The sequence below is a fragment of the Amphiura filiformis genome, chromosome 12, assembly GCF_039555335.1.
Source record: "Amphiura filiformis chromosome 12, Afil_fr2py, whole genome shotgun sequence".
In the NCBI taxonomy this organism is placed as follows: Eukaryota; Metazoa; Echinodermata; class Ophiuroidea; order Amphilepidida; family Amphiuridae; genus Amphiura; species Amphiura filiformis.
Genome location: NC_092639.1, coordinates 4,292,684 through 4,364,772, shown reverse-complemented (window position 1 = coordinate 4,364,772; position 72,089 = coordinate 4,292,684). Strand labels below are relative to the sequence as shown.

The 72,089-nt window shown below is 35.8% G+C and overlaps 2 protein-coding genes across 3 annotated transcripts; one reads left to right on the top strand and one right to left on the bottom strand.

Moving 5' to 3' along the window:
* Window positions 1-7,755: 7,755 nt before the first annotated feature.
* On the top strand, window positions 7,756-15,571 carry LOC140165487 (uncharacterized). Its single transcript, XM_072188778.1, has 8 exons — window positions 7,756-7,933; window positions 8,612-8,872; window positions 10,423-10,509; window positions 11,253-11,543; window positions 13,148-13,351; window positions 13,838-13,948; window positions 14,603-14,681; window positions 14,866-15,571. Exons 1-8 carry the CDS (start codon window positions 7,885-7,887, stop codon window positions 15,569-15,571), a joined length of 1,788 nt encoding a protein of 595 aa, XP_072044879.1. The 5' UTR covers window positions 7,756-7,884.
* A 7,311-nt stretch (window positions 15,572-22,882) lies between these two features.
* On the bottom strand, window positions 22,883-66,599 carry LOC140165680 (uncharacterized). 2 transcript variants are annotated; one of them, XM_072188984.1, is made up of 9 exons: window positions 66,126-66,599; window positions 58,463-58,678; window positions 53,434-53,508; window positions 38,904-39,206; window positions 38,004-38,204; window positions 36,803-36,859; window positions 33,054-33,209; window positions 28,809-28,917; window positions 22,883-25,259 (listed from the first exon to the last, which is right to left on the bottom strand). In XM_072188984.1, the coding sequence occupies exons 1-9, from the start codon at window positions 66,232-66,234 to the stop codon at window positions 24,776-24,778; spliced, it is 1,710 nt and encodes a 569-aa protein (XP_072045085.1). In that variant the 5' UTR covers window positions 66,235-66,599; the 3' UTR covers window positions 22,883-24,775. The 2 variants fall into 2 exon arrangements, with proteins under 2 accessions (XP_072045085.1, XP_072045086.1); XM_072188985.1 differs by lacking the exon at window positions 33,054-33,209.
* Window positions 66,600-72,089: the final 5,490 nt, after the last annotated feature.

The window sequence follows — 72,089 nt, the reverse complement described above, 5'->3', positions numbered from 1 at the left end:
TAATGACCCATTTTTTTCAAAATGTTATACCAAATGACCCCCTTCTTTCAAAATTTTATACCCAATTATCCCTTTTTCATTTTGTTATACCCAAATGACCCATTTTTATACAAATAGGCTCCTACTAAGCAATGCCAGACACCTGTCACATCATAAGTTGAATGACCCCCCCCCCATACACACACGGGCATGGACTTTGGCCGAGTCGGACTCGAGCGGACTCGAGTCCGGACTTCGAATCATATTTTTGTTGGACTCGGACTTGGCTCGGACTCGGCACCCCTGGACTTGGACTCGAGTCCGGACTCGGACACAAAAGGACTCGGACTTGGCTCGGACTCGGATACAAATGGACTCGGCTCGGCTCGGACTTGGACAAGCTGGACTCGGGTACAAGTCTGATTATTAATGCAAAAACTTTGGCTGGAGAAGTTGAAGCTGACGTTCATGGCGACACTTTGGATGTGATAATTTGACATCATGGATTGTTTTGTGCAAAATTGGAGGTATTTTTGTGCCACGGCGAGTCAGCAGACCGACTGGCATGCATGCTAGGCTCGACTAGGCCACAATCATGATCCGATGCATTTGAACTGCAATGTATGGTATGATCCGCCTACCCGCGCCTATGGCCGGCGTCATGGCTGCCCGGGCATTGCTGTTCAAATACATGTACTAAAGTATTGCAATTTTATTGCGTTGATATAATTCGGAATAATTCGTTTTAAAGTATTTGCTTCCCCAATTCCCATGCGTGGTTGTGTTTTATGTTCTACTGAGTACTGTTGCAATATTTTTGCATGCATACCCATGACCGTTTCAAGACTTTGACTGAGAAATTTGCTTTTTGTTTGTTAAGATAAAAATAAAAATAAAATGCAAGAATCATCTTTCCCCACACAATACTTCTTACAAACAAGGTGTTGATATTGGCCCTTTCGATGCAAGACAAAGCACAAATGAAGGAAACAAAACAAAACAATAATGTTTTTTGATTTTTTATTCAATTACACATACAAAAGAGTAATGACCTATAAAAAGACCCCCCTAAATATAATAGGCCTAATATTAATATTATTTTAGTCCTGAATACAAAATATAATAAACAAGCATTAAAAAAATCTGAAACGTTACAATCGTAATTTTCAGTCAAAAAATCCACGAGAAATGACTCTTGATACAACTTAGGCATATATGCATTTAAAAAACAGAAACGGCTGCCTGCATCTGGAACTCTTCATATCTGAAAGTTTGAAGGTCTTATTTCATACATCAGAATTATCTGCAAGATTGCAAGATGGCTTTAGGTGACCGTGGCCCTATTGGCTAATGCACAAATTTAGATTTTCTTTCTATTTAAATAATATGTTAAAGCTTATGCCCTGTAGATTACATTCGGTTCTTGAGATATGGCCTGTCAAAATGAAGTGCGAACCCAAAACAAAAATTGGCAACAACTTTCTTTTTATTTTCTATATTTTTGACAAGTCCAGTTGCCAGATGATTTTCTAATTACATGTATGAATTATGCAAAGTAAAGATTTCAGATACAATTAAAAGAGCTATAGTAGGCCTACTGAGGCATGGTACATGGGTAGAACACACACTGTAGACCTACTACAAAATTACGGTTGCGTTTTGGCAAATTTCAATTTGCATAATTAATTTGGGCCACTTATTAGAAAAGTTGATTAGGGCCCTAATTAATTATGCAAATGGAAATTTGCATGGAAAAAAACATTCATGGGTTTTATATCTTATTTTGTAGCCGATCTGAACATTCTACTTTGTACAATTCTTGCATATATAATTAGAAAATAAGGCCTACCTGACATCATTGCATATCAAAAATAAAAGAAATTTGTTGCCAACTTCTTGGTTTCAGCGCCATTTTGACAGGCCATATATTTTGGTAACGAATATCCGATTAAAATAAAATTTTCAGTCTTGTAATCAGGAGAGAATGGACTCACATATTTCAATCAGACAAAAATCTATATCCAATAGCGTTACCTTAAAGCTAGCATTATAAGTGTCTCCTTAACTAATAACAAAAGGTGCCCACTGGTATCTTGGAGGCATTGTCTTTTTTAAAGACATTTCTTGTTTTGAGTTGACTTTGGCAAAATGTAACGTCGCCACCTTTTTTTGGTGGCGAGCTCAAGACACACGACCCTACGTTAAAAGTATGGGGATATGACTAGTTAACGTCGCTGTGTGAACAATAACCGGCCAATATTAAAAGTACTCTTCTAAAGTTCTAGAAAATATAGTTTTTTAAGGGATCCAAAATGAAGCGTTTATTTGCGTTTCGACAGTATTTTTGTGGGACATGAGAGCACCTCAGACCTATCGAATTGCATTCTGAATACTGAAGCATGTCTTTCTGATATCAAATAATTTTCATTTTTTTAAATCACAATATAATACAAATTTTATGACAAATTATAAAAATTTGATATTTTTCAAATTTTGATATATAACAGTCCTCGAAAGTAAATTATATAAATCTAATGATATATTCTTAAAGTGTATGTAGCAGGGAGGAAAAGCCGACGGTCAATTGAAAATTTTGACCTTTCATATTGAAGATATGGATTTTTTTCCCAAAAAGACCTAATTTTTTTGGTGTTTTGGGAAAAAATCCATATCTTCAATACGAAAGGTCAAAATTTTCAATTGATCGTCGGCTTTTCATCCCACCTACATACACTTTAAGTATAAATCATCAGATTTATAAAGTTTACTTCAAGTACTGTTAAATATCAAAAATATCAAGTTTTAATGATTTGCCATAAAATGTGTATTAAATTGCGAATTTCAAAAAATCCAAATTATTTGATATCAGAATGACATTCTTCATATTCAGAATGCAATTCGATATGTCTGATGGGCTCTAATGTCCCAAAATAAATACTGTCCAAACGTTCATACCCCAGCCCTTAACATGTCCTAAATTTTTAGCTAATTTAGATGTTTGGAAATATTCGTACTTTTGTGTTTTAGGAAGGATATGTAAACGACAGATAACACCAAAAATATGAAGAAATTATTTCCAAACCGTGTTAAGTCAACAATCATTATGTTGCTCATTTTCAAGAATGCTGGTTTACAAAAAGCACGCCATTGTCTCATTTCGTGAACAAAAGTACACATACCATTGTTTCCTTTCGTTTCCTTTATAATCGGTTACCCAACTGAAGCTATAATACAAACTTTATTGCGATATCGCACATGAAAACAGTCACATGTGCACAGCCAGAGAAGATCCGATTTAATCAGTTGAGCTGTTTCAATGAGTGTTATCTTGGTTTAATAGCTTTTAATGGGGTTAAGTCCTGCAAAGGTCGAGATGAATTCTACTGTAGACATGACTGCATCATGAGCCACCCGTCAGTGTTACTAGTATCTCTACTTCGGGTTTCTTCTGCCCTCTGCGTGTCTTTAATAAAATACAACCTGTTTACTCATCAACACACATTTTTGAGTTGGTATACAAATCCCGTGTAATTTTATCCAATACTCAATTTGACAGATTTCAACACACACAAATACAAGGTTTCAACAATGGCTGCATCATTTATCACATAATGTAAAATGATCTATTTTTGTCACACAACAATAATCAATTTCAATGCTAATTTTGTCAACAATGGCTTGCCATAACCAAGTTATAAATACACAATCGTATTTACCAGTGTTTTGCCAAAGTACACAACATGGTTTCTTACTTGTACACAAGTTATTTACAAAGCATGAATACACATTTTATCAAAACATTTTATAGGCCTACAAATCTTGAATCAAATGATGCACTAATATACCTCTACACAAAGCATTTAGCCAAACCTGAAATATGATTACGCAATCAGCATGCACAAATTTGGTAAATTATGCAACTACGTGTTATTTAAAGTCACACATTATTTTAACCTGGCCTACCTTTTCGCAAAGTGCACAATATCTGAACCATGCTCCAAATCGCAATTATGACGCTTTTGGCGCACCATACTTTAGCCACCAAATGTCAACCAACATGATGAAATAGCTTCAAATATTTATTTACACAGTTTGACTTTCTGTACACAAAATGTCATGTCAATTTGCAATCATCTGTGCTGCTTGTTCTGCAAAAACATAGTATTTAACCCAATTTACTTTCCACAAGGTTTTGACCCAATCCCTGCCAAAAAATGACCTGAACTTGAACTCTGACCCAATTTCAGATATTTTTACTCATCAAAACAATGTCCAAAACAAATACAACCCAAACATTGCACAAAACACATCCCAATTTGGCAAACATTTGTTTTACTCATCCCCCCCCCCACACAAGAAGCACAAATTGTTTGTTTACATTTAAATATGCATATCATCAAAATCATAAACTCACATTAAAAATATACACACAATGTCCATTATGCCGTCGCCTGTCGATCTTGCTTGTCTGTCGTTGTCGCGAAAGTGCACTTTTGAAGTAATTAAAATCCGACATTTTGCTGGCCAGCTTTTTAATTGCGAAATGTCCATTGCGATGCAAGAAAATTACGTCTACGCTAAATCACTTGAAAATATCATGTCCATTACGTACGTCATGAGCTGCCCAAAACTCCACTGAAGATATAACTCCAATCCAGGCGATCATTCGCTACTTGCACGGTTCCGCCATTATGCACTATGTGCGGGGAGAGCCTCGAACTGGCAGCATACATGAATGGGAATTGAACTAGTCATAACGTTCTGTGTAAGGTTACATAATTCTTCCTTTCATGTATCCTGCCAGTTCGAGGCTCTCCCCGCACATAGTGCATAATGGCGGAACCGTGCAAGTAGCGAATATCCACTCAAATATAAAGGGAAAATGTGAATCTTTCCCATACTACGAAGTGAATGTCGTCACAATTAAAACTCGTCAACTTGGTAAATTTGTATCGTCCATTCGCTGCTATCAATTTACTTGGTCTTTTCCAATTCCACACGAAAATATTGTCACGGTAATCTCCATCTCTTCCAAACTCTCGTCTTTCTTTCAGAAAAGCACACAAAGGCAAATACATCTGTCCACCCGTCGAAATTGTCTTCATCTTGGTCCTCCACTCCCCTGTCCATCACGTCATACGGTCTGCACTCAGTCGGTCGGTCTCTCGGTCTAGTCTAGTCTGACAAGTTTCTCAAATCGCGCACCTCAAGACCCACGCCAAAGTTTGGATCAGCTCACTTTTAACCAATCAGCGTCCGCGATTGCTAAATCCTCACAAAGGCGATGCCGCTTCCTGTACAGCAGCTTACAATGTTACCAGTACGCGCTGAATACAATGGATAACTTCTAAATATAACTGAAGTATGGTACAAAAAATACCTTGATGTAGCCGCAAAACACGTGATTATTTGGCTTGCAAAATAGTGGAAAAACACGCTATTTATAGAGGGGAAATCCCGTTACAATTTGGTGTGCTTGTTAACCAGATTTGAGCAACTTTGAAATTTGACCACTGTGTTGACCTTTAACCTTGAATATGGCCGGAGTGCCGGGAAATATTTTTTGTTAACATCTTGAATGTGTTATAGGACCATAAAAGGAAGCTAAAAAAGTTGGTTTGGTAGAGTCCTGGGGGATGCACATTAAAACCTGGTAGATACCCGTAGGCTCATGACACATACGCACGTGTGCGATCGTGCACCCTCATTTGCGCCTCAACCCCCCACACACCCCCACCCACAATCCCCACCCACACACTCCCACCCCCACCAGCCCATCATGAGAAATTGGCAAAAGAAGCTAAAAGGCTGCCTTTCGCTCACAATGCAAAATAGACTTTTCCGTGTGTTGGGTATCCTTACAACATCTTCATAATGGCATTGTCAAGCTCCCCAAGCAAATTTCAACACGCAGTGCTGTAGCCAAATGGGGGGATGTGGGATGCTTAGGATATTTACGCTGAGGTGATGAAATTTGCATTTTGCTTAAATCATTTTAAATTAGCCGTTTAACGGCCAAAATGGATTAATTTTGGCTGAAAATGTTTAGAAAATTCTGCCCCCCCCTTTCCCCACCTCGGAAACAATCCTGGCTTCACTCACACCCCTGCACCCCTCACACCCCACACACTAAATACAACCACATCTTGCAGCTCGTTATTGATACCTAAGGGGACAGAATCAATTGATATCCTAATGTAGATTACATCACACCTCCAACATGGAAGTGATTTCATCCCGGGATTTCATAAGCCTACTTGCACTTTTGGTTGAAATTTGGTCAAATAAATGAAAACAATTTTTTAGCCGTAAAAAAAGTGCACTGTATTATGATGCATGTTTTATTAAAAACACATGTGCCCTACTGCAAACAAAAGCACTTTGCTAATGAAATAAATATTAAAAGCCTCTATTGTGTAAATGACGTTATGAACTGAATGTCGCACCGTGTGTTTCTTTTCAACAAATTACTTCTGCACGACTTCAGGTGTATACCAGAGTGTATACCAAAAACGACGATTGAAATCACGTCCATCATGCAATGCGATTTTCCACCCTTAAGGTTTTTTTTGTATGGAAAATTTTTCAAATTGACTTGGTCTATCATTTAGAGATACAGCACTATCAGGTTCGATCGTGCCTGAATGCAGGTTTTTTGTTTGTTTTGTTTTTGAGAGTTTAAATTGTTATATATATTTCAGCCCGTTTGGAACTTTTTAGCTTGAATTCACGTGCTTTTTCGGGTTCTTGCATCAGGTGTTTTGACTGAAACGGATGAGTATAGCTCTCAAATTGAGGATTTCTGATTTTGAACTATTTTTCTGCCGGATGTTTTTACCTTTGGACACTTTAAAAGTCTGGATTTCCAACATGCAACAGTCCCGATTGGACAATAAGTCCGGAAATCCGAACTCCTCTAGATAGGGGGTGTACATCTATTTTCTGGAATAGCCCATTCCTCGCATTTAAAATGCAATTCGATATGTCTGATGTGCTCTCGATCTCAGGTCCCACAAAAATACGTGAAAACGTCGCTATCTGAACCCTTAATCTATTATATCGATTCATATATGTGACCATCCAGCACAACTGATCCCTGAAGTCGCCAATCATCATTTTTGAGATATTCAACCAAAATATTCTGCTTGTTGAAATTAGCTTTAAAATGATGTCTATAGTACTTGACATTTAGGCCTAAGTAGTGAAAAATCAATAAAACAGTCAATAAATCCTTTGTTTCCTTTTGTTTATTGTTAAGTTCAATGGAGCATATCTCAATAGTGGCACTGGAGACATCCGGGCTCAGTTGTGGTGGATGGTCACATATTCAACCGTTAAAGATTGAAATATTAGCCCTGATAGTAATTTTTTTGTATGACCATATTTTCTTGGCAATCCAATTGGTTTGATTTTATGTTATAATTTATTATAAAAAATTAAAACTTTCTCATGCATGTCAAATCGCAGTACATTATGGGAAGGTATCAATCCTCCATCTGACAAAAATGCAAAGGTTTTCATAATTTATTTATACATTGGTTTTGCAGTGGAGACAGACAACACATCCATTGCGTTGAATAGGGATTAAAAAAATAATATCGTGTACTCATTTTATTTCCTCATAAAATTTAGCAATAAAATATAAAAATTGAAACGGACAAAAATTCATCAAAATTTGCAATTCGATACTCGCATAAAAATGGCCTGCCTGGAATCGATTTTATTTTTGTTTATTTCGCCATTTTATGTGCGCGTCAGCGACTCTTTAGAAAGAGGAAATATAAATTCTTTTTATGCAAATGATGTCACTTTGATAATTAACGCTATTAATTAACTAAGTGATGCGATTAACGGACTGATGCAATATCAATAGTCGTAAAGAGAAAATCAACAAGTTGGGAGAAAATGGCGATTGCAGAATTGATTTTAATTCTTGGATTATTTGGTGGCGGAGGTATGTATTTGTTTATTTATCTGATTTCCTGTCCTGTAGCTTAATCAATTGCTATGTATTTTATCATAGTCATCTGTTATTATTTTAAATTAGATTTGAATTTGACCCCATCTTCCAAATATGGCGAGATATAATATTTATTTACTCTTCAAATATAATGATGCATGGTAATGTTTAAATTAATGACGAGTGCACACTAGCCTTTGCCTCAAGATTTACAATGGTAACCGCTTCGTGAATTTACCCCTTCTCATATAAATTCGTAGTAAAACTTGTTGAAATGATTTTTGGCGTTTTGATGTTGTTTTCATGATACATATAGCCTAATACTCTTAAATTTAATAAAAAGGGTTCTATGGGTTCTACATACATGACATACAGGACAGCTAATGGTAGTAGGAAATTACAAATAGCAACACACACCAAAATAGTTCTTTTTTTTGTTGGTCCAATTGGGCCTTCAGAACCTCTTTCATATGATGGCTCTTTCTGGCCTGCAGAACCTTTTTTTTTTTAATGTAGCCTAACTACGAAGGGTGGGTGGGGTGTACCACCCCCTAAGATATTTTATCCGTCATAAAAAAAACCGCACGCGTTTACGCCCAAACGACCTAAGCTAATCGTAGATACATCCTTTGCGCTCATTTTGGTGATAAAACTTTCGCCTTCTTTTTGCAGGATGTCAACCCTTACGGCTTGCTGGAAGTCCATCACATATGCCAAATGCTGGAAGGATTGAAATATCTATTAATGAAACGTGGCATGAAATATGTTATGAAAATAATAACATATCAAGCACATCTGATTGGCAATGGAATATAGATAATGTGATTTGGGCATGTCAACGTATGGGTTATCCTGGTGCGTGGCTCGCTGGTAGAGGACGATTTGGTAACGGACTATTACAACGCTCCGTGGATTACTTCGAGTGCCTAAAAGGTATAACCAGCGTTTAGATCCTAAAACACCTCTTTTTGTTCTAAACACTAAATCATTTGCATTACTTTTCTGTATGTTTAAACGCTAAACATCTTTAGGAAGTTGATGGCTAGTGTTTAGGAATTGAAACACAAGCTGTCTCTTGGAATTTGACACCTGTTTTTTAGGACCTGGTTTAGGAACATGGTGCATTTTAGGCCCGTATGCACAAAATAGTTAGCAGCTGTTAGACCAGGTCTAAAGTTAGAATTTTGTGGAATTTAGTTCCATCAGGAATGGTCCTTTATTCTTATTTCCTTCCTAGAGTAGCTAGAAAATTCTAAAGATTTAGATGCAAAGTTCATAAATAATACAAAATAACTTAAGAAAATGTAAAGGAAAATGTCCTTTCTCCGGGTACTAAATTCCACTTAGACTAGGTCTAACTTTAGACCCGGTCTAACCCGACTGCTAGAAATTCTTCATGTTCTTAGGACGTCGCGATTTTCGGATTTACGCGGTTTTCATTTTGAACTTGTAATCATTGCATTGTGAGCCCAGGAAAATTGTTCTTAAAACATTTATTCTAAAAAATAACATTTAAATGCCAGGTCATATAAAGATCACGAATACGTTTTTAAAACGTTTTTGTAAACCCGGGTGTTAAATATTTTGGGCAAACATTTAAGCAAAATATTTTGTCAACAGTTTTCGAATGTTTTGCATCACGTTTAAAAAAATGCTTTTTGAATGTCATTAAAACATTTTTAAATCCTTTATATAACCCGACATTTAAACCTTTTCTATAAAACGTTGTGTGTTTGCTGGGATATGAGTTGATATTGAAATATGAATTTCGAAAGGGGCTGCCAAGTCTCCAGACCTAGACAGGGAGTGCCAATTTCAAATGGGGTTACCTGAATGGATGATTCCATTTAAAATCTACACCCCATGTGTGGAAGATTAAGGTCATGAGATTGTCTTCCATAGGTGTATGGATTTTAGCAGCTATGTCACGATTTAGGGGGAATTTAGTATGAGGTTTTAATTTCTAATATTTTTCCTCATAATACAATGAAAAACAAAAGCAATAGCATTACAAACCCTAATAAAACAAAGTCAAACATAAGAATAATTAAAAAAGAATAAAAATATATTTCTTTTGTTTTTAATTGTATTATGAGGAAAATTATTAGAATTGAAAATAAGCATCTAAAAAAGTCATTCTTATGTTTGACTTTGTTATACAAATTTTTTTTGTCAAAGCTTAATACCATTCGCAGGATGCTGTGAAGTACCACATCACAACAGTTTAAAATAGTTGCTAACCTTAATAATAATCATGTCACGTTAAATTTACTTTATAAGCAGTAGGCTATAGATGAGTTAACCTCAATGTTTATCAACAAAGGCAAGTGACTGGTAAATCGATATGCTTGAGTGAACCCCATGCAACCACTACACTGTTCAATAGCCTTATTGTGATGTGGCGGGAGTTTGACGTTAGAAGTCAAGTTAGTCAACTCGTCTATACATTAAAAATTCAAATGAATGTTTATATTTCTCTATAGACCATGGTGCAGTGTTGCATTGTTATCACGGACCACCTCGTAATACGAGCTGTGAACCTGGGAATGCAGCCTTTGCAATATGTGCAGGTATGACAATCATATAAAAAACCCTAATCCAAGGGCGTAGCCAGGGGATAAAATTGGGATTGCAAAAAGTAATGTGTCCTTAAAGAGGAAGCCCACCAGAGTAGTTATTCTTGGGTGAACCAAACCTGCCTGGTTATCAAATTAATCAGTGACAAGGTTATCTTTGAATTTGACAGGTGCTAATTGATGCAATAACATTAAGATATCAATTAGCACCTTTCAAATTCACAGGTAACCTTGTCACTGATTAATTTGATAACCAGGCAGGTTTGGTTCACCCAGAAGAACTGATCTGATAGGGCTTCCTCTTTAAAATGATAAGAAATGGGACATACAATTGACAAATAGGGAAACATTTGGCTTTGCCCTCTCACACACACTAAAATATTAACAGTATTCTCTTGTTAAATATGCATGGTTATCGCCATGTCAGCAAAATAGTTTAATGGTGGTTTTAACTTCAAAGCTGCTCAAAAGCTTTAATAAAGCAATCAACAAATTAATGATTATTTTTTCAATAAGTTGTGAATTAATGTAGGTTCTTTTTTGTGTGTTAAATAAAATAACGAGGTTGGGAGCACCTTTAGAATACCCTACCACATCGACGACGCCGCGAAGCTTCACTTTTTGTTTGCAAACTACACCGACGTCGTCGCGAATTACTGATCAATACAAAATATGACTGCATAAAATGTCATGGCAATTCAAACCATGCCACCGTTTTTTCTTTCCTTTACCCATAGTTCCAGGCTACAAAGGATGCTTCAAAGATCAATTACCACGCGCAATGCCTTATGGGACGTTTGAACAAAAGGAAGAAATGAGCGTATCTAGATGTATAAAACATTGTCGGACTATCGAGGGTGTCCCAAAATACGCCGCGGTAGAGGATGGTCGTCAGTGCTTTTGTGGTATGGCTGATACTCAATATGATCGCCACGGTAAAGAACCAGAGCGGGATTGCTCACAGACTGTTTGTCCTGGAGATGTAAATCAAGCGTGTGGTGGTATTTGGAAGATGGCTGTGTATGATAGTAAGAAACAGTCTTTTAAAAATTTTGTATTTAAAATACATCTTTATTGTAATGATTGTACGGGGCCGTAGCAAGCGGGTGGCAGGGTAGACGAAGTCCAGGGGCCCCCGATGATTCAGTGGCCGCGATCAAGAGCGGAAATGAAATACGAGAAAGAGAAAGATTTTAAAATTGTCCGCACTGCTCCTTGTCACATGGCCCCGAGATTCTTGCTACACCCCTGAACATGTACATTAAGCCTGATGTAGATTTCATAAAGCATTAAGCTGAAAATGTTGTCAAGCCGTTGTGACCTTTCATAACCACCGTAGAATCCCTATCATTTGCAAGCAATAAGCGACTGATTTGTGACTGCCAATGAACAAAGTAACGACATACTTATGAGTACAAAGGGAACTATTTAGACCATGGATTTGTACCATCAATGTTGAAAAAGAGTGCACATTACTTATGGGAAGGGAGGTGATGGTGGTGTTAGTAAGCATTGCTTACGGGGAGTTAGTTGATCATGATGCAGTCATGTCTACAGTAGAATTCATCTCGACCTTTGCAGGACTTAACCCCATTAAAAGCTATTAAACCAAGATAACACTCATTGAAACAGCTCAACTGATTAAATCGGATCTTCTCTGGTTGTGCACAAGTGACTGTTTTCATGTGCGATCGCAATAAAGCTCGTATTCATAGCTTCAGTTGGGTAACCGATTATAAAGGAAACGAAAGGAAACAATGTTATGTGTGGCTTTGTTCACGAAATCAGACAATGTCGTGCTTTTTGTAAACCAGCATTCTTGAAAATGAGCAACATAATGATTTTTGACTTAACACGGTTTAGAAATAATTTCTTCATATTTTTGGTGTTATCTGTCGTTTACATGTCCTTCCTAAAACACAAAAGTACGACCCTCTCCAAACACCTAAATTAGCTAAAAATTTAGGACATGTTACAAAACTTTATTTTCTAGAACCTATTTAGAATAATTTAAATGTAGCTTTTACCGGTTTTTTTGTGGCATCCTTCAGAAGTGAGCGGTCCGATACCAATATTTTCGGTCAAATCTCCATTCAAATAACACGGGGAGTTGGCCCGGGGAGTTGGCTAGCTATGCCTTGCCCTCACTCATATTTTACAAAAGTACGACCATTTCTGAACATCTAACCTAGCTGTAATTTTAGGTCATGTTAGAGAAATATATTTGCTAGAAGTTTTGGAGAATAAATAAAATATTGGCTGGTTATTTTTCACACAGTGATGTTAACTAGGCAAGTGTCCATTCTCCCAACATACATCATTTGTAGGGGTCACGCGTCAATGGTGAGAGCACTGTGTATTGTGTATAGGAAAACGGACAGTAACTGCAGTATGTGCTGGTGTTCTTGGACGTTTTCTCGTCCGATTTGAGACGCTTGTCGATTCAGTAAACGCCCAAAATCGACAGAACAGGGGAAATCGACCTTTGGCATAATATTTGGGAAATTAATGCGCATTTAAGGTAGAAAATTATTGCACAGCTTCTTAAATTGCTAATAAATATTATCCATATCAGGATTAATTATTCCTGTAATTAACATAACTTTTGTTTATCTGCTCTTGTTTCCTGCAGTAACAAAAGGCTTTTGTGTCGAGCTGACCCAGCCTAATAACGGAACCCTATTTTATGGAGCGACCTATCCTGACTTTGGTTCTTCAGCTTTGTTTCAATGTGATTCTGGATTTGTGCTCATTGGAAATAACATGACGCAATGTGTGATTGGCGGCGACTCTAATGAAGTCATTTGGAATAATGACGCACCTCCAGTGTGCGTAGGTATGTTGCCCGACGCAAATGTGTTGTGTTCAGAGGCAATCATGAAAATTGCCGCTTTTTTTAATCGCCTGCAAATTCTATTCGTCAATTTGTGTTCTCCCTTTTTAAGGTGTAACGGTGGTCCTGCCCCACTTGCATCCGTCTTGTGGTTATCATGGTTATATTGGTAGGGTGGGTGGGGGTGTGTTATATCAAAACCAGCTGTAGGGGAGTGTGTGTTTGTGTGCTGAATCAATGGCATGCAGGATATGTTATTAGAAACAGGGGTTAGGATGTTGTGCCGACTGGTTGTTCAGACTATCCCATTTCACCATTCTTTTCTTCTACTGAACAAATCCTTAGGCAACGAAAAAACCCGGTTCTACGGGCCAAACCGCCCCAGATTTTGGAGTTTTTTATGAGTCATTTATCCTCTTTCACAAAGAAGAAAGAAAGCAGACCCGTGGAACAAGATTTGTTTTTGACGACCTTATTGTATTTTGTTAGATGAGAGATACATAACAACTACTCCAATCCCAACCGGCAAGCAGACACCACGAGGTGGTAACCATGGTAACGATGGTAATAAACGAAATGGATCCAGTCTCTTCATTACAGGTAAAATGATCAAAGAAATAAACGGTTATTCTGGCTCCGGTTTCATACAGGCGCTTCATGTGAATTCTAAATCATAATTATTTTCTTACTACATTAATTTTAAGTCGCAAAGACACTGCATGAGATGCAATAAGATCAGCTAATAAATGAAAGTACAGAATAAATCAAATACTGGAACTTACGTTACGTTATTAAACATGTCATTTCCTTTGAAACCATTAGACATTATCAGGCGGCTGATTCAGGTCGATCGGTCATGTGAGAGACGGTGATCAATTCCTTTCAGTGCCTGGTCCCACGCGTGTGAGAGTTGAAAGCGTAGTCCTCCTGTCCTGTTTTTGATTCTCTCCCAACCTCGGACGGCTTCGCGCACACACCTTCCAAACTGCGAGGACTCGAACGCGTGGGACCAGGCACTGAAAGGAATTGGTCGCCGTCTCTCACGTAACCAATCGAACTGAATCAGTCACCTGATGATGTCCGATGGTTTCGGAAGAAATGTGTAGAGCCATTTTACACAATAATGTTCATGTAAATCATAATCATACTACAATCGAGTGTGTGATTTTAATTGTCAGTCACTTTGTGCATGGTTGTCAAATTATAGCCTTAATTATTTTATAGTTAAGATGTGTTTCCCCTTCCTATTTTCAGCAATAATTGGTGCCGTCGCTCTTGCATTGTTTATTCTTATTCTCGTTGCGATCATCGTTTGTGTCTGCCTCATCGTCAGGTAAGATCAATGTTGCCTTCGACCTCACATATTTAATAACAAAACAATAATATATAATTATCTAATTATAATAATTATCTATAAATCCAGTAACTTGGTACTCACTGTGGACGTTTCGGCTTTTGATAGATAACCTTTATACATGTTATACAAACCTTCTTTCTAATTGTATGTTTACTTGCAGAGGAAGAAAGAAGACTCGACACAAACACATAGAAAACGCCACAAATCAGCAGCAGGGTAGAGTAAACCAAGGATATACGGATGACAATCCGAACAACAACCATGTAACTGTTGCTGTAATCAGCAATGGACGTCAATACCCATCTCCAACCAGATGCAATGGGAAACCACCAGATGGCACCGATGGAGAAGATTGTCGCGCAAGTTCTGCTGATTCTGGCATCGGTGGATTAGGATTAGTTGATGACGAGTATCATGGAGGAATGTCTGAAGATCATACAAGGACTCCTCCTGAAGATGATATAAATGATGCGGATATTCTTCGAAAAGACAATGCAGGAACTACCTTTGCCAGTCCTGATGATGGAGTTCCACATGAGATTGAAGAAGAGGGAGAAGATGTTGTGTCTAATATTAGCGTTGACGGTTCTACAGGTAGCCATGGTAGCGGCCATTCTAATGGCAGTGGCCATTCAAACGCTACTTATACTGCAGGAAGTGACAATGGATTACCCGAAGAGGGTGGTCAGTCTAACCAGGATCATACTAATGACAATGATGATAAAGATGATGATGATGATGGTAATAAAGATGGGGATGGAGATATTAACAAAAAGGATGCAAGAACTGATCGAGAATCGCTAAAACAGATTGAACCTGATATTAGCGAATCTGGATACACTAGTGACTACTTTGCCTTGAAGTGAATGAGTTGTGTTAGAAAAGATATATTTTGCATTGTACATATATACTGAAATGAAGGATTTATGGATTTTCCAGAAAATTATAAACAAAGAGTTCGATCACCATCTTCAAATCAAATTAAGACTTTTCCCAAGCCAATATACCCCTTAAGGTACCACCCAGGGAATTAAACCTGGACCAGAAGCAAGTATTCTAAGCCACTAGGCCGTGTTCGTCCTTGTTTGCTGGATATGCCTCACCTGATTGGTCAGTGGCTGGGGGAGCTGAAAGGCCAGATATAACCAGTGGTACTATTACCACCCAACATTCTCCAGAGACTACAGTAATGTTTTGTTCAGTTTACCATGTATTAGGGCTCTTGCCTCTTGAATCATACTTGCCGGGATCAGGGGCGTAGCAAAAGCCTCTGGGGCACATGGACAAGGAGCAGCGCGAGACCCTTTTAACAACGCTTTTATCAGCTCTATCTCTAACCGACTTCATTTTCGCTTTTGATCAGGGCCCTCCAGGGCTCCTGGACTTCGTCCACCCTGTCCAACCGCTTCCAACGCCCTCGCCGAGATAACTATAGGGCTTGCGTATTTATATTCTGGAAATGTCTGAATTACAAATTATGTAAGCAATCATTTACAGTTTGGGGCATTTTTTTGCCATGGGCATTTAGTTTGATGTGCATATTTACAGTAGAGTGCAATATGATAAGGTTTTTTTTTATTTTTACTCCCAAGATAGTATTAGCAGCTCAACTTGCTGCTTTTAGAGATTTTGGAGAATGGAATTTGAGAAGTTATTAGTTTGAAAATTGACTAAAAACAAGCATCGCGGCCTGGCCTCCGTTTGGACGAGGCCAGGCCACAAAAGACGGTTACCATTACGGGAACAGTGTTCCCCTTGCTTTGGGCATCAACTTAATAATAACCATGGCCATCTTGCCACTCCCTTATCAACAATTCATCCCCTCGAAGGACAGACCGATATTTTATATTGAATTATTCTTCAGTTATTTTAGTAAGTTAATTAGAAGTTAAAGGTTTGTCGAAGTATGGTGAACTAATATTATTATATTATTGAAATTTACTTTAAAAAACCACCACACAATTGGCATCCCTTTGAAAATAGAAGGAAAGAAAACGCAAGGAGATTTTCAAAAAGGATGCCAAAATGTCAACTCAAATGTGTTTTTGTTATAAAAAGTAAATTTCAAAAATATAATAATGTGTTGGTGCTTACATATATAGCATACAGTCTGTCTAAATATGGAGAATCCATAACCAGCCTGTATCAAAATGGTATCCAGCAGATTTAGTGATTGTGGACATGACTGCCAGATCAAAATGTAATATTTGATCCATATAATGTGTTAATTAATATTATAGACAGTCATATAACAATAAATTTCGGTCATTTCAAAATTGTCCGGTATCTCTCATGAGTTTGAGCAATATGAGAGGTCTACTTTTGGAAGCAGTAACTAGCTAAACTGAGACTAGTGCAAACTTAGACATGGTGCAATATATTTTAATGTTAATGTTTTTTAATCTTAGATAGTTTTCCGAGTGTTTGGGAACTGAAGCTGCTTCTTAACTACAGTTGTATAACACTTCAAATTAAAATTTGAATTGATCATGACACCATTTACAATGTACATAAGTAATAGTACAATATGAGGAAAGTGCTGAACGGCTCTTTTCAGAGCCACCATTTCATACTGGATAATATATGAGAACTATAATCAAAGACAGAATTAAAAAAGACTTGTTTACGTCTGTCAATCAAACTCGGGCACGGTTTCTTTACGAATATCGTGATTATTGAGTTATTATTGACCGACGGTAAAACAGGGTTCCTTATGGTTAATTTTGCACCTTCAAACATACAAACCGTCTCACAAGTTAGGTCTTCTCACTGTAAAACTTTCTCTTCTGAAGGCACCATGTCAAAAATGCTCTGAAAAGTTGTTTTTTGGCCTTATAAAAGTACCGTAATTTTTCGTCATTTTCTGCGATTTCTTTCCTCCAATCAACATCAGATGAATCTTCCTTCCTTTTACGCGCTATTAACCAATCAAATGTGGTAGGAAACTTGATGAACGTGACGTCAGACGCAAACTAATCTTTTAAATTTTGTCTTTAATCATAACTTGAACAATACTCTTTGTATGAGAAAACACTAAGAATTATAATAGTTGATATGAAAATGTATTTATACATACAGATGGACCAATTAAAATGGGTGCAACAAATGTGTTGAAGCCTTCGTATTGTATTATTCTGTAAGCACAACGCTACTGATTTTTTTTGGTAGGATAGGTTTAATTATACTTTGTTGCCTCACTGTATGCGGGTAAAATTAGTTTATTTAATTGTGCGATATTACATACCTTGTTGCCTCACTGTATGCGGGTAAAATTAATTAATTTAATTGTGCGATATCTCCATGTCTCCCCTTTGTTATTATTTTCCCCATTTAAATAAAAGCATGGATTGAGCACTAGCTTATCATTCTGTGGCAATACATTACCTCAGTATCTGCTTGTTACTCGCTTCAGCAGCTGGCCTCTAGACTGAATTTGATATACAATATTGCAGTTTACCTATTACCTTAATCACCCCTATACCTTGTTTAGTTTAATTGCCTTAATATGTGGTTCTGGCAGGTCGGCAGGTAAAGTCATAAAAAAACATTTGATTTTTGAAGATATTTGTTTAGCTTAAAGCTTGTCGGACGTCAATGTGAGTCTTTTGGGGTTGTTTACCTCAATGTTTGACGAATAATTGTCGCTCTTTGGAACAGTGATATAAGCAGTGGCGTAACCAGTGGGGTAGCCGGGGGGGCAAGCTGCCCCCCCGGACAAAAAAAAACTGGGAAGAAGAGCAAAAAATTGGGAAGGGGAAAAGGGGGAAAGGAGAGCAAAAGAGGAAGAACAAAGGGGAAGGAGAAGAGAAAAAAAAGGGAAAAGAGGAAGAAGAGAAAGGGAAAGAAGAAAAGAAAAAGAGGGAAAAAGGGGAAGGGAGAAGAGAAAAAGGGAAAGGGGGAAGAGAAAAGGGAAAGATAGAGGGAATTTGAAATTTGTACTCTGAAACACTGATTTTTTAGCTTCTAATATGCCAAAAACCAGGACCTTGACCCCCGCCGGGCCTTTGCCCCTGGACCCCACCAGGGCCCCTAAGGCGGGCCCCTGGACCCCACCCGTTTAACGCTCCGCGGCAAGCCGCTCGCGACTTTTGGTCAAGAATTGGGAAATTTTTCAATCTTGCCCCCCCGGAAGGTCAGGTCTGGTTACGCCCCTGGATATAAGCACTGAACATTTGGCTTATTCTGGATGGAGCGTGGCAAAATTAAGATACTGATCAGTGTGAGTTTATAGACTGTATAATTAAGCGAAAGGTCAGACTTTCTCGTAACGAGAATGTCAAGAAAAGCAAGCTTGTAATTAGTCGCCTCCTCAAAAGTACATTTGTTGAGGTAGGTCAGAAAAGAATGGTGTTACATAACGCAGAATGTGTTGTCAACATAACGTTTCCAAATCCGAGAAGAATTAGGGTCGGTCAGAAGAGCTTCCTGTTCAAAAGACTCCATGAACAGATCGGCCGCTGTTGCGGAGATTGGAGACCCCATAGTCAGTAAACATAAAGTAGGCATTGTTCAAACAAAATTCCAACATATCAGAAATGTGGAGTGATGTTCTGTCAAGTAAGTTGGATCGTCTTTCAGTCGGTCCATGGTACAATGTATAGCACATCTGGCTTACGGTTGAAACTCGCATTTTGCGCCCAAAATTGGCATCTTTGTAAATGGTCAGCGCCTCGCCTATAGCACATCTGGCTTACGGTTGAAACAGCGCCTCGCCTATGTGATGCCATTTTCTTCCATCACAGCACAGGAATGGATGTGAATAAGGATTCTACATCGGAAGATACTATATAGCATCTCTGTGTCTTTGAAGCCTTCAGTCGAGGCAAAGAGCAAAGCCAAATGCTACTGTCATCTTGCTGTACGTAGCTGGAACTATATACGAAGTTCTTTTGAAGGAAAACCTTCATGTATACTTCAAGACGCCCAATACTCTGAAACATCAACTTGCATACCCCGAGGACCCTATCCGCAAGGAGCTCCAGCCAGGAGCTATCAATTCTAAATCTTTTTGATCTTTGTGACCAAGTTTTATACATTGGTGAAACTGTCAGAACTTTGAAGAAGAGACATAGGGAACACTAAAGAAAATCTGATTCTGGCAACATAAAAAAATTAGCAGTCGCTGAACATGTGAGGCAAAACCAACATGACATTATCATTGAGACCGGGCATTGAGACAGCAGAACTTGTGAAAACCTTTGATTTTAGATAGCCCACAAGATGAAATCTAGTAGCTTTAGAATATGAGATTTTGGTATGGGGCCATTCCACTTAGTGATTCAAAGCAATCATATGTTTGCCAAATAATTCTGTAAGGCGTTCCGTCACGGTTCTCCTTCTGTGTTAAGGAGCACCATCTTGTGTGCACCAAGCACGTTGTTTTGTTTTTTATTGACTTTGCGCAACTGCATTTTTACTCGGCGCACACATAGCCACTGAGTTCTTAGTAATAGTCACTTAGAGAGGGCACGGTGGCTCAGTGGTTATGGCCTTGGACTCATAATCTGAGAGCTTGCTTGACGTGCGTGGGTTCGAGTCTCCGTCCCACCACCGTGTTGCGACATTGGGCAAGGCGCTTTGCCTCGCTTGCCTCACCCCACCCAGGTGTTGTACTGATGAACCCTGCGCCATTTGTAGGCTGCAAACGTGGTTCCGAAATATTCTAATGACGGCGGAATAAATGTAAAGCGCTTTGAGGCTGTTTACGGCATAAAGCGCTATAAAAAATATCTACATTTTTTTTACACGCCAGTGATTTTACAGTTGTGGGTGGGGAAGAAGTTGATTCCAACTAGAGCATATTGACCAAATACCTTACATTTTTAAATCTAGGGGCATTTTTGAAACTGTTAAATTTATTTTGATATACACTGCATAGCCTATTCCTAATTGTTTATTGTAAAAGACACATCAGACATACATTGCAAACTTAATTTAATTTAATATTCATATTTTTTTTTTTTATTCCATATAATGTACATTGGTATTCTTGATTATATCTATGTAAAAAAATAAACTAAAAATGATTGAAGTATATACATTTAAATTCTAATATGTACAGTGTATTTATGCGCAAATGATAATAATATAATTATGAAGATACGTCCAAAATAATAATTAGCCATAATATCCATCCAACTTAGCTCAGATGAATAAATAAATAAATAAATAAATAAATAAATAAATAAATAAATAAATAAATAAATAAATAAATAAATAAATAAATAAATAAGAACTTATTGAAAAATGGAGGAGGGACAGAAAGGGACAGAAAGAAAACAGAGAAAGAAAAAGGAGAAAACAGAAAAAGAGAAGAAAGAATAGAAGGAATGAAATATGAAAGGGGGAAAGAAAAAAGAAATAAGACAAAATTGCTCGAGTAGATAATGAAGAAAAGATAAGAGGAAGAAGAGTAAATAAGAGGAACGGACAAGGAAAAACACTTTTCACCCAATGGATATCATAAAAAAAGACAGATATGTCATAATTAGAACCACTGAGCGGCCAATAGCTGCATTTTTCTAGCTCGAATTTAACACCTCATTTATTGAAATCGGTCAAGAAATAACGACACTGTGGTGCAAAATCCCAAGGAAGATGCAAACTGAATCAAAAGTTGCAGTTTTTATCCATTATTTATTTATTGCACACAAAGCGATCTCTAACAAAAACTAACGCCGTGCTTTACATTGATTAGCATATTAAAATGCAACTTTAGATTTCGTTCCTTCCGTGGGTTGAGATAACCGTTTCTTTAATTTTCAACCGATTTCAAAAAACGAGAGCCAAAGGGTACATGTATTAGCTGCTGGTTTTAATTTGAACATATTTGTCTACCGGTAACAACTGAAGAAGAGTTTCATGAATGTAATCATATTTGTCTTTGTTTAGGATATGCATGGGTGAACATAACTGGTACCTTAATGTGTGGTGTGTATTGCAAGCAGTGTCGTCAATCCGTCTTGTAAAGCATTATAGATATGTGGCTAATTTTGCCAAACAATGTGTGAGGGAACATGTTCCCGTATTTCCCACATGATTGACGCCCCTGATTGCAAACAACATTCAATCATTCATTAGCAAGTTATACCAATCAGCAGTCCGTATTGCAACGACCTAAACTATGCAAAAAAAGTTTCTTTATGGTTAGGAAATTTAACCACAATTAAAATCTAGCAACTAATTTTGTACGTTTGCTAAATAATCACATGCGGGGGATTGTCCTGCGCATTTTGACACCTCAATCACTACACTACGACACTCCTGAGAAAAGATATGAATGTTTAAGTACCAAGAGGTCGACAAATTAAAATTGCAAAGAAGCCTATTCAATGGTTTTAAACCTGATTCACTGCTCCAAGACGGTTTCATTATTCCCACCTTTTCAATTTGAATTTAAAGCATTTTCGTTGATGCATGTTGGATAGTCCTTTGCTTATTGTGCAGATGAATGATCAAAGACAAAGGTGAGTGGGTACTAAGACATTTACGTTTTGAGAGATGGGTTTGGAAAAGGGATTCAAAACAGGTCATGATTACCGCAGTTTGGAAGATACTGTACATTCAATATGTTACCAAAACAGAAGGAATTGAGACACTTAAGTGGCCCTCCAGAAGCCCTGATCTTAAACCCTTGGAGAACCTTTGGGATCAGCTCAAGAGACGAGTCAACAAGAATATAATGGCAGATACAACTCTGGTGGCATTGCGTCGCATCGTTATCAACGAGTGGAATGGGATTGAGCAAGGTAACATTCGACGTCTCATTAGTAGCATGAGACGCCGCGTGGCTGCTGTAAGGGAAACCAACTGTGGACACACAAAGTACTGAAAGAAAAAGAGATTAATCTCAAGTGAAGTTGGAAGCGGCAGTATAATGCCTGAAATGTGCTCAGCAAGTAAACAAAAAATGTTATCTGCATGTTTGTTGTTTTTTGTGTACTTTTATGCTAAAAAAATTGAATAGGCCTTTTTGCAATTTTCATTTTTCGACCTCGTGTTACTTAAACATTCATATCTTTTCTCAGGAATGTCGTAGGGTAGTGATTAAGGTGTCAAAATGCACAGGACAATCACCCGCATGCGATTATTTAGCAAATGTACAAAATTAGTCACTAGATTTTAATAGTGAGTAAATTTCCTAACCATAAAGAAACTTTTTTTGCGTAGTGTATATTGTCTGTAGATTGTAAAGTACCTTCACCTTTGGCGTGATCACACATACTTATGATTAATTTCTTCCTTAACTACGTCCTGTGTTTCAAGTTAATCTCTCTGTATTACAAGTAGCACAGACCAATATACATAATTACAAGATCGATGTTGTAGACAAATGCTAAATAACTAGCTAGCGCCATAAGAAAATAACAATAGTAATAATAATGAAAAGAAAAATAGATAAATATCGAAAAAGTAACTTATCATTTTGAACAAATTACATTATTGCCAATTGAACAGTCGTCGTATTCCAAAAGCAATTGCAAGAATTTTGGTCATATTAATGGATTTCGAAGAAGTCATACCTTAGACAATTATATCAATCAAAATACCGTACTTGTCTGAAGATCGTGAAGCAACTTCACATTTGATGTGATCACACACACTGATATGATTAATTTCTTCCTTAACTACGTCCTGTGTTTCAAGTCAATCTCTCTGTATTACAGACCAATATAATTATATAATTACAAGGTCGATGTTGAAGACAAATCCCAAATAACTAGCCAAACCCATAAGAAACCACATTCGTGTTTCTTATAAGAAAAAAGTAATGGTAAATAAAAAAAAAGATAAATAAGTAAAAAAAAGTAAGAAGAAGAAGAAGAAGAAGAAGAAGAAGAAGAAGAAGAAGAAGAAGAAAAACATCTTATCCATTTGAAAACATTACATTACACTATTACCTATTGCAGTCTTCATATTCCAAAAGCAATTACAAGAATCTTGGTCATATTAATGGATCTCGAAGAAGTCACACCTCCCTAATTCATTAACAAATTACATCAATCAAAATTCCGTACTTCTACGACCGTACTTCTTGTCTGAAGATCATGGAGCACCTCCACATTTGGCGTGATCACACACACTGTTATGATTAATTTATTCCTTGACCATGTTAACTACGTCCTGATTTTGAAGTCAATAACTAGCTAAAGGTATGGCCAAATCCATAAGATATAACATTCATGTTTCTTATAAGGAAATAATAATGATAAGTAAAAAAATAGATAAATAACGAGAAAAAAAAACATTATCCCATTGAAAACATTACATTATTGCCTATTGCACAGTCTTCTTATTCCAAAAGCAACTGCAAGAATCTTGGCCATATTAATGAATCTCGAAGAAGGCACACCTCCATAATTCATTAGCAGATATATCAATCAAAATTCAGCACTAGTCTACGACTTATATCTTGTCTGAAGATCGTGAAGCACTTTCACAGTGATCACACACACACACACAGATATGATTAATTTACTCCATAACCATGTTTACTACGTCTTGATTTTCAAGTCATTTTCCATCATTCATTAGCAAATTATATCAATCAAAATTCCATACTTCTTCGACCGTACTTCTTGTCTGAAGATCATGAAGCACCTTTACATTTTGGCGTTATCAATCACACTGATATAAATAATTTCTTCCTTAAACGTCCTGTTTTTAAAGTTAATCTCTCTGTATGACTTCTTATTGCAAAAGCATTATTGTAAGAATCTTAATATTAATAGATCTCGAAGAAAGAAGGTAAACCCCATTATTTAATAGCTATTTATATTAGATATATAGTTATATCAATCATCAGTCCGTACTTGAACGGCATCTATCTTGTCTGAAGATCGTGAAGCATCTTCACCTTTGGCGTGATCACACACAATGATATAATCCTTAATTACGTCCTGTGTCTCCATAATATCTCTTTGTATTAACTGCAAGTATAGCAATACGCATTCTTTGAGGATTCACAAATTACAACACCTGCTCGAACACGATTTTATCTGAACATCATGCATTGTAAATTGTTAGTGTTATTTTCTGTTGTATAACAATAACATCACTATAGCATTATTTCAAATAACCACCGCATAATGTGTTTCATCATCTTCTTGCCTATATCTACTCAGTTCTCCATTTCGAAAACTACGCACGCTATCATTACGAACGCTTGAATGGTGTTTTTTAAAGTTCAACGTATTTCCATTACTGTACATTTGTGGGTCATCATTTTGTGTGAAACTTTTCACGCGTCTCGCAGATTGTGGCATGGCATTGATAGTAGAAACCATTAGATTATGCATGGAATTGTGCGTAGGTCCGCTGTTTGCTCCAAAGTCTTGCTGCTGCCATGCAGTATATGGATCGTCTAAATGAAGACCACCTGGTGCTGTCTTCGTCTTCTGCTGTATCTGGTCGTCTTCTTTCTGTTTGCGCATGCGTGAAATGTCACTTTTCCGTGGAGGTCTAAGAGGTTCGTATCTCGAGTCTAATTCATAGCTTGGATTGTATAGCAAATCTTGGTAGTTTTTGTCGGATTTAGCGTCGGCAACCACTTTCCTGTGAGACAGAAAATAAATTGAACACATGGTTATTATTTAAGGTATTAAAGCCAAATCAGTTTGGTCTTTCGATCGACCATCTATGCTCGGTCGATCCTGATTATTTATGAAATACCAATTAATTGCATTTTCTTAATTTCTGCATCTGCTTCTGTAGTATACTGTGCAAACTCCTTAACAGGGTAGCTAAAACAGCACAGCTATAAGAGTCTCTGATGTCAGCAATTATAACGTATTCCATTGAGCTGTAGTCTTGTTGAATATCCATACTTGCAACAGTCTTTGGTTGTGGTCGCATAAAGGAAACGGACGAGATCTACCTGGTACATTGTCTTGGTCTGGTACCAGTGGAATTTACTGATGTCGATGGAGACAACCTGATAATGTGCTGTATACAGAAGAGACTGTTGAGCGCTTGAGTCTCCTTTCTTCCAAGCGCTTCCATTCAAGCTCGGGAACCACAATATTAGTTGATGGATCATTAATAAAAAGCATCGAAGCAGCATCGACGGTCGGTCCAACGATCCAACAAATTTAGCTCATTATTACATGAATGCTACTGACAATTTCCATTGTGCTCATAATTGTTATACTTGTCATCAGTTACAACATCAACCATGAATCCTCCTCTTACTTTCATAATCATAAATGTATCTTTCAGTAAATATATTTATCAATGCATTAGACTATATTATTTTGTGTTGTTTTATACGGTCCACAACTTATAAGTTCCCCCCTAATACTTTTTTTAAAATAAGTCAAAAATATTTTACGAAAGGTAACAATGTCAAAAGATATGTATAGCCCTATTTGCTTTACACATGTGGACCAATTTATAGCGTCACACGTCATTGCGTTCAGTCACAATGGTTAATTGTTTAAGAAAAGAGGCCGTTTTAAAATGTTGCACCCGAGTCCATACTAGCAGTCAGGTTTTCTTTAACAAGCACCTGAATAGACCTGGCCTACTGTATTGTTTGAGAGCTGACTCCTATGTACTTAGATGCAACTTTTAGCACTGTTTAAAACGGTCTCTTTTTTACAAAATGAACCATTGTTACAGAACGCAATGACATGTGACGCTATAATTTGGTCCATATGTGTAAAATTAATACGGCTACCCTTACCTTCTTACACGTTTGCATTTTGTCAAATATTTTCCGATTTATTTTGAAAAGTATTTAGGGGGAACTTGTGGACCCTATATATGGACTATTCAATTGGAATCCATATACCCCCTAAATCTCCCACATATATAATGTGATTCTTCTGTTTAATCTGGAGCCAGCCATTCCTGTAGTCCACATAAAAATGCACACTCCTTGTGTGGCAGATTAGTTCATGTCTTTCATAGGGGGTGTATGGGTTTCAACTGGGATAGTCTAATGGCGTTTCTGTGGCATCTACATCTCGCCACTCATTCCTATACTTTGTAATACTAAATATTGTTTCATCATAGAGTATGTATATGTAGATGTATAATTGTATATATATTAAGTACAAATACGTCTACTCTGCAATACATTATTATTACACTTGTACCAATGTGTACAGGCTGTATCGAAATGGTACCTATCAATTTGGATGATAATTGAAAAGCCTGAGTTTTCCTAAGGCAAGATTGGATACTAGCTTGCACACCTAGGTTTCATTATCATTGAGGTATAGGACTTTTTATTTTTTCGGAGAAGAGCAGGTAGGGCAACTGCTTGATTATATTTCTACATGTTCATACCACATACTCTGTAAATTTTAGAAAATTCGCATGAGTCCGTTTTCTTTAAATCACATTTTTGTTCCTAAAATGGGGGTTATAGCGCCCTCAACGGGCACTCTCTCCATAGGGCTACATGTAAAGACCAGTTATAGACAAATGGCCCTAATATAAAACGGACTCGTGCGAATTTCCTCAAATTTTGCATATGATGTAGATTTAACATCTGGAATATAATGCAAGTGATGTCGTTGCTGCTCTTCTAAATTCATTTTTAAAATGTCCGCCCCAGACCAAGGTATACTCTCCAAATTTCCAGAATGCATATATACTTTATTACTTGCTACACAATTTATCTATAAATTATGTGGATCTTAGGAAAAAAAAAAAATTGTTTGCTTGCCCTCGAATGGATTTTAAAAATTGGGTCGGTCGGTCGGGAAAAGTTTTTTTTTCCGTTTCCCAGAAACAGACATGGCGAATACCGAATGCAATTAATGGTTCAAGCATTTCCGTAGAAGCAACATCACGCCATGGTCCAGCATCTGTGCTCGCCACTTGCACCTTAAACAATTGTAGCTCTTCTACATGTAGGCCTACGTTTAATGAAGTGTACAATTCTCCTACATGTAGTGTTTTCTGCTTTTCAAAACTATCATATTAATCAGCGTGTTCGGTCCCTTGCTTCACCTGTACAGCTAGCGCTACTCGTGTTCTGTCGCTGTCCGCCATGTTTAAAGTGAAATCATATTATACCGAGCGATTTGTGCTCTTAATAAAAGAAGCCTCAACAAACATGTTGAAAAAAATAGTGCAATGTTAATTCCTAGTCGATACGAACAAATATCATGAATCTAAATATTTATAAACAAGAAATGAATATCGGGTACAACTGTTTTCAAATTTTATCTACTTTTACCATATTTTAACATCTGCTATATTGTATCCATTCTTGCACGATATGCACGGTTATATTTTGCCTGTAAATAAACTCATCCCTAGATGCGCCGTCCGAAATGTGCAGGTGGATAGCAAATTGTATTAGAGCTTAGACGCTGAGGTGGTATACGAAATTGCGGAACCCGACAGTCAGGCACAGCCGGACACGTAAACAAGCAGGATATGGTATTTTACAACGTTTCTTTTAAATCATCGGTTTTTCAGACGAAAAATACATGCCATTTTTGGGAAAATCGCAAAAAACAACTTTTTTCAAAAAAAAAGTTCTACGGTCGGGACTGCCGAGACGGTCGGTCGGACGAGGGCAAGCAAACAACTTTTTTTTTTGGTCTAATACGTTGAATTTTGATGTGTCAGACTCATCCATATTATCAATGAAAATTGATGGGTGCTAATCATTTTGATACAGCTGGTATTGTGATGAAAGTAAATCTGAACGGAACATAATCTTACATACTGACCTAGGTGGTGAATGTATTGTTAAATACATTTTGAATATTTATAACATATTAATGACTTTTAAAAATGCACACTAGTTTTCCACGTTGTTGTTGTTTAATTTAAATATTCATTAATAGAATTTAGGGTATATCGATTTCGATCGTTTATAGATAGCGGGTGTGCAGCCTGTCTCAAAAAAATTGTGCAGGTGAAAAGCGTCATTTTTGGCAATACGAGAATACTGTTGTGACATGATGCTTACATTAACGTCAAGGGAGCAGTTCGAACTTTCAAATACCGTGTGTTTCATTCATTTTGGTTTTGGCAATGCAGAGATCTACTTGTATGTATGAAAACCCTTTTGTGCCACGTTTTAGAAAATTTAATAGAATGTTATGTCCAAATACGTGTATACAATACTCTTAGTCTTACCGTCTTGCAAATTTTCCTCGGACTAAAACAAATATAAAGACTGGAACACAAAGAGCTAATACCACAACAAAAGCTATCACTAAAACGATGCCAGGTCTGTCAGCCAATACTGTCAAATAAAAAATCAAGAGAATATACAGAGTGAGAATAAATTTATGACTTATGAAGCCTTATGGATAGACATGAAGCCTTATAATGCCTTATGAATACTTATGAAGCCTTGTGAAGCCTTATGAAGACTAAGCATTAGATTCCAAGCTTGCTAGAGAATCTGAATGGTCCAGGAAGTTTTCTGTCACTTGCTATGCTGAAAGTAAGTTTGAGGTGTGTAATGAAAGTACTGGCATGTCATCTCACAAAAAGAAAAAAGTTGTCTTAATCAAGTCTATCAAAGATGAGATCAATGAAACCTGGATCAACCAACTTAAAGATCTTGTTGTCCAGGGCGACATGTTGCGCGTTTCCATCCTTGAAAAGGCAGATCATATTTGGAAGTCTTTCATTTTAATATGCCTAAAGGTGTCATGAAATTCATGGTCAACTCTTTTCTGGACACCCTCCCAACAAAAAATAACCTCAGCCGTTGGGGCAAAAAATTGTCCACAAACTGTAATTTATGTTTTAAAAAGAAACTCTTCACCATGTTTTAAACCACTGCCAGATTATGCTCGAACAAGGCAGGTATACTTGGCGCCATGACTCTGTCCTTCGTATCATCCATGACACTCTTCAGGAAATAGCTGCCCCATCATGGACCTTCTATTGTGACCTAGCTGGTACAACCAAAGTTGCGGGGACCACTATCCCTCCTGATATTTTGGCAACTCAACAGAGACCTGACCTGGTCCTCGTCAACCGCGACTCAAAAAAGATCATTGTCTTCGAACTAACTATTCCGTTCGAACAAAACATCAGAAATTCTCACGACCGCAAGGTAAACAAATACTCAAGTTTGATCATGGATCTTCAGGGACAGAGTTATGACGCCAAGTTATTTTGTATTGAAATTGGCAGCAGAGGCCTCATTACTGACGACAATAAGTGCAATATTCAAAACATTTTCACCTCTGTTTCATTGGGTAATAAACCCCACAAAATACTGTGCAAGAAATTTCAAGCCAACCTCAGTAAACGTGCAATACTGGCTTCATATGCAATCTTTTACTCCAAATATGACCAGGACTGGTCAATCTCCTAGGTGCTTTTGTAATCTGTACATATCTTGAAATGTTTATTGTTTTTAATATATTTTGTTTACTGTCTTTCATCCATTTTACTCCTGCAGAGATATGGCAACTGAATTCTTTCTGATGCCATACTCTTGTCTGGATTTGTATGTCTTCTTTTCGATCTGTTTTGATGTAATTGTATATAATTAAGATTGAAATGAATAAATAAAAAGGTGCATGAAGCCTTTTAAAGGCGTATGAAGCCTTCGAAAGACACATGAAGCCTTATGAAACCTTATGAAGCCTTATGAAGCCTTATGAAGACTAATTAAAACTCATGAAGCCTTTGAAGCCATATGAAGACTTGTGAAGCCTTACGACAATAACATGTACACTACCAGATTCCTATTGCTGCCACCCCAGATGTACACTAGTGCCCTGCTGCTTCATCATTGGTACTCTGGAGTACTCATGTAGGTACTCCGTACACACATCGGAATTACATGTAAATCATACACACTGGTACTGGATTGGTGCCACACTACTGAAGAATACTACTGAAGAATAGCCACACAGTAACTTTACAGCAGTGTACCGCTTGGGTTGTCAGCAATAGCAATCTGGTAGTGTTTAACATCCGCTTTCAAAAACACATATCATTAAACATCAACATTAACATTTAATACTGACATTAATCACAATTGTCATTATTTTCCATATATTTTAAAGATTTATATAAAATAGAATTCCATAACCTATGATAACTTTGGTTTCTAAAATAATAACAGGTCATGTTGTTTACGTTATCATGCTTAATGTTATTTACGTTATCATGCCCATTTAGTTACTTTTTATTGTCGAGAACCTATCAATTTATTATGACATCCATATAATCCGGCCGAATAGGTTTCATTATGATTCATGTTGCAGTAGGCCACATGAATTAATGGGAAAATTAAGGACTTTTTTTTTCAAAACTAATTCAGCTATTTTATTATCTTGTAGGAAGATACCAAAGTATTCTAGAATACTTTGAAGATACCGTAGAATGCTATATACAAGCATGCCTTTAATTTCTTTTGACGAAAGTTTGAGCAAGTACGGTGATTATTACTGATACAGGCGACTCATGTACAAACATATTAATGTAAGACCAATCTATTGAAATGTTTTTGTGGAGGGTGTGTGCCTTTCGACTCTTTCGTCAAAAATAAAAACCACCACACCACTCATTTTTACAGGCATAATTATATGCTTGCAGGTAGAATTCTATAGTATTACACCATAGGTATTTGAGGAATCCTATGATTACACGATCTGAAGGAACTACTCATTTGTGTGCCGCGTTTCATAATTGCATTTGTACATTCATCGAATGACCTTTGAAAATGTTGGTACAAAAACTCATACTCTGCAACTTCAGGTCAAATTTTGCTCTATGATTGTTTAATTGAAGTTTAATATTGAACTATGCAATTGGGATGAGGCCATTGTGGTTCATACTGGGAATGGATTGCAAACCATGATCAGTGTTTATAAAAGTCAAACTAAATTCAATTTGCAAGCTACTTGCTGAAACTCAATATGATCAGATAATCTTAAAAAGCCAAGTCATGAATCCTTCTAAATAACCTTAAACTAGACGCTATTAAAAATGACGGATGATACGCGTATCAGGTGGCAAAAGGGTCCACCCATGCATTGACGTCATATTTGTCAGAGGCAATGTACAGATATATGATGCTACATTATTCACCGTTGGCGTATATGGTATGTCATAGAGTATTGAAATGATTTTCATGTTTTGGCAAGGGTTTCATGGTTTACATCCAAAGTTTAGTTGACATATTTGGTGCACTTGTTTATTTAATCAATCTGTGCAATGTTTTTATGCTTGTGAAAGTTGGAACTTGGCATATCCTTTTCAATTTTGATCACTAACGACTTAGGCAACTTGATGGAAACGACAGTGTCCGACAACAATTTAATTCGCTAGTATTTATTTATTTATTTATATATTTATTTATTTGGCATATTATTCTAGATTTATTTTGGCATTACATGGTTCTTTTATATTGCAATTTAGTTCATAAAACAATTATGGCGATTTAAGTTGATCAAGTAATCGCCTTTAACCTATTTTACGCATTTGTTTTACTTTACGTAACCCGTTTAATCTGGGAGATTAGAACACTTATCCGATAAAGAAACATCGGACATTGACACTCTTCAAAATTAACCCAGAATACGTATATTTTAGTTAGCTAAACAAGTTGTAACAAAAGAAATAATGATAATACAAACAAAACAAGACATTACAACTGAACAAAACAATGCATTAATATAGCTTATTGTAAGCAATGGTTCCACAGCACGTTACAGGACAACACCACGTGACAGGACAATATCACGTGACAGGACAATACCACGTGGACACACGTTTGACGATGACGCAGTATATCTGAATAAAAAATGACGGGCCAAAAGGTATTATAATTCCGTGCTAATATTTCTAAATACCAGAATAATCATGTAAAGCAAGCAAGAATTTTGTAAAGCTTTCTGTAAAAGATCAATTACTTTCTAAATTTATAAGATTAAAAAAATGCGACGAGGGACAAATTCAAGCTTAGATTAAAGATTCTTAATCTAATATATTGAGCTAATCTGAATCAGATTACCATATTAAAGATTAAAATTAAAATCTATTAGATTAACTTTTTAAATCATAGCATGGATTAATCTTGGATTAATCCAGAAACTAATCAAAGACTGATCCAAATTAAGGTTAAAAATTCAATCTAATGGTTTTGCATTCTAATCTATTAGATTAAGAATTTTTAATCGACTAGATTAACTTTTTAATCTTAGGAATTTAGAGAGTAATGCTGATTCATATATTCACTAAATCAGAACGTAACCAAGAATGTAAGTAACATTTGGAAATTAAATAAGATGAACTTATGTTATACTTGAATCGCTATCAAAGAGCGATCGATCATTGACTGAACGCGATTAATTAATGTGTAAAACGGATTTTGTCATTTTTCTTTCAGACAATCTGCGAAGTTAATACCTTTCGTCAATGACGCTTTAGCATTGTCCCGGGGAGCATCAGCTTTACCATTGCCCAGGGGAACATCGCCTTTAAAATTAAATGTTATGCTCAAAGAGGCTTCCGAAGTCGGAGGTGGCGAGGTTAGTGAAGAATTGTCCGATTCGTATTCTGGGTCTAGTAAGTAAAACGGAAAGAAAACTCTGTTGATCTCATGCAATTGATCATGCGTAAACAATAATTCATGCGGAAACGTAAATACACTTGAGCGCTGATAGGATGTAGGGCGTATAAAATTTCCGGAGTCACGTCACAGTCCGACGGTTTCTGACCAGCAACAGGCATCATCCATAGTGCATCAACCGAGTGAACACGGAATAGTGATACATTCCGAAGGCTCGCAGGTGAGCAAAATCATGCTTTGAGTAACTGTTTAAGGGATGGGGTATGAGCGTTTGGACAGTATTTATTGTGGGACATTAGAGCACATCAGACATATCAAATTACATTCTGAATACGAAGAATGTCCTTCTGATATCAAATAATTTTGATTTTTTGAAATTCGCAATGTAATCCACATTTTATGGCAAATGATTAAAAATAGATATTTTTGATATTTAACAGTACTCGAAGTAAACTATATAAATCTGATGATGTAGTGGACGATATGGACGATCAATTGAAAATTTTGACCTTTGGTATTGAAAATATGGATTGTTTTCCCAAAATACAATAAAAAAATTAGGTCTTTTTGGGAAAAAAATCCTTATCTTCAATATGAATGGTCAAAATTTTCAATTGATCGTCGGCTTTTCCTCCCAGCTACATACACTTTAAGAACATATCATTAGATTTATAAAATTTACTTCGAGGACTGTTATATATCAAAAATGTGAAAAATACCAAATTTTAATAATTTGTCATAAAATTTGTATTATATCGTGAATTTAAACAAATGAAAATTATTTGATATCAGAAAGACATTCTTTGTATTCAGAATGCAATTCGATATGTCTGATCTGCGCTCATTCCAGATCCCTTAACTATCTCAGTAAAATTCTGTTTGGTTTTAGCGCACAAATAAGCTTGAATTGGAATTGAGATCATTTCTCCGAAAACAATGTTTCATTGATTCTTTTTTAGCCACATACATTTATAACAACAAAAATCAGAATCTCTATTGATTTAAATTGTAAGGAAGATTAATTTGTTATATTACAAGGACCTATCTGCAATAGCTGTCCTATAGACATAAGACAATTTATGCGGACTGTAATGTATACATCTAAAATATATCACATAGCAGCTATTGCAGACGGGCCCTTCTTGCCATGGACGAATGAGTTAACAGCACAGAGGAGTAAGATAAAACAGAGCGCGTACCACCAGTCAAAGTCCCCGTGTATTGTATGCTACCAGTTCTCGCATATTCATGAGGGCCGATTGTTCGTTTATTCGCGCCTGACAATCACGCCAGCGTTGCGTGCCTTCGTGTATACGCGATAGAGCGTTGCGTGCTTTCGCGATTACGCGATAGACCGTGCAAATACGCGGTAATTGCCTAGCAGTCTCGCCTGGCGCATTTCATGGAACAATCGGCCCTCATTATCGGATGAGGCGGAGACTTTGACTGGTGGTACGCGCTCTGTCTTATCTTACTCCTCTGTGGATAACAGACAAACTCTAAACAGTCAAAGTCTCAGCATCACCCGATAATGAGGGCCGATGTTCTATGAAATGCGACAGGCGAGACTGCTACGCACGTTCCGCGTAAAGCTCTATTGCGTATACGTGAAGGCACGTATCGCTGGCGTGATTGTTAGACACGGCACAATCGAACAGTCGGCCCTCGTGAATATGCGAGAATTCGCAGCATAAAATGCACGGGGACTTTGACTGTTGATAAGTAGTCGTTCAGATAGGATAGATTCGGTTTTGAAAGGTTAATGATTGAGATAATGAAATGACTGTTTAAAGTATATATAAGCAAAAATAGGAAAATTATAAATATACTTATGTTAACCTTTGCAGAGCAAATAAAAAAATATTAAAGGCATTTCAAGTTTCGTCGTCTTGATGTACAACATACATGGTATATTAAATGACCTTCTTTTGAGGTATGTGTGTATTTTGGTATATGGACGTAGTTTTGGGTACTTTGTTCCAAATTTTCTGAAAAAATAGCCCACGTAGTACGTTTTTAAAATTTGCCAAAAATTTCCGGAAATTTGGCAAATAGTACAGCTGTTATAACCTGACGCATTGTGTACTTTTTGGTAGAAGCATGAGAATTTCAACACATTAAGTACAGGGTCAAATGTGATGCGATCAAGCAAAATCAGTCGGAACTCGGCGATATTAAATTTTCAGTTTCTTATAAGATAGTAAGAGGCATTTACAAAGCTGCATTTTGCAGAAAACCCCATTGAAATTGAACAAAGATAATGAGCAATTAAAGAGTTTCCAAAACAACAGGAAATATTTCCTTTGTTTGGCTGTATCTCAAAATCAATATTTCCGAGTTCCGACTGATTTTGCTTGATCGCATCACAAAATGTTGATTTAAAGACGTGAATCCATTTTGGATTTGACCCCTGGTGTTAGAGAGAGAGGGGGTAGAGAGGGAGAGAGGGGAGGGGGATAGAGGAGAGAAGGAGAAAAAGATGGGAGAGAGAGAGATAGCTGTAGGAAATGTCGCTTCATCTGAATGTCTAAGTTCAGACTAGGTATTACAAGTGTAGGTCTACACCTTTAGGGGATTTGTAGCTGGATTTTCTTAGCTTTGTTTCAAAAGTAGCATGCCAAACCACGATCATATAAACGTGCGAGGATTAAAAACACCGTCATTTCCGACTACAGTCTGGCAAGTTTCTGATTTATGTCTTTTTATGTTCCATATTATTTATTAAAAAAGTAAAAGGAACGCTCGACATAATATTCTTTTCAAAGTGCAAAATGGCACGTTATTTAGAAAAGAAATACGGGTTAGCAAAATAACTGCAATATTTTCTCTCGAGCAAAGGCGAGCATGTAGGAGATGAAGCCTTTTTAACCTTTTTACCTTTGACATGTTTTACCTTACTGTTTGTTCTGAACGCCCTACAACGATCACTCAGGACTTTTGTAATTTGAGTAGTTACTTTTGACTGTGATCGATAGTAAAAAATATGACGTTTTAAGTTAAGGTTTACATACCAAAACACGTTTTTGAACTTCATGGTTTGACATTTTAACTTTTTTAACTTTTCTTTATCATATATTTGCCATTCGCGTGATACATAGGCCTAGGCCTATTTGTAGAATATTGAAAAACAGGAGCTTGGGTATATCAAAAATATGTCAAGTCTAGTTTAGATGCTATGGATGAGTACAGATGCAAAAACCGTTATCTAATTTATCTATTAATTTGAGATATAGGCATTTATAACTCGTCATAATAGAGAAAACAATAATTATGAAAATATAAGGTTTTTTTTTTTCATAATTTAAAAATATACACTGGATTTGTTTAAAAGTAGAGTGTGAAATAAATTTCTGTCATCTGATTGGTTAAAAGTGCGGTCATTGAATTGGCTATGCTCCCCCCTCCCTTGTTATGAATTCTGTCAAAAATGAACTATTGCCCGGGCAATAGTCTTTTTTCGTCCTGGGCGATAGCCATGGTTTTGAGATCACCTTGGACCTATAATTTTAACACCCCCATAGCAGTCAATATATATGAGAGATGTCGGTGGTCTTATAAACGCAAGAAATTAAAATGACATACTCACATTTTCCCGATGATCCCCTTGTGAGCCACGATTGATTGTCTGATGTCACTGGCGAAACTATCAAATTGAATCAAGAACAAAATAGGAAAAATTCTTAAATGAACTAGAAAAAGAGAACTCTTGTGAAATTGAGTTGAAAAGAGGAAGGATACCGCAAAGAAGTAGAATCACATTGGGGTATTCCATTGTCTTTTACAGAGGGAGTGTGACCTTTTAATAGAATAAACAATTGGGTAACTCTCATTTGAAATACTAACTACAGTTGAAGAAGATATAGGTGAAGGCATGGTTTAGGGCGAGTATTGATTTCAAAATGATTAACCCTGATCGATAACATTTGAAAAAACATGAGGAAAATGCGCTTGACATTAAACATCTTTAATTTACTGAGACGTGTTAAGGTGGCACACAGGATCACTCGAAGTGGCAAATTTTAGACATTGTTTTGTATTGTATATTTAAAAGTAATGATGATAAGTACATAAAAGTATACATTTTCAGAAAGGAAATGATGCAAGGAATCCAACTAGCACGGCAGATTTCTGCAAAAATGAGCACTTTTTGAGAAAAGCGCTAAAACCATAACAACTTACCCTAAATATCAAAATTGACAAAAATGGCATATCTGTGTTTTAAAGACACAAACCTAGAAAGATTTTTTCTAAAATTTATGAATTTTTTCTTCGTTTTGAAAATATACATTAAATTATCTCAAATTTTGGTCAAAATTGAAAAAAAGTCAAATTTTGATCTATTTTGACCCATAAAATCGAAGAAAAAATCAAAATTTAAGAAAACATTTCTAGATGCGTGTCTTTTGAACACAAATATGCAATTTTCATCCATTTTGATATTTTGGGTAAGTTGTTATGGCGGACCGAAAAAAATTGGCATGGAAAATCAATTTTGACGCTTTTCTCAAAAACTGCTAATTTTTTGCAGAAATCTGCCGTGCTAGATGGATTCCTTGTGTCATTTCCTTTCTGAAAATGTATACTTTTATGTACTTGTCATCATTACTTTTAAAAATATAACACAAAATAATGTTTAAAATGTTCGACTTTGAGTGATCCTGTGTGCCCCCTTAACTACTGAATTTACAATGCATTTTTGTGGCCATAAGTATAAAGAAATAACTTTTTTGACCTACGCGGCCCACTTTTCTTGATGACGTCACATTCCTTTAATCTTACTGACTTACCGACACATACAGGTGCAGTAGCATTCCACGCGACCCTGTTTTCTCCAAGTCCTCTATTGACATCACATCTCACTGCATATGATCCAACCAATGAGAAGCCTTGATAGCACTGGAATCTTACGACATCACCGTAGGAGTATTCGGTATCTAGCATATATCCATTGGAGGGATGTGATAAGGTTGAACACTCTCCTGATCTCACTAGATACAAAAACAAAATATATAGATTTATTTTATTTATCTAGTAATATAAGCTGTATAGTAAGCTGTCAGCCTTGACCAAAACATATAAATATATTGTGAGTAAACTACAAATTCTGATGGGGACTATGAGAACAAGGAAAATCACTGTAAGAAACCATTATGACTTATATATGGAAACTGAAAATTGAAAAATCCTTTTGGTCATGTAGGAGAACCATAAGGACCTACATAATTTTGTTTAAGTGTTGAAAAAATGTTTTTAAACAATGCTTGCCCACAAATAGTTTACAATAACATTTTGACATTTTAGAAATGGTGATATGTTTTTCATGACAAAAATCAAACTTCGTTTATAACACACCTATAACGTTTTAAAAATATATTTGTGTTTGTTGTTCTGGGACTTCAAAATATATGTGTGCATAACGTTTTTTTTTTTTTTTTCTTTTGACGAAAATATCGTCCAATTTATCATTTCAAGCTGTCTACAGTCTAAAAATACAACGGAGTGGTATATGGGTCCCTGTAATACACACGAGTATATACACATAACTCACAAATTCAATATCCGTATCAAATGCAATTTTTGAAATAAACTCTTTCATTTTCTTTGGTGGATATATATTGAACAATAATACCCTAAAAGTGGGGACTATAAAAATAAATCAAGAAGTACCCTTTAACCCATATACTTACTGTGGTGAACCGATACCACATAATTTCCTTTAGTGCTCACACCTCCGCATATCTCATCAGAATTTCCTGAGCATGGCATTTGACATTCGCTGTCCTTAAATTTCTCATGTGTAGGCTGGCCTAAATGGACGCCATTTCTTCCACAATGACATTCCTGTGTATTCTTCAGACCCACATATTTGGCTCTTTTAGTTCTACAGAATGCTTTGCAGGTAGCCAGATCCATCCCTCTGTCGGTATCGTGGCCAGCTCGGAACATAGAGTCGTGGGGTTCGTCATGGTAACAACCAACATAACCGGGTTCTGAAAAACGGGATAAATAAAAGGTTAGGCACCAGAACCAAATTTGTTCGATCTTTGGATCGACCGTCGATGCTACTACGATGCTTGTTGTTAATGAACTAACAACTAATTAATGAGAATTAATGTTAAATGATATTGGTAAATATCAATACATACTAAGATTCATATGTTATCATTTTAACAATAGTCAATTAAAAGGGCATTTCGTGATCCACAGCCTCATCACCCCACTTCCTCAAAAAAGTTGAGATTTTTATACCACTGGAACCTCTGGCTACATAATGTTTATGTACCAAAAATAAATTTGAACGAAATTACAACATAATGGAGCAGTGTAATACACATAATCGGAATTAACTGAAATTTTGGGAGTAAGCTTTCATGCTTTTTTGTGGATATCTACTGAAAAATGTCATAAAAAAATCATAAAAAAGGATGCCAGGATCACGAAAACCCCCTTTAACTGATTTCATAACTAATAAGGACTGAGCATGCATCGATGGTCAATCGAGAGATCGAACTAATTTGTTTCTATTGCCTTAAAGGACGTTATTTCATGCTCTAACATTCGCAGTATAAAAATGCTGCATTCTGGGAGTTTATTGAATTGCTCAATACCCGTTTAGGTGTTTTTTAATAATCGCGACTTTTTCAAGTTCAACGATACTTGTTTAGAACAGTGTATATAAGTGACTGGAAACTAAGAATGATAATAGCAGTGCCTGGATGTTCATACATGTATCCCCCTTTCCCAACCGATCAATATTGAGAGATATGGTGCAGAGGAGCATTACAATATTGTACAGGTGTAGAATGGGTACTACTTCCAGTTTATATTTGAGATTGTAGCTCAGTCATCTGCTTAAATATTAGTTAAGAACGGATAAACAATATTAATACAGTATACATGCTGTACTTATAATAGTGTCATTGACATCATAGATATCGTATACCCTTTTAGCTTACTGCAGATAACATGCTGCCTAACTCAATTGACAACTTTAACACCGGAACATTGAATTTCCCCCAATTTAAGAAGAAAAAGGAAATACTTCTTGATTAGGTCTCAATTAAGCAAATTTACTTGTAACGTTAGCGTGTCAAAAAATTTCGAAAAACTCAAAAATTGTTTAAATACATTGGACCAAAATTTCAGTGTAATTGGTATTTCCGAGACTCATTTGAAAGATAAACCTCATGATTATTTTAATATTCCTGGATACAATTTGGAATATATGAACAGGACTGGTCGGGAAAAAGGTGGTGTCTGCATGTATGTTTCTGATAAAGTAAAGTATAAACTCAGAAAAGATCTTTGTCATGCCAATTCAAATTTTGAATCTTGTTTTATTGAAATTGAATGTAAATCTAATCAGAATGTGTTAGTGGGAGTATTATATAGAGCACACACTTCAATCGATAATTTCATTACAGACATTGACCCTATTTTAAAGAAGTTAACTTTGGATAAAAAACATATTTATATTATGGGTGATTTTAACATCGATTTACTTAAAGTAGACAGTGACAGACCTACTCATGATTACCTTGAACTTCTTTACTCCTATTCATTAATACCTACTATTTATAAACCAACAAGAATCACAGAATCAACTGCTACAATTATTGATAATATCCTTACAAATAATGACAATATTATCAAATCAACAATTATGATTACTGACATAAGTGACCACTTTCCAACTACTTTATCAACCAACCTCGAAGTAGAAAATCAAAAGTGTAAAACGAAAGACGTTATATATAAAAGAAATCATAATAATAAGAATATTGATAAATTTAAAACAAAACTATCCGACGTTAAATGGGGTGAAATTCTTGATAATATTGATGCAAATGATGACTATAATAAATTCATTGACACCTTTAATACGCTTTACGACGAATGTATTCCGTTAAAGAAATGTACTGGTAATAGAAGAAAAGAACCAATATCGCCATGGATTACGAAAGGATTGTTAAAAAGTATTAACAAAAAGAATAGGTTATATAAACAATACATTCAATCTCCAAACGACAAACAATTTCAAATATTCAAAACATATAAAAATAAGTTGCAAATGCTTATTCGAAAATCAAAACGCAAATACTTCTTTACCAAGTTTGAGCATGCTAAAAATAATATGAAGCAAACATGGAAAACAATTAATAATATTATTGGACGAGGAAAGAAACAATCTGCACAGAGCAAATTTAAAGCTGAAGATGGCAGTTCTATTACCAATCCTAAAGAAATATCAAATCAGTTCAATGACTTTTTCGTAAATGTAGGCCCTAAGCTTGCATCAAATATCCAAAACACAGGAAAGCAATATTTCGCTTATCTCAATGAAAACAAGACCAGTAATATGTATATGAAGCCTATTGTTGAATCCGATATTGTAAAAATAATTGATAAATTCGACATAAACAAAGGTGGAGGCCATGACAATATTGGCAATCTAATCATTAAAAAAAGTGTGTAATGAAATTGCCAAATCTCTTAATATGATATTTAATTTGTCTATATCTACTGGGATTGTTCCTGATAAATTAAAAATAGCAAAAGTCATACCATTATACAAAAAAGATGATGCCGAGGCATTCTCAAACTATCGTCCAGTTTCTCTACTACCGTGTTTTTCAAAAATTCTTGAAAGGTTGGTTTTTAACAGATGTACGGATTACATTGACAATAAGCAAATCCTTAACCCCAAACAATTTGGCTTTCGGTCAAAACATTCCACCTTTATGGCTATAGAGCAAATGGTAGACAAAGTTACTGCAGCAGTTGAAAGAAACGAAACAACTATTGGAATATTTCTGGACTTATCAAAAGCCTTTGATACAATCGATCATAACATACTCTTACATAAATTAGAACACTATGGCTTTCGTGGTATTGTGTTAGAATGGTTCAGAAATTATCTAAGTAACAGAAAACAATATGTTTATTATAATTCTTATGAATCAGAATCACACGATATTATATGTGGTGTTCCACAAGGATCAATCCTGGGGCCACTTCTATTTATACTCTATGTTAATGATATAACTAATGCATCTAAAGTACTCGAATTCGTCCTTTTTGCAGACGATACCACCATTTTATACTCCCATAAAACGTAGAACGCCAGACAAACCTTGTTAATGAAGAGTTAAAGGAAGTAAGCAATTGGTTTAAAGCTAATAAATTGTCAATTAATGCTACCAAAACAAATTACATGATACTTGGCACACCCAAAATGACATCGATGAATCAAGACCTGCAAATCACACTAGATCACACGGCTTTAGAAAGAGTGCATCAAACTAAATTCCTTGGTGTACTAATAGACGAATGTCTCACTTGGAAATGTCACATAGATTGCGTATCTAGAACAATTTCAAGAAATGTCGGTGTCATGAATAAATTGAAACATTTTGTTCCAAGTCGTATTTTATTTACACTTTATTGTACGTTAATATTGCCTTATTTGAATTATGGAGTACTTTTATGGGGAAATACATGTAAAACTTACTTAAATAAAATTGTAAAAATTCAAAAATGGGCTATTAGAACGGTGGCAAACGTTCACTATAGAGACCACACAGTGCCATTGTTTGCTAATTATAACATATTAAAAGTTGAAGATATGTACACACTGGAATTAGGTACATTCATGTACAGGCACTCTATAAATGAGCTGCCCTGTTCATTTGATAATTATTTTACCAAACGTTCTGACATACATAACTACAAGACACGATATGTAAATGACCTAAATCTAACCAAAAATAAGAAAGTCTTTTCTGATCATGCTATACGTACAAGAGGTCCCATTCTTTGGAATTCTTTAGATAAAAATCTGAAAGCTTCAAAATCTGTTAAACATTTCCGTAATCAATTCAAAACAAAACTGATCTCTAAATATAATTAATCTTTTTTCGTGAGCACCCCCCTTCTCCCCTTCCCTTGTCTTTTGGTTATGTTATGTAATGTTGATTTATTTTGTTAATTCATTTGATTTCAGGGAAAGGCTAACTTTCAGACCTTTTTGGTCTTCCAGCCTTTTCCTCCATATGTACCGTGTTTTATATATTTTTTTGTAATGTCTTTGATTTTTATGGAAATAAAATATGAATGAATGAAAATGAATGAATGAATGACTCAGCCAGCATGGTAGGTAGATGAAACGAAACGGCAACATTAATATAACAAGTCCTGCCTCAGCCAGCTGCTGTGGCATAGCCAGTTTTTTCCACCGGGGTGGGGGGTGGGGGAGGGGGGAGATGCAAACCCTTGATTACGCCACTGGTAAGTTGACTAATACGTCAACTTCAAGGCCAGGTTATATTCTATGTATAAATTTCCAACTTTTACACAAACAAGATGACAGTTTGACTAAAACAAGAAAGCTCTGTTGAGAGAAATATATAGGTCCGTGTAGAGGAGGATTGAATGTGTAAGGAGATCATAATTTCCTATTCACGTATTACGCAGCTTATGCGAACTCAGACATTAGCTCGGTGGATCAAGACGAAGCCTGTCTACTAGAAATCTGTTTCCTATAGAGAATCATAAACTGTTAAGTAAGCAAATATCATTGAACCTAGCGATGATCTGCATTATACAGCTTATAATGTTTTATTTTCAGTGTCTTATAATAAACATCTCAAAAAAGTAACTAACCCCCCTTTAATAATTACCTTTATTCAAAAACGGGCTATTGTATTACAAATCTGTAAAATGCGTTGGAAGCAGAATTTATTTAAGCGCATTTTGACACCTCATTTGACACGATAGCCAAGAAAACAATAAAACATCGGTCAATTTAATGTAGTGAGGTCCAGATTTGAAAGTTGCACTTACAACAATACAAAAACACTCAAGATATCATTGTACAGATTTCCTTCCATTACACTGAATACAAATCAATACAATTTACTGCAACTTTCAAATCTTGGGTTACATTGATTAAAATGTACGCTGTGGCGTCAATATTGCTACAAATGAGGTGTCAAAATGCGCAGAAATGAATTCTGCTTCCAACGCATTTTACAGATTTGTAATACAATCGCCTGGTTTTGAATAATGGCCATTATTTAATGGGGGTAGTTACTTTTTTTGAGATGTTTATGAGTACCTTTTTCTTGCCAATAGGTGTGTCACTATGGGGAAATCTAAAATACGTGATCGGAGACGCAATAAATGTATTCTGGATGTAGAGTTGCACAATAAGAATTTGACACAATTGCATTCAACAATTCTACAAATCCTGAGTGAACGACTTTAACCAATGTTATTGATAGGCTATTTTGGTTGAGTTGCATAAACATTAGTCGAGTCTTACTCGATCCATTAAAAAAATTTGGAATATCAATCTTTTCAAAGCTTCAAAGCAAGTGCCCTTCTCGGTAAATAAAACTCCCCTATTTGCTGTCGTAGTGCACGTTATAGTAACTGCTCAAAGCCTGGGCTCATACACCTGTTCCGAATTTTGATATGCCATAGGCTTTGTGTTGAGATCATTTCGATCAGTGGTTCGTATACAAGAAAAGCGTGATCCAGTTGACCTAGCAACTGTCATATTCTAACGTACACTACGACAGCGAATATTCTATTTAACATTATAATTATAATGCAATGGTTCTTGTAGCAACATGGAACTTCTGCAACAGGGCCCTAGATTCAGGCAAATACTAGACAGTAGTCTCGTCTATTTTCCCTTCAAATCCTGTGCACGGCCGTCACGGTGTTCTGCAGGAAGGTATGTGACTAGCTATATCTGCCATCCCTCGCCATATTCCTTGTACCAGACAATAATGTCAAATGTATTATTTTCCTCAGTCAGCTGATTGTAGATATGATGTAGCAAAATGAGTCACCTAATGATAGAAATCATGACTATTTTCAAAATTGAATATTTGCTAACTTCTATCATTATAACCACAAGTGCACTTAACGGTTCTCCAGGTGGTATTATTTCGAGGGTTGGGAACTAGAAAGCCTTAACTTATTTTAAAATCCAGAAAATAATTAAGTATAAACAAATTAACCCTTAATATTGCCAATATTTGAACATCTTTTTTCCCGACATGAGACTCATTTTACACAAAATGATGGCTAAAGTGTAAACTATTAGCGCCATGAGCATGCAGGATCATGCAGTTCCTGTCAATGGCCCTATTTGCTATAAATTAATATAATAGTAATTTTTAAAATGTCAATTTTCACGTTGAATACTCATAAATGTACTCATGTCGATGATTAATAGAGAAAGTATTATTCTACTTTTGATTTTACATACATAAATTTCATGTTAAATTGTCCTATATAGTGTTTGATGCGTAGTCCTCTATTCAACTGTATAGCCCATAAAAGTTTAAGTGAATTTGAATTCTTTCTTTTTTTTAGAAAAAGCTATATACGTCATGTGCATTTCCCTTTTTGAAACTTTCGATTGGCGCCATTGTATTTCCATGACTATGCTCTTATGCAAAGTTCACAGACAACTTATTTCAAGGCTCACACCTTAATTTTTGATTAATTTAATACTTTCTATTGGATGTATAACATGATTTATATTTCACAATGTAAGCCACAAAAAGATAATGAACCTTTGATTGAACAGTTCTAGATTTAGGGCATCGACTGTATTGAAAAGTAAACGTTATTCGATACTCACTTATATCGTCATAGCACAGCATAGAAAGACCCGGAGGTGAATTACACTCTCGTGGTGCAAGTATAACATATGATCTACCTACGCGCTGTCAAAGGAAACGGGCAATGGTTTAAAGGTACATTATCCTGATATTATTGTGTTTGTTTCCATAGATATTCATCCAAATATCAGTTTTATGGGATTTTTTTTAATGATTCATTTTCTGTCTGTGAAAAATGACACTTTAAATTGGTTTGAAAGTGTCTTTGGTTGAAACCATTATCACAACATCGAAATGATAGAGGTTATCCGTGTTCTATAAGTTGCATATCCTATCAGCGACTGCTATACCTTGTTTAGGATTTTCACAAGAAGCACCTGCATGTGCAACCATGAATGTTTCAAAATATCCCGCCAAAGTCATGCAGGTAACTCCGAGGTCGTGCATTGAATTGGTTTGAATGAGGAATACTACGGGAGCCATAGACTGTCCCACAGTCTCGGTTCATCTCTGGGTAAATACTTAGAGCTAAAACCACCTTCCCCTTCACTCCACATATTAATATCATGACTCCACTAAACCCTAACTGCCAGCAACAAAGTTATAGCGCTTCTGGAGCACTCTGTGTTGACGAAAACTAAATTAATCTATTTTTTATAATAGCTCTCCTAATCCGAGACTGTTACAATTTGAATAGAAAAGTTCCTTCCAAATAATTATCAAGCTATGTATCGTGACTGTGGCGTCAATTATGATAGCTCCGCCCCATTGTCAATTCAAATATGGTAGGCACATAAACAAGCATGACCCAGTTCTATTGTCATTTTGCGCGCGCGTTGGTTATGATCAATAGACTATCAATGAAAACCACTTCAAATATCGCCTTGCTTGCTGAGATCTACATTGATTGGTCAGGCTAAGTAGCCGCTTACACAAACGGCAAGACAGTGAGACCACGGACGTGATAATATAGAAAACTCGTCTGACCTAGGATTGGTAAAAGTGAATTCCCACAAAATGATGGGAAGTGGAAGGGAAATTGTCTACAGATTTGGAGGGTCCATGTATCGGGTTTATTTAATGTTATATAATCTACATTACCAGTCGTTCTCCATGAACCCGAGGGAGGGTCTACGGGAACCAGCGCCTTTTGTTAGAAGTCACACATGAGTAACGTGGATAACCTCTATTGTCAAATGGGAGCTAACAAGATTCTGGACACGACCTTATCAAGCAAATTGTCATAACAAGATCAGTTCAGTAAGTGCGGACTTATTTGTGTGTTTTGTTTATTAGTGTTACCAATAATCATAGGCTACTGAACTTTAAACTTAGTCTTAACTTACTTATTAAAATTACTATTATGACTTTAACTCTCTTAACGCGGGATCGACTGCAGACGACACGTTAAAAAACATTTAAAAATTAAAAAAATACTGAGATTTGTACATTAATTCATGACCATGTTTGAAAAAATTAATTAAAGTGAGTACAAACAAGCTCATAACTTATGAGTTTCGTGCAGCTTTTCGTTGATTATGTGTAGTAGAGCAACATCTTCGATGATAAACACATTCATGTCAACTTAAATAGCCTACTCTCTAATAATAACCAAATTCAGTATGTTTTATATTTTAGTAGGCTTACAATCGTAATTGGCATTATAAAATAATTATGTTATGACATTTGTTTGCGTAAGATCATATAGTAGACCTTTAAGTTTAAGAGTATATAGTGCAACGATTTTCGACCAAATGTTGGTTCGGTATTAGTCGTCATTTGTAGCATTGTCATTAAAGTCACCTCTTCAACGTATATTGTTGTTGTTTTTAAACAATAGTATGCGTAAACCACATAAACTATCACCTTGTATTTGACCGGATGGGTACTCACATTAGACCATGACAGAATTCAGTACAGTACGCATTTTGTAACTAGGAAACTCAACTTTCACGCCTCCTCTGCAATTGGAGGCTTGGGCGACAGTTTCAGGGTATAGAGATTAGAGTCCGAATGCTACACAGGTTTCTGACTCGTGTTTTCTTCCTGTGTTTATGTCACTTTGTAACAACAAAATCCACTAATCAATTTAATAATTATTATACTATAAATTAATATAATAGCAATTTTTGACATGTCAATTTTCACGTTGAATACTCATAAATGTACCCATGTCGATGATTAATAGAGAAAATATAATTCTACTTTTGATTTTACATACATACATTTCATGTTAAATTGTGCTATATAGTGTTTGATGCGTAGTCTTCTATTCAACTATATAGCCCATATATTAAAAGTTTAAGTGAATTTGAATTCTTTTCTTTTTAGAAAGAGCTATATACGTCATGTGCGATTTTGCTGTTTTTTCCCTTGCGAAACTTTCGATTGGCGCCATTGTATTTCCATGACTGTGCTCTTATGCAAGTTTACAGATAAATTATTTCAAGACTCATACCTTAATTTTTGATTGAATTGAATCTACTTTCTGTTGGAGGTATAACATGATTAATATTTCACGAAGTCAACCACAAAAAAGATGACGACCTCCGATTGAAACAATTCTATATTGAAAAGTAAACGTTATTCGATACTCACTTACATCGTCATAGCAAAGAATAGAAAGACCTATCGAGAGGTGAATCACACTCTCGTGGTGCAAGTATAACATATGATCTACCTACGCGCTGTCAAAGGAAACGTGCAATGGTTTAAAGGCACATTTTTCTGATATTATTGTGTTTGTTTCCATAGATATTCATCCAAATATCAGTTTTATGGTTTGCTTTTTTTATGATTCATTTTCTGTCTGTGAAATATGACACTTTAAATTGGTTTGAATGTGTCTTTGGTTGAAACCATTATCACGACGTCGAAATAATTGTCAAACGGGAGCTAACAAGAGTCTGTACACGACCTTATCAATCAAATTGTCATAACAAGATCAGGTTTTGGCGTTGGACGGGTTACATAAGTGCGGACTTACCAATAATCATAGGCTACTTAACTTTAAACGTAGTCTTAACTTACTTATTAAAATTATTATTATGACTTTAACTCTCTTAACGCGGGATAAACTGCAGACGACACGTTTTTAAAATAACATTTAAAAATATTGAGATTTGTACATTAATTCATGACCATGTTTGGAATCATCAAGAAAATTAAATTAAAGCAATATTATAACATTTTCAAACAAAATAGATTAGCATTTCTTTGCCATAAAATGTTAGCTTTTACTGTCAGATATATCCCCTTTTATTTTTGAGCCGAGCAACTACGGCAAAGCAAAGAAAATTGGAATTTACTACCAGCGCACATGTCGCCAATACGTACCACTCCTTCGGTCATGTTGTGGTACGACCCTTTGTTGTGTACATCACCGTCGCGTACGCCGTACATACTGTGTGTTATGAACATCGTGTATGCGTTCGACTAATAATTCCATCGTAATAATAAAGGGCTGAATCAGCCTTTTATTCAAAATCTCTGATTTTGACAAAACTACAGCACCTAGAGTCTTGATTTTTACAGGCTATATTGGTTTAATAATATAAATAGTAAAAAAATGAATTTAAAAAAATCAGTGAGGGCGTCCTCCTCAGCAAATGTTATAATCAAATTCTTAGTTTACCGTTTTTTAATCTTAAAAGATTTAAAGAAAGGCACGAAGTAACTTTTAATTATTATTTATTAATTGCTGATAATGCAGGGATGTTCTTTGTTTGTTCAGCATCATAGTTAGGATGATCAAAGTAAGAAAGTAGCAAATTCATGTAATTAAAATGTCATTTAACAAAGAAAATGTCCAAAAAAAATCAAATAAGTAAATATTTGGCAATTCTCAATTTTGGATGCGGGAGGGAAACAGTAAACTCAAAATCAATTGTGAAGGGCCTTATGTGTAATAGAGCAACATCTTGGTTGATATAAACACATTCATGTCAACTTATAGCCTACTTTCTAAAAAAAAATATCCAACTTCTATATGTTTTATATAGGCTTACAATCGTAATTAGCATTATAAAATAATTTTGTTATGACATTTGTTTGCGCAACATCATATAGTAGACCTTTAAGAGTATACACCCAGCAAACACAAAACGTTTTCGACATCATTCGCAAAAGGTTATAAAAGGTTGCCAGAAAACGTTTAAATGTCGGGTTATATAAAGGGTATATTAAGAGTATAAAACGTTTTCATAACCTTAAAAACATTTGTTGATAATCTACTGCTCAGCAAACAAAAATGTTTTACAGAAAACGTTTAAATCTCGGGTTATATAAAGGGTATAAAAACGTTTTAATAACATTCCAAAAACATTCTTGAAAACTTGATACAAAACATTCTAAACAGAATGTTATTTTGGGGTTGAAAAATATTTGGCGAAAAATGTTTGCCCAAAATATTTTCAATAACGTTTTAAAACGTTTTCATGACCTTTATATAACCCGACATTTAAATGTTATTAAAAGGTTTTGAAAAAAAAACATTTTAAGAACATTTCTGTGTTTGCTGGCTTCAAATATTTTAACATAATGTTATTTAAGCATTGACACAATATTTGGCAAAAATGCTTGCAAAAATAGTTTACAATAACATTTTATGAAAACATTTAAAAATATTGTTGTAGTGTGTTTTCATACAAAACGTTTTAAAACGTTATCATGACCTTTATATAACCCGACATTTTAATGTTATTAAAACGTTTTTACCTAAACCAAAAGCCAAAATATAACTTATTTAAAACGTTTTTAAAACGTTTTTGTGTTTACTGGGCAGTGCAACGATTTTCGACCAAATATTGGTTTGGTATTAATCGTCATTTGTAGCCTTGTCATTAAAGTCACCTCTTCAACGTATATTGTTTGTTTTTTTAAACAATAGTATGCGTAAACCACATAAACTATCACCTTGTATTTGACCGGATGGGTACTCACATTAGACCATGACAGAATTCAGTACGCAATTTGTAACTAGGAAACTCAACTTTCACGCCTCCTCTGCAATTGGAGGCTTGGGCGACAGTTTCAGGGTATAGAGTCAGAATACTACACAGGTTTCTGACTCGTGTTTTCTTCCTGAACATACTGTGTTTATGTCACTTTTTAACAACAAAATCCACTAAATCAATTTAACAATTACTTATACTAACATGAAGTTCATCTGTATCGGCAGTCCATATAATAGAAAGATTTGAACTCTTGATCTCAAAAGACATACAAAAATATTTATCTCCGCAATTTTCAGCTGTTACTACTAATTTTCGTCGGCGATGATGTAAAATCAAGAGTGTACGATTGGGATTGTTATATTTAATATAACTCATACAAATATTCTTATCATTTGATTGGTCAATTACTATTGAACATTTTTGCTATTTATAGAAAAAGACTATTGCCCTCCGCGCCAGTGCAATTATAGACCACTTGACATGTGACGTCATTGGTGGCAGTATGCGCGCGCGAATTATGGCAATTTCCATTGTTCTTTGCCCTGCAGTGTGCGTACGCATCGTAGTTTGCTCAGGGCACGTGCATTTTAAATCGCCCACCACAATTCATTATAGTACAAGAAAGCCTATTGAACAGCCTAGTGGTTCGTTCGAGCATATCGATAGACCAGTCCCTCGCTTTTGTTGATAAACAATGATGTCAAGTGGTCTATAGACGCAGGCGTATATCGCAAACGGTGACCACCTCGACTCTTCAATTATAAGTGTAGATATCGCTTCTAAAAACAGTTTGAAATATTTTTGTAATTTATTTTGTTTTCCTGGTGATTTATAAAATTAAGTGGAAGATAAAGAATTTTATACGAGTTATATAAAACAAAATTGAATGTTTGTAGTCGTTCAATGGAAAGAATATTTTCATTCGGTGAAATATGAACTGTTCCATTCAACTCGGAAAAGCCTCGTTGAATGGAACAGTCCATATTTCACCTCATGGAAATATTTTTATCATTGTACTCATAAACATTGAAATAATTGTACAATATTCCTTATTGTAATTATTGAAAGAACACAAAACAAAGTTTCAAATCAATTTCCTGTAACTTCTAATGCATATTTTATACCGTAAAATCGATAATACCTGTATATATGCGTTACATCGAATATTCTACGTCGAATCACAGATTATAGAAGTGGTCGAAAACTCAGAGTCTGTATGGCCCCTAAGTTTGGATATCTTTATAATTTCAAGGAATTCAATCTCTATTCACATCTCTTCGTATTGCCTAGGAAGCATTAGTGATAGTATAAGGGTGTTAGAATCACACCATCATAGTAAATACTGACAGATTAAATTTCCTGCTTTGCAATGTGAACCTCTATTCTTCCTGTCACAGATTGCGTTAACATATTGACTTAAGGGTAGACGAGGTATTGTTGGTCGAATGAAAAATATCGATTTTCATGATCTAAATCAATATATTACTGTTAATAACACCTTGATCTGTTGCAAAAGTTCAATCTACAAATCATATACTTTGAAAACTTGCTTGATTTATTGTTGTGAATGAGTTTGTACGTTTTACAAAAGTTGTTGTTTCAACCCTCTTTACAACATAACTCAAGTACCACAGGACCTACAAAAGTATATATGTGATATTTGAATTCTTCTACACACACTTCTACACAAATGATCAATGTAATTTTTGCCAAAGCTCACTACCATTCGCAAGATGCTGTGAACTAATCGCAACATTTTAAAATAGTTGCTAACCTTAATATGATAGATAGAGTCGAATCCGGCAGCTTTCTTTTAAATACGAGCACATCGTATTATTTTCAAGGGTGTGAAAGGGGAGCTAATGGGGTGCTGGACTTTCGAACCCGTACCTCTTCCTGTGAGCGTTATATTTGAGCACAAAACCGTTAGCTCAGGCACCGCCCCGACTCCCCTTCATGTCTTGATAAAGATAATTAATTCAAATTTGCTTCGTTTTCCTACAAACACAACAAAGTTAAATGATGTGTAAGTTATGATATGTGTGAATTATGTCAAAAATAATCAGGTTTAAAAAATCTGGAGTTTTCGGTTCTACATAATGTCTCTTTTTCCACATTGCTGGTAATGAATATCAAACAGTCATAATTGGCAGTCATTTCAAATCATCCCCAAGCCAACGAAGTTCAGGAATGTCCTCTCATTTTTAATTGTTGGTTATACATACCTAGACAAAATGCAATGCTTTGTAATCCACCCCTTGAACAGGATTTAGCCAAAGCAAACAAAGACTAGAGATATTTAAGAATTCTATAGACATAGATAGACGTTTATTATCCTCTTCAACAATAGGATTACTAATTAGTTTAAAGGTGTGTGACTGACGCTATCAAAATGAGATACATGTAGCACCAAATTGAGGTACCTATGAATACGACCTTCATGCACATTTTACACTGTAATTCAGAATTCAATTTGCCGACTTTACGGCTCATTTGTGGGGTACGGTCACAAGTGTTCTGCAGAAACCTTTCGTAGTTTTACAATAGATGACAGAAATGTCCTTAAAATTACATGTTTTTTGTTACAGTGTAGTTAAAAGTGTAAGGAAATAATTATGTAATACCTTGGCATACGACTCCTACAGCTGAAGTACATAGTTGAGTGGTGTGATAAGGGCAATCCAACAGTTTCGTTTCGTCTGCAAAAAAAATAGCAATAAATATATTTTTAAAAATTGGTCAAAGAGTAAAAATTTGATTTGAATCTATAAGATATAAAATGTGACGTAACCGCTGCTATGCCGAGGATGTCCCAAACACCTCCAATTTTTGACTTGGTATTGCGGTGTGCATTTATATAATATTGAATGGCTTTGAGTGTGATACAAGAATATATTGCACGAGATAGAAATGCTAAAATGCGGAAGAGATGACTGTAATCTTTCACACAGGGAGTGTGAATTTCAAATGGGGTAACAATAAGTGACTCCTTTTGAAATCATCACCCCCCTGTGAGGGACATTAAAGTCAAGTCATATCGTCCATAGAGGGGTGATGGATTTCAACTGGAATAGCCCAACTTATCTTTCTTGCAATATCTATTCAGAAATTCTATATTAAGGTTGGTCTGAACCCTGGAATTATGGAAACTTTTGGGCCTCATAACTGCTAAATTGTTGGTCTAAAGTATATAAAAGTATGCATATTTAGAATGGCAAAGACTTGATAAATTCATCTGTGAGGTCAAATTTGGGCCAAAATGCTCATTTTTGGCCCATAATCCCCCCCAAAAACGGTTTTTTGGTCCACTTTTTTTTCGTGCAACGTAAAAAAAAAATTCTTGGGCCCAAATTTTTTTTTTATTAATTTTTAAAAACTAGACAAAAATATCTAGGGACCGTTTTTTCATTTTTTTGAATTTCGACCAACTTCAAGAAATTTGCACCAAAAATGGTCAAAAAATGCTGAATTTTCAAAAAATCATAAAAAGCCCGATTTTCAAATATTTTTGGTGAAGTTGGTCAAAATTCAAAAAAATTAAAAAAACGGACCCTAGATATTTTTGTCTAGTTTTAAAAAAAAAAGTGGGCCAAAAAACCGTTTTGGGGATTTTGGGCCAAATTTGACATCACAGATGAACTTATCAAGTCTTTGACATTCTAAATATGTATACTTTTATATACTTTACACCAACACTTTATCAGTTATGAGGCCCGAAAGTTTCCATAATTCCAGGGTTCATACCAACCTTAACATTCAGTATAGACATGACAGAAAGAGTGCTTTCATATGCGCTACTTCCTGTATTTGTAAAGTCTGCCTTATAGGGACGGGGATAATAAAATTTATTATTCAATCGCCATTTCATTAAGGGTAGCGGATATCAGCAGTAATTAACCCTTAATATTATCGGTGATCATAGGTCTCAGTGTAATATGCTGTAATGCGATTTGCATTAAAATTAGATTTTAATGTTTTCCTAAATATTGTTCAGATCGTGTCCTCTTTTGAACAAATGAGGTAAAGTAAAGAAAATCGATTATTCCTTCATGTAATTTTACACGAAATTAGGGTTAGGTTTAGGGTTAGTTTAGGGTTAGGATTAGGGTTAGGATTAGGGTTAAGGTTAGGGTTATGATTAGGATCAGGCTTTGGGTTAGGATTAGGGTTAGAGTTAGGATTAGCTTACACGAAATAATTACATGAAGGATCGACCAGAAAATCGCTGTTTCATTCAAGTCAAGTCAAAACATTGCCTTCATTCCAGGCATCAGATTTATCATAGAAGAGGACCAGGACCTTAGAACAAAGGTTTGAAAGTATTTTGGCATGCCTGAAGGGTATTGAACAAATTTGGCTTAGACTGCCCTCTTCAAAGTGTCATGCATTTTTGGTAGGGGTCAATTAAGGTCAAACAGTGGTCAAAATTATCAAATATCCCAATTTTTGTTTTTAAAAAGTATACCAAATTACTCCCCTGGTCATAAGGAATCCAAAAAGGTATAGTTTGTCCCATCTGCGACCTTTGGTTACAGAGCTATGGTTAAAAACGTGACAAAGGTCAACGCACTTTCGGCTAGGTGCATTTTTACAAAAACAGTTAAAATTGTCAAATGTCCATGATTCTGGTGTCTTGTTATATGTTTTATGACATGGCAAATTCAACTGAACAACTTTAAAAAACCCCAATGGGTCGGTATTCTATTATTCAAAATCGCGCACTTGGTTTTTTAAAATACATCACGTGAGAGCCATTTATCTGCAATAATGAGTCGAACACCGTTACACATACGCATAGAATGACGCTTGTACAATATTTCCGCGATAGCCGCTGTCACTTACGCGTACGCGCTCCACATTGAAGTAAACAACTTTAACTATATGGGTGAAAATAAACTTTAATAGATGTGTTTCTCAGAATCGCATTTAAAACATCTGATTAAACAATACTCTGTGCACTCAGTGCAGGGGCGTAGCCAGCTTTCTTGGTCATGGGGGCAAAATAAATTTTTTGGGGCACAGACGAAAAAATTGCAGTTGCATCATACAATACATAGAGACTGTATGTCTTCGAGCTTCCCGAAAAGGGCCTTATTGGGATGATGTGCGCGCGTAGCGCGAAAAAATGGTATTTTACACTATTTTCGCCCATTATCCGGCTAAAAAAGGGCTTTATTGTTATAATGTGCGCCCGTAGCGCGGAAATTTTTTGTATTTTACACTATTTTGGCCCTGAATTTTGCTAGAAAAGGGGCTCCTTGCCCTTTTTCTTTTCCTCTGCCCTCCTGATTTTCTCTTTCATTTTTTGTCAGAGGGGCACTTTTTCTTTCATTTTTTGTCAGGGGGGGGGCACTCTGCCCCCCCTGCCCCCCCCGCTGGCTACGCTACTGACTCAGTGGTATCCCCCTAAAACCACTTCCCTATATTGCACTTGCTCACAAAACTGTCATAGAAACAACAAACCAACCATGAAAATTGAAATTGAATAAATGAACTATAAAATTCAGTATTTTATAGGACCCGTTTCGGTCAAAGACTGAGTCAATCAAAACAACAGGCAAAAATATCTGCGTGTTTATGCGAATTTGCGGGAAAAACAAGCAAATGTGGGGTCCCGTAACAAATTGTGGCAAACTTTCTAGGGGATACATGGTAAAAATACACATTACTTGCTAAAACACATCAAATAGCTTATTGGTTATTCTTTACATCTATACAAATATTAAATGTTGACATGTTCCAGATATTGTAGGAACAATAGTACAAAACAATAACACGTTATCTCTTCCGGTATCCTGTACCATGAACTTATGGTTGAACTATAAACGGCCTTAGTGTCAACTCTTTATTTGATTCATATCAGACCTTTACCCGGGAGACACCAGGGGTATATGCAGAAATATATTTTTGCATATTAGACCACTGGATCAGCGCGCACCCTTAAACCCCTATAAGTCAGATTCGAAGGGGGAAGCGGATATTCTTTGATGTCTCCATACCCGTAATCAACACATTTTCAAAAATAATTCTAGATAATGCATACAGTGTAGTTATAAGGAATAATATAATTGACAGCCTCTAATTCTATGGTGACAGCAACTATTGGGGAAAAATTGTACACCTAAGCTCGCGTAATATTCTGCGTAGAATGTACACTACTGCGTTCAGACGCAATCAGGGTATATAATATCGGAAATCAAGGGTAGGCCTAATGTCGAATCATTTACGCCCAAATAATGTGTCCGAGGCAGTAAAAACGCAACACTGGGGAGAGACCCAGCCGAACCCCATTATTTATACTTTTACTGCCGATGATACAATTATTTGGGTGTAAGGGAGCAAACTTTTATTTCTATTTTTAACCCCAAAATTACTGCGATTTCAAGAAACTTTTTTCTAAATTTATTTACATCAAGGTAAGGGGCGTACGCGTAGCCACAGCGTAAGTGACAGCGCGAATCGCGCGAAATATTGTACGCATACCAAGCGTAATACTATGCATAGAATGTGTAACGATGCTTGACACATTATTACAGGATTAAGGGCTATGACGTGATGTATTTTAACAAATAAGAGACCGCGATTCTGAATAATGTGCAGCCGGGTTAACATTATGTGACGCGTTTTGGACAAATCGCAGTGCGAGAATTTGAATGGAAGGTAGAGGAAATAAAATCCTTTGGTGTTAGAGAGTCAACTCCACTCTATCCTGTTTTGAATAATATTGTATGACTAACTAAAACATAGCTGGCCTATCTGGATCGCTGCCAGAGGCTGCTGTAATGGTCTTCGTAGTCTGGTCTCATTCAAAGATCCAGCGTGAATGTTGCTAACTTGTGTATAGTGTGTATGCCAACGTGATTTGCTTTATTACATGTAATTATGTCACAAAACTTGTCCGAATATATATTAAAACATAAAACATTAAACATGGCAGACAAACAACAGGAGAATAAAGGGGTAGGATTAGCCTAGCGCACCAGAAATCACCCATAAAACCATTATTTCTGAAGTCATTTCACACCTTGAAGACCTTGAAAAGTTATAGCAAGTTTAGCCAGTTCAGTACTTCCCTTCAACACTCAAACAGAGTGTCCCTGAAAGAACTGCATGTACTGTCGATTTTTTTCAGTATTTAAATTCCAAAACCAAACAAGATTGAATAATTCATGCAATTTTGACCGTTTCTTCCTTGAAATATAAGACTTTTATAATGACATTTCATTTTAATCTTGTCCACGGATTCAATGCAGTAAATGAGCTTGGTATTCAGAGGTACTAGGCATGAATGGTTCAATGCACAATGGATTAAAAATTAGGTGTACTTTTTCAAATTGTTATAATACAGAACGGAGTCAATTTTTAAAATAAAAAAAAAACCATTTATCACGCAATACATCATTCAGTTCTGTTTCATTGTGGCATTAAAATACTCAAAAATTAATGTTTCTGACAGTACAGTTCAGAGACACTCTGTATAATTAAAGACAGAGATAAAAAGACTAGCTCGCGTCTAACATTCTGACAACTAGACAGAAAATGCCGTACTGCGCAGGTCGACAACCAATCACGGCGCCCCTTTGCCCTGACGTCAGACGCGACTTAGTCTTAACTGTCCTCTGTCTTTCATTATAACGTCTTTACACCACTTACATCCTGTGCATTTGACACTCCTAGCTAGTGGAACTCCAATAGCTCTGTAAGTGGCCACTCTTGCGAAAGCTGCTCCTGGGAAACCCAATTGTCTGCAGACCACAATGGCATCGTGGATGTCCCAGGTCGGATCACAAGTTGTAAACCATCCACGGTCTCCCAGGTAGATTTCAACACGGCCTATATTAGGTCTGTGACCATCTGCCAAGCGGACATCTGCGATAAAAAAAAGGAAGATAAATACACATTTTGATTAATTACAGTCTGAGCATTTTATTAATAAGGACGCAGATTAAGTGATAGTCTGAGCATTTTGATCGTCAAGAAGAACCCATATAGTTCGCGCTGAAAGACAGCGTTTGTCAATGTAACCAATGGTTAAGTTGAAAATTATATACTTAGTTCTCTGGGTTGATAGGATGAACGCATTTTAATCTTTAACCCAGAGCAGCCAGCGCACATAAACGTTTTGAAAACCGGCGAACTTCGTATTACTAGCACAACGCTCTGCCAATTGAGCCACAGAGGCACACTGGACATAGTGCAGTTATGCTGCACAGCAAACATGATTCGACCTTTGTAGTACTTAAACCTGGTTAATAGGAAATTACTCCAGCAAAATAAATCGATAAAGTCTAGCCCATCCTCCACATTGAATGGTGAACTGCACTTATGCCCAAATATGGCACTTGCCAATCAATAATCACCCACTTGAAATCCCCTGATTCGCTCCACTGACCAAAGTTATGGACAGATATGGGAGATGTTTTTGCTGTTATTTGTCATTTACATATCAGGGAGGTACGAACATTTGCAGATGCCTCATCTACTCAGTTCTTAGCCTATATGTAATGTATACATTATTCTTGATTGACAGCAAGTACAAAAAATATCCGTCAAGTGGTTTAGCTTTAATGCCCTTCGGAAGAGAGCGGACCACAAGTGAGTGATAGTCACTAAAAGTTGCATTCGATTTATACAGGGAATTTCGCAGGCCATGCCGTGCCCTTCCTTACTAAAACACCAAAGTGCAAATATATCCAAACATCTAAATTAGCTACAAATTTAGGACATGTTACAAAACTATATTTTCTAGAATTTCAAAGAGTACAAACAAACTTGGCCGGTTATTTTTCACACAGTGACGTTAACTAGGCAATGTCCTATACCTCTAACATACACTGTTTGTAGAGGTCACACGTCAATGGTGAGAGCACTGTGTATTGTGTATAGGAAAATGAACAGTAACTGCAGTATGAGAAGAGCAGAAAATTTTAAGCATTTAAAATCTTCCGCTCTTCTCCAGTGTTCGAATCCGGACAGATGCAGTGGGGTTTTTTTCAACGTTTTGGTACGCTGGCTGCTCTTTGTAAAGATTAAAATTTGTTCAATGGTAAAGTTGCATTTCACTCCATAGGTTCAAGAGATTTTCAGAGGTTTTCTGTTCACAATATTTTCGTCATCAAACTCATTTTGTTTGACGGTGTCACATTTAGTAATATTAATGTACAAATGTGAATACAAAATTCACATCAAAAGGTGGACTTAAAGAAAAATCAAATTTGAAACGTTTGTATAATGCTTTCATGTTAAAGAGAATTTATCAGCTTTCATTTGAGATATAACTTGTCCTAAATATCCTATAATTTTCCTAGAACTCTCAATCTAACCTATATACTCTGCACTGATTTGACCATAAATTGATTGGAAGTATAATAACAAGAGTGTTATCATACATCCTGTCTCTTTAATTTAACAAAAACAGCAATAAGCCTGATTGGTACTCGTCAGTTCCAAATAATTATATAGAAAGTTGAACTTAGGTATAAATTAAAGTTGTGTTATGTAGCAATTGCAGTGTTGTAATAATAATTATTGCATGTTGCATTTTTGGCTGGCTCTAATCTGTAATTGCTTAGAGCAAACTGGTACCAAAATTACACCAAGCGCAGCTTGTAATGGTTACGAGAATTTCAGATGCACGGATACGTTATAATAATGTAAGCAGTAATAGGAACAACAACAGCGACGTCAACAAATATAACGACGACGCGACGATAACGGAAAACAAGCAAACAAAACAACAACCCAGTAATATGATATCAAAATTGATCAACTAAATATAACAGCCTACCCACAGAAAAAAAAAATCTCTAGGGTAAGTTTGATATCCGTGGAAGTGAATGCGGTAGTAAGTTATAGGCTCCCTTAGATGCCAAAAGTTGAGCAATTGGCCTACTTCAATTTTTAAACTGGTCTGAAATTATTATTGTACCGTATTATTGTACTTCTACTTGCGCATGGAAATCTTAACCTCGATATATGAAGAGCTTATTTCCAAACCGTGTTAAGTCCACAAACCCATGATTCTGATTTACCTGTGCGATATTGCAATAGAGTGTGATGCTATAATTTCAGTTGGATGCACATTACAAAACAAACAATGGATGGACGCACAGTAACAATACTGTGTGAGGCCTTTGTTTCCCAATATATTGTTATGCAGCATTGTTATGGTAAATAATGGCTTGTTGATGGTACAACTCATGGTGCTAATGTCAAATTTGTCAAAGTAACTGTGTGACTGTATCACAGAAGTAAATGAGACACAAGGGGTTGTGGACTAAACACGGTTTGGAAATAAGCTCTTCATACTCGATCCTAGGGGCATAAGGGCAGGTGAAATCGGGGAGGAAAGAAGCACACGGTTGGTTAGCCCGTTTTGGAGACGTTATATATAAATGCTTTCATGTTAAAGAGAATTGATCAACTTTCATTTGAGATATCACTTGTCAGAACTAGGCAATAATTCTTATGTTGCCTTTAGATGTGTCAGCCAAATCTTTGATTCACCTTTTAGTGACGTCAATCGTGTTCGCTTTCTGCGATTAACTTTACGCGCGCGGTTCGATACTGTGATCAGCGTCACTGCCGAACTTACGAGGATTCAAAGTATATAAGTACCAACCATTGACAGCAAATACTTGTAACACACTTTCCATACTTGTTTACTGTGTCCCATATGAATCAGATTTGGACATTGGGAAATTAAATATTATCATTTCAATTTGCAACCTGTTTTCAGATTTCAGGAAGTAAACAGAATGGATAAGAAAAGTTAGTAAGTTTCTGAGTAATCCTGACAACAGTGCAATATACATAGACATTATAACACACTGCTGTTGATAGACTACGCCCGACCATACAATATTATTCCCTTTTCCTTTGAGAATAAGTCAGATGAAGCGTATGCTATGTAATATGGAAAATGGCCAAAAGTCATTAGGTTTCTAATTTTAAAATAATATCAGTGTCTGCAAGAGCCAAGAAAATGTCTCGTCGTACGTGACGTGACAAACGAAGCTTAGGTATTATACTTTTCTCACTTTGGTCTAAATCAAGTGGATTAAAGGACAATTCAGTGATTTGCTCATCCGGAAGATCATAAAAATAGCCTGCTAGTGGTTCAGCCGAAAGACATGTATTTAAGACAAAATAATGCTTTTACATGAACCTGTATTAATTTATATACTGACAGTATATACATTAGCTACATATATTTGAATGGGGCTTTAACTTCGTCAATACTGCTGTTTTCTTTTTGCCAACTTTGTCCTTTCAAAAATACCAAATGACAATTCGAATGGCTTATCCTTCACTTTTAAGCAAATTATAAACAATCTTATTTTTTTAACACTTTCGCTGGGATCACTAAATAGACTACAAGCCTCTGCTCACTTTAATACAGATTTTCGCTGACCACTAGGGCATAAGATATACCTTATAAACCATTATACACCATTCGTGGACGCAGCTCAATATAGGCGCAGTCTCCTAGTCTACCCATATAACCATCGCAACCAGGATCAGCTCGATTAACCCGTGACAATATAGGTAGCTAGTTCCTTTCCAGGGAACTTTCAAGTTAGCGCAATTATTTGTGCAGATAAATGTTAGATATCTACGCTTAATATATAATTATGCATCACAAAAATTGCAAGATAACGCTTTAAGATTACACAAAGGAATGTTATTCTTCATAAATATATAATTGTTTGAAAGTAAAACTGTGTACGTTGATAGGACTCGATTGATTTAGAATAAATTGGCGATTCATCAAAGGTTCAAACCCTGTTCTAACATGTATAACATGTTTAAGTTTAAAATGAACCTGCTTAAGACTAGTCCGGGGAAGTTCACCATCCGTTTTGTTCTGTGGTGTTTACCATGCTTAACTCTAAATAATTGACTTCATTCTCCTTGCCAAGTTTTCTTAAAGTTCACTTTGTTCATTTCTTTCGTCATCCTCCCCTTCAGGAAGTCAGCTGTGCCAAGACCTATCATAGTTATATGTTTCTGATCAGTCGGAATGGATTTCTCAAATGGGAATCAGGGCGTAAACAAGAATATTTGGCAATGTGTTTACTGTTATCTTGAATGGGCTATTCCTGTCGAAATACGTTCACCCCTATGGAAGATATTTTAATGTTCCACACAGAGTGTGAATTTCAAATAGGGTAATCTGAACGGGTGACTCCATTCAAAATCTACACCCCCTATGTAAGAGATTAAGGTCATATCTTCCATAGAGGGTGTGTGGCTTTCAACTGGAATAACCCAATGTCTCCAGAATATGAATAAGGATGTCAAACATTTGACAATCCTTATACTGCCTCAGTCATATAACCAGTCGCTTCCCTCTTTCTTAGGTAATTTAATAGCAAATACACGATCCCTATCTGTTGATGAATGAAGTGTGATAAGAGATCATCTTATTAGTGCCTGATTTTGTTACCGAATGTACCGGACATTTCAACATGTTCAATAAATCCGCCTAATACCTGTATGTTTGACATCAGACTAAAAAAAAAATTTCTGTAGGACCCGCGCATGTCATTCTGGGAGCAATTTTAATGCATTTGAGAAATCTAGAAAAAGAGCTTTTTTTGTTTACAAGCAACATGAAATCACTAGATATCCTATAGGCCTAATTGTCCAAGAACTGCCAATTTTCATATCTAACCTATTCTGCACTTTTTTGACCACAAATTGATTGGAGGTATATGGTACAAGAGTATTACCATGCAATGCCATACACCCTGTCTCTTTACTTTAAGTTAAGGGGGTACTACACTCCTGCCCAATTTTGTACCCATTTTTGCATTTTTCTCAAAATTATAGCGCATTGGGGACAAGTAAGATATGTATATTATAGGGGCAAGGACTACAACTACTGCACTGGAAATTTTATTTCAGCACAGACAACAGTTGTGGAGTTACAGTCAAAAATGAGGGAAACCCAATATTTGATCAATAAATCAATAACTTCTTGCTTTGAGTTGCTGTATTTTCAGTCAGTACAGAAGTTGTAGTCCTTGCCTCTATAATATGCATATCTTACTTGTCACCAATGTGCTATAAATTTTGAGAAAAATACAAAAATAGGCACAAAATTGGACAGGGGTGTAGTACCCCCTTAAATTAACAATAAGCCTAATTGTTACTCATCAGTTCTCGATGTTTGATGAAAAAGCGTGTTCTTTCCAAATATATAGCCTTCAACATTGTGCTTTTAGGTAGACATTTAAGTTGTGTTATAGTGCAATTGCAGTGCTGTTATAATTATATGTGGCATTTTTGGCCGGCTCTTATCTGTAATTGCTTAACTACAGGGCTCAAAAGAAATAACTCCCCCTTAAAATTACAAAACATTTCTTTGCATAACTTGACATTTATTTTGTTGATTTGAAAAATTTAAAAACTAGTGAATAGAGGAATCGCTTTTCAACCCTCCCAACGTTGTTTCATTTGCAAAAACAATATTTGTGGTCAAAAATAATCACATTTTTCAAAAATGATGCTTTCAGAAAAAGTTGCACTTTACCACATTATGTACAAAACGTTATCGATATTAATGTTAAGGTTGATTTTATTCTTGGTTTTTTCCTTCACCTTTCTGTCTCTGATCCTTCAGGCACCCATGCGACCATCATTTAGTGCAAAACAAAGATTTGTTGAACTTAATTTCGGCGTAAAATGAGATTTTCTTTGAAGTTTTTGTTTCAAAATGATAAAATCACTAGGAAGGAGAAATGAGCTCTCCACGCATAAATTTGACCAAAAGGGTGAACATTTACCTGTATTGGGTCAGTTGAAGCATCTTGCATTTTGATTTAAAATGATGGCTTTCTTGGATAAAGGTGTAACACTCATGACGTGGCCACAAGAGATTGGATGCATGCAGTTAATTGGCTGAATGCTGACATCCAACCTCCAATCTTTGTTGGCCATTTCTTCTTTGCCATGTACGTCTTTATTCAAGAGAGCCGTTGCGATAGATCTTTGCAACTGTTTCAGTCTGCAATTTGCAAGTAAATTTTTCATCTCTTCTAGCCAGCGAAAGAAATAAGCATCACACTGCAAACCTTATCTTTACTCCCATAGTGATTTTACCATTTTTGAAACACCGACTAAAAATCCCATTCATGTCAAAATTCATGTCAATGAATCATTGTTTTATACTGAAAGATGATTGCATGGGTGACTGAGTTAATCGAATACATAAAATTTAAGACAAATTAACTAACAATTTACATTGATCAGTGATCACGTTGATATCGAGAACGTTTTTGTACATTACATGTATAGGAAGTTGAAAAGTGCAACTTTTTCTGAAAGCATCATTTTTGAAAAATGTGATAATTTTTGACCAACAAAACATGATTTTCAAAAAGAAGAAAACTGGGAGGGTAGCAAAAAGATTCTTCTATTCACAGGTTTTTAAATTTTTCAAATCAACCAAATGTATGTCAAGTTATGCAAAGACATATTTTGTAATTTTAGGGGGGGGGGTTATTTCTTTTGAACCCTGTAGTACCAGAATTACACCAAGCGCAGTTTGCAATGGTTACGAGAATTTCACATGTGCAGATACGTTATAATTATGTATTAAAGCAGCAACGGCAACAGCAGCACGTCTGCAAATATAACGATGACACGACGCCAACAGAAAACAAACAAACAAAACAACAACCCAGTAACATTATATTAACGACATTGATCAACAAAGTACCTAGCCACAGGAAAAAGATCTCGAGGTTAAGTTATCCGTGGAAGTGAATGCGGTAAATTTAAGGAGTTTAAGGCTCCCACAGATACCAAAAACTGAGAAATGGTCCAAAATGATTTTTCAACGTTGGATAGCCTTTTTTGAAGGAAAGCACCAGGCTCCGCCATTTCATTAGCCGATTATAAAATAAGCTTTATCATCGAAAAAAGCAACTGAACTAAATACTGTTCATTGTTATTAATATATCTATTTTGACTTATTGAAAGCAAAACAGTTATATTTTATATTTTATTGATGACATTTTTGTGTAGGGTAGATAATAACCAGTAGGCCTAGTAATATTCATTTCATAATGGGTCGTCTTTTGGATGTTAATGGACTTAGGTTGCGATGTAAAAAAAAAGCAACGATACCTCGTCGATTTGTTTTGCTACGATTACCTATAAAATCATTTCTACAGGACTTTCCACTAGCGGAATAAAAAAAGTAGGAATATTATAACTACAATGGCCATTCAAACATCTTGTTATTACATTGAAAATTGAATGTGTTCCTTTTTTGATTGCCCAAGGATGTTAACTACCATTTACTTACCTCCAATTTCAGCGCCCTGACCACAACATGATAATCCACATATCACTAGGATAACCCAGTACATAGTCAGTAAGCATTTAGACAGTAAGCACCTATATCCAATCTTCATTATAACGGATATTATCGAATTAACAGAACATCACCAAGTAAAATCACATGAGTAATAGGTACAAGTATTATTCCACGTAATAGCTGAGTATATGTATGTACTGGCGTAAGTCTGTTACATTAATGGACCAAACGTAATATGTCTCGAAGTAGACTCATCTCTCGAAGTAGACTAGTAGCAAGTATTATATTGTAAGTGTTAATTTTGATAGATAAGTGGAATTTATACCAATCCCGGTTGAAAAGTGCAGATCAAGGGCACGTGCCACGTGGTGGAAGTCCCGGGTGGAAGTCCTAGGACCACCAAATCCAAGTACAAGTTAGTGTTAGTAGCTAGATAAGTTCGTATAGCACCCGTTTTGGAAGAGGCAGTGCAATAGTGCCTATATCTTCCATATACTACAGAGTGTTCCACAAATCTCTGCTCAGAGTGCATCACACAGTTACGCTACTTATGGAGGGTAATGTTAAATGAAGGCGATGCTTCGTATTAGTAAGCAGCATAGTAGGCTTCAAAATAAGCAGGAGTTCAGGTACTATTATATAGGGTCCACAACTTATAAGTTCCCCCCTAAATACTTTTTAAAATAAATCGAGAAATATTTGATGAAATGCAAACGTGTAAAAAGATATGGTACAATGTAGCCGTGTTTGTTTTACACATGGACCAAATTATAGCGTCACACGTCATTGCGTTCAGTCACAATGGTTGATTATATAAAAAACACCGTTTTTAAAAGTGTTAAAAGTTGCATCTAAGTCTATAGGAGTCAACTCTCAAACAATGCAATAGGCCAAGTCTATTCATGTGTTTGTTAAAGAAAACCTGACTGCTATGGACTCAGGTGCAACTTTTGAAACGGCCTCTTTTCTTAAACAATTAACCATTGTGGCTGAACCCAATGATGTGTGAAGATATAAATTGGTACACATAATGTAAAACCAATGGGGCTATATCTTTTTTAATTTTTACATTTCGTAAATTGACTTATTCTAAAAAGTATTAGGGGGAAATTATAAGTTGTGGACCGTATATGTCTCATTCCAAAATCCTTAAAATATCCCTGGTCAAATGTGAAACTGTACGATGTGGGGTAACCGTGGGGTAACCATTTATATTGAAATTGCTCCTGATTACTCTATTGCAAATGTGTAATAACATTCAGTACTAGAATCATTTCGTTTCTTTCTCTTATTAGCTTCCGGTTGATATGAAATCGCGATTGGTCTGAGACAAAGCATCTGAGGCTACGAACACCTTTTATAACCTTGATATAACCTGAGACAACCTTTGCGCGCCATTTTGAAAATGTTCCGAAAACGTTTTGTGTTTACTGGGTTATTTATTAGGTAGTGATGACGGGTTGGCGCCACGATAGAGGTTTACCTCCCCCTTGAAGCCCTGCATATGCTAACTGGAAGCAAGTATTTTCAATACCAGGTTGCTTATTTTATACGCACAACACTACTAGAAGCTAAACAAGAATATGTACCTCGTGGAGTATTCATATTAAACAATTGTCAAGAATATAAATCAATTACCACTGCTTACTCAATTTGTATGGGACACCTTGTAAATGTATTGGGTGACATATCCGGTTATTGGTTGAAAGTTTTCCTACACTTATCAGCATCATTCTCAGAGGCCAATGTTCTGCGACGCCTTCTATTTCTGATTTGTTGGGCAAGTGGGCGAATGAAGTTTCCAAAATATTGATGCTAAAAATAGAGGTGATTGTCTTAGTAACAGCAGTAGTTAGATTTATGGGATTGCGTGGTTCAAGTAAAAAGATTTTTGCGGTCAAAGTAACTTTCCATAGTTACAAACAGTTAATAAAGAATATTTCCAACTTATTACCTTCATTACCTTTACCAATTGAAGACCTGAGTGAGCGCAAGAAGACCGTAAGCATGGTAAGTCCACTCGGGCCCTCAACATGTATACACTAAAGTTGCGTATAGTAGTTCGTATAGTTTGGTAATGTTTTATACATGTTCAGGGGCCAAAACAAATCTTTCACAACCTTTCATGATGTTTTCACCCTGGAACATGTATTAAACATTATAAAACCCTAAGAAACTATTCGTAACTTTAGTGTATACATGTTGAGGGCCAAGGGGACTTACGGTCTTCTTGCGCTCAGGTCTTAATTTGTGTTCCATTTACACAGCAACATCGCACTATAAAAACATCATGCGTAAAAACAGGTTATGTTGTATGAAAATAAGTGTCAAAGGTTGCTCCTCAATAAAAGCTAATAAAGACACGTGACTTAACACTCTATCTCCCCACGGGTGTCGGCTGCAGACGACAAGTTTCATTTTTCTTTAAAAATTCAACATTTTCAGAATTCTGAACTATCTGAAGATCCACTGAACCAATACTAGGCTTGTTTGTACTCATTTTAATGCATTTTTCATGCTGATATACATGGTCATGGTCATGAAAATGTACAATTTTAAAATTTGAATTTGAATTTGAATAAGAAATTTGTCGCCTGCAGTCGACATGCGCACAGACAAGGTAAACAGAATTAACGTACTATTTATATATCCCACGCAATGTGTCAGTTTTAAAACAATTTGGATTAATTTGATGTAATGTACAGAATGTTTTGTGCCGTGTCAAATATGTATACTACTGTCTGTTCAATTAGCTTAGATTCTTGAATTTTTAAGGTATTTGAAAAAATAAAAACTTGTGGCCAAAGTGATCAAAGAAAAGTGTTAGCACAGCCTTAGACCTAACGTGATTTATACTTTTCAAATTTCCAAGTTCAATTTAAAACCCCATTTCTTTTCAATTTTGCCTCATTTTGGGCAGTTACTTGGGTCCACCGAAAGGGTTCGCGACCTTTTACAAATCGAGTGGGACGGTCCATTCTCAACTTAGGGCATAGACCCTATCCAATTTAGCAAAACAATCTGTCCACCAATCTGTCCTGCCATTTCAATTGTTATACCGTTCCGGTTATTGGATAGGTTCTATAGGTGATGATGATCCACCGGTTTTTGTTACACGAAATTATATGGCGCGAGTACGTTTTATGCATAACATTAATTTATTCTGAGCATTATTTTTTCCTAAACAAGGACATTAAAATTATGGATTTCGTTCTCATTTCAACTGGTTTACAATGTAAATTGAGTTTTGTTTAATACCACCAGTCCACCATTCCTTCCCAAGAATATCAGCATTTTCAGATACAGCAACTTTACAAGAAATGTTTTCTGTAACCTGATTGTTTTAAATAATATTTTCTTGTATAAATGTTCTTTTGTTTCACAGTTTTTTCAGTTTATATGGCGCGAGTACGTTTTATGCATAACATTATTCTGAGCATTATTTTTCCTAAACAAGGAATATTCCTTCCCAAGAATATCAGCATTTTCAGATACAGTAACTTTACAAGAAATGTTTTCTGTAACCTAATTGTTTTAAATAATATTTTCTTGTATAAAAGTTCTTTTGTTTCACAGTTTTTTCAGTTTGTATTCAACAAACAAAACGAAATAACAAATTGAAAATAAATGTTTAGTTTTATAATAGGCCTATTGGCCTACACCTTCTCAGACCCATTCAAGTCAGACCTATTCGCACAATAAATAAATAAATAAATATATTTAATTAATTAATTAATTAATTAATTAATTAATTAATTAATATACAAGGAATTAATTAATTAATATACAAGGAATGTATTTATATAAGCTGGGCCTATTTTAGAAAACCTTAGTTCCCATAAATAATAAAGTAATGTTTTGACAGTAGGGTTTCAACACAAATTAGGCATACTGGCAAATATTTGGCTGGACAATACTTCCTGATGCGGATGGTCGAATAAATACCATCTCTGCGCATTGTGACATTCGTCCCCATTGCTCTAAATGGATTGATTCCAAAAAGTTTATGGTACCCGACGTTCTACGGCTTTTTATAAAAAATATCGCGGGAAAAGACCAAAATTGAAAAGAAATGGGGTTTTAAATTGAACTTTAGAATTTGAAAAGTATAAATCACGTTAGGTCTAAGGCTGTGCTAACACTTTTGTTTGATGACTTTGACCACAATTTTTTATTTTTTCAAATATCTTAAAAATTCAAGAATCTAAGCTAATTGAACAGACAGTAGTAACCGGCGTCGGTGTTTTGTCAGCTATGCTGCCTTTTGGCAACTCTATAATGACGTCAAATAAAGTAGCATAAGAGATGACAATGGACTGCAATTATTACGTGTTTATTTTGATCATTGTTATGACCCGGCTGTACAACTTATCAAATTGAAGCTTGCTTTTGAAAAATGAAAAATGAATGTGGATCGAAGCATGCATGAATAAATAAATAAATAAATAAATAAATAAATAAATAAATAAATAAATAAATAAATAAATAAATAAATAAATAAATAAATAAATAAATAAATAAATAAATAAATAAATAAATAAATAAATAAATAAATAAATAAATAAATAAATAAATAAATAAATAAATCCCATATCCCTCAAATGTTAATGGATAACGTTCTATGCCACTCTATGTTTGTAGAATTCATAGTATTTGAACGAGTCGTGAATATCACAAAGACTACACCGGAAGTCGGATGTCCATATTCGAAGAGCAATTGACCCAATAACCTTATAACAAGATATTAACAATTAAAGAGTGTCCTGAAAAAAAATCTCAAAGAAACAAACACACACACAAAGGGATCTATAGCGGTATAATAGCACGGGACCGATCCGCATAAATACAAGCAACTTGCTTGCTATTATGTTCGGATCATTGTGTCCAGATGCAAAATGCAAAGCTATTGAATTCATGGGATGTGATGATCTTATGTATTCTTGATTTCATTCCAATAAGCAATAATAATTATTATTATTATCAATATTGGAGATATTCCTGTATAACATTTTTGAGATATGTTTTTCAGGGAGGAGTGAGAGGGCAAAAGTTTAAAGGAACTCAAGTTTGGCAATTGCTTTCGGTATGAGAATTGCATTGAAGCATATTATGGTATATTATACTAGGCACTCAACAGCATTTTTGACTAACTCATCACGCCCTCTTCGGGGGTTCGCCTATAAAAGGAAACAGTCGGATGAGTTGCCTGCCAGTCTGTTGAAAGCACTGGTGCAGCGGTGAAACGACACTGAAATGTGAGTTAAATAGCTTCTTTTTCTAATGAACAAAATACAAGAAGGAAGGTTAAGAAGGAGATTTTCAGTAAAAAAAAAAGAAAATGGTCGATTATTCTCGATACGACGTTTAGTGTTCTTTTCGATGAACGGCCAGGTTGCATCTTGCAAATTGCATATACATCTTTTCTAAATTGTAGCCATACTTCTGTTCACTCTTGCATACTCTGAAGACATCACACGGGTCGTGAATTGCCCTTCAAATAGTGGGTTTACGACTGACACCTGGTCTCCAGGAAGTGAAGGGTTACGGTTGAGTAGCAGAGGTACGCTGAATTGAGATATATACTGCGCAGAGTTGGGAGCCGAATATTGGCGCGATTACGCAGCAATACCATAATACCTCTCTGTATTTTACTTGCTTTTTGTTGTTGATGTTATCATATTAAAGCTATTAAAAGCGTGTCTCCATAAGGCCTTTCACTATTATTATAAAAGTTATTTTAACGATATGCTTCGAAAATATTGATATGCTATTTTGCCCATCCATACCCCACACAGGTGGACTGGAGAATCATTTAACAATAACCAATACCGTAAAATCAACATAATTAATAAAAAGAAACAAGCGGAAAACGCCACGGGCAAACATTGTGGTTACCAATCACCACTTGAAGAAGAGCAATGTGGTTTTTTTTTTATATGTAATAGAGAATTG

Excerpts from the sequence above, each read along its gene's own strand:
- LOC140165487 (XM_072188778.1), top strand. The coding sequence starts at position 7,885 with ATGGCGATTGCAGAATTGATTTTAATTCTTGGATTATTTGGTGGCGGA. Across the intron at positions 7,934-8,611 it reads TGGATTATTTGGTGGCGGAG|GATGTCAACCCTTACGGCTT; the intron begins GTATGTATTTGT and ends TTCTTTTTGCAG. Across the intron at positions 10,510-11,252 it reads AGCCTTTGCAATATGTGCAG|TTCCAGGCTACAAAGGATGC; the intron begins GTATGACAATCA and ends CTTTACCCATAG.
- LOC140165680 (XM_072188984.1), bottom strand. The coding sequence starts at position 66,234 with ATGAAGATTGGATATAGGTGCTTACTGTCTAAATGCTTACTGACTATG. Across the intron at positions 36,860-38,003 it reads TACTGCACCTGTATGTGTCG|TTTCGCCAGTGACATCAGAC; the intron begins GTAAGTCAGTAA and ends TCAATTTGATAG. Across the intron at positions 33,210-36,802 it reads AAGGGGATCATCGGGAAAAT|ACCCAGAATACGAATCGGAC; the intron begins GTGAGTATGTCA and ends TTTACTTACTAG.